This window comes from Euphorbia lathyris, chromosome 8, assembly GCF_963576675.1.
Source record: "Euphorbia lathyris chromosome 8, ddEupLath1.1, whole genome shotgun sequence".
NCBI lineage: Eukaryota > Viridiplantae > Streptophyta > Magnoliopsida > Malpighiales > Euphorbiaceae > Euphorbia > Euphorbia lathyris.
Genome location: NC_088917.1, coordinates 75666711 through 75732592, shown reverse-complemented (window position 1 = coordinate 75732592; position 65882 = coordinate 75666711). Strand labels below are relative to the sequence as shown.

The window sequence follows — 65882 nt, the reverse complement described above, 5'->3', positions numbered from 1 at the left end:
TATTTATAAAATTCAGTGAATTTTTTAAATTTTTTTATCTAATTCGTACAAAAACATTATTTTTATTTTTTTCACATCCCAATATATGTTTATGATTTGTTACTACTAAAATGACGCATGTGTGAAGTGTAGGTGACAAGATTCATAACCGAAAAGACAGATTGGTAAATTATTTCTCAAATTGGTCCAATTAACTTTAGGGGTAAAATTGCTCTTGGCTTCCAATTTTAGGGGTAAAATTGCATCATTTTAGACGATATGGGTAAAGTTGCTCCTGATCCAAGATGTTAGGATATTTTTGCACCTTAACCCTTGAAATTTTAAGCTTTTAAAAAGAGCCAATTATTTTGAATAATGGTCAAATTTAATCCTAATATTTTCGTCGAGGTGCAGATTTGGTCTTAATGTACAAAATTGTTCAAATTTAACCCTAACGTTTCCAAGCAAAATCAATTTTATCCTATTTTACCGAAAATTTGAAAAATGCTAATTTGAATTTTATTTAACGGTTAAATCGGACCTTCCAAACATTCATTATATCTAACACTGTTGCAAAAAAAAATATATATGTTAAAATGCTAACAATTAAGTCTGCTATATATAAATTAATCACAACAAAATTTGTCAAATTATCTAAAATATTACTTATATAGTTATAAATACCAACAAAAAATTTACGAAACTACTTATATTTATGGACAAACTTGTTTGGAACGTTTGTGGTGACAGTTAAATAACAGTCAAACCACTCTTTTCAAATTTTCATAACGTATTGCTAAAATTGATTTTACTTAAAAACATTAAGATTAAATTTACATCATTTCATATATTACTATGTTAAGGCTAAATCCATATTTCTTTAAAAATGTTAGGGTTAAATTTGATACTTTCCTCAATTATTTTTTAAGGATAAATTACAAAAATAGCATGAGAACAATTTTTTATTCCTAACGTCTTAAATGACACAATTATACTAATACCTTGTATATAAGTTGGGTTAATTTCACCACGAATGGTTGAAAAAACTTGACAAATTTTAATCATTATTAACGGAATATTATACACAATCATGACGAATCTCATTATATTCATTCATGTGTCGTAGTATAATCTATCACTTATAGGTTAAAAACAAACACGGAAAAAAATAAAAATAAAAATTATATTGTGTTCTAAAAAATGTATACAAAAAAAAATTAAATTATATGTATACACATGCCTTTGATTTGTTACCTACAAGTGATTAGTAGTGCGCTATCTTAAACCTCAACCTCAATATTCTAGCGACAAGGAAAACTCCTCAGTAGGGCTGTAAATGAACAGAGCCGCTCATGAGCAGCTCGATGATCGGCTCGACTCGGCTCGATTTGTAAACGAATCGCTCGTGAACACGATTTACTGGCTCGGTTCGTAAACGAGTCAAGCTTGAGCAGGCCAAAGCTCGGCTCGAAAGCTCGCGAGCAGGCTCGATTAGAACATTTATGAACAAATTTTAGTTTTGTAGAAAACTATATAGTTTTTTGTTAGTTCACAAATATCTAAGCTTAATATTATTTCATTTGCTATTAGGTGAGTTCGTTCACAAACATAATAAATGAGTAATAAACGAACTATTTGTAAGCATCTTGTTTATTTATTCACGAACTTTGCTTGTGAGCTTGTTTACGTACACAATTAAAGAGTTATTTGCGAGCAGACTTCACAAATATAATTAACAATTTACTCACAAACAATTCATGGTTAGATAATTTTCTTAATGAACCAAGTCCAAAAGAGGATTTTGGGCTCGAAACAAGCTCGAAGCTCGGCTCAAGCTCGTTGAGCAAGCCAAAGCTCGGCTCGAGCTCGGCTCGTTAATTTTATAGCAAGCTCGGCTCGGGCTCGAGCTCGTTAATTTTATAGCGAGCCGAGCTTGAACAGGCCAAAGCTCGGCTCGGCTCGGCTCGATTACAGCCCTACTCCTCAGGCCCCTTTTTGTCTATACCTCTACAAGTGATAGCATAACATAAGTGCGGGGTGGAGAAAACGATATTCATGACTACTATAATAATTGTAGTTAGGGGTAAATTTTATCAAACTTGCAAATATTATAGGTATGTTTATAACGTTAGGAAAAAAACGTTATTGGCTGTTAATATTAGTGATATTTTTGCAATTTAAGGGACAATGTATAAAAAATAGGAACAATTTATCAAAATGATCTCAAATTTTTTAGAAAAGTATCAATTTAGTCTCAACGTGCAAAATAATATTAATTAAGACAATGTTTCTGAAATTGTACCAATTTAGTCTTGGATAATGGAACTTGTGACTAAATTGGTATGTGAATGCATCAAGTTCTATTTATCATGGCTAAGAGCATATCCAAAAGCCTTTCAGTTTGACTCTTAAATTAAAATTTAAAGAGAGAAAATTAAAAATCAGCTCCAACAGCATGTTAGTGGCTCTTCAAATTACCAAGAGTCTTTTCATCCTCTCTATTAACAGAGAGCCTCTCTCCACCTCTTAGTGCCTCATTACTTCATTTTTTTTATTAATAATCTGTTACTAAAGAGTCTCTCTCATTTCACTATTGGTAAATATAATAATGGTTAATAATTTTTAACGATCAAATAATAAATAATGAGTGAATACGAGAAGTATTATTGGAGATGATATGTGTTAGTCACTCTTAAATCACTAAGAATCAATTATTTATATTATTTTTAAATAATAAGCTGCAAAAATACCCCTAATATTTACACCTAGGAGCAATTTTACCCTTAACGTTTAAAATTGTGCAATGTTACCTCTGACGTTGGTAGCAAAAAACAACTTTACCCATAATGTTGGCAAGTTGGATCAATTTCAGATATTATTATAAAACATATATATTTTGTTAGTTATTCTGTACTAATTGTATGTAAGTTGATTTAAAAAAATATTTCATATTTTTTGCGATTTAATAATAAAATTGGAGATTTATATTTTTAAATTTGGTGAAATATTTGAATTTTTTTGTCCAAGTCGTACAAAATACAATAATTTTTTATTTTTTCTTAATTTTTTCATGTTTAATAATATGTTTGTGTTCTGTTACTAATGAGTGATAAAATAACGCAAATGTGAAGTGTAGATGACAAGATTCATAATCGAGAAGATAATTTGATGAATAATTTCTGCAATTAACCCAACTTGTCAATATAGGGTAAAATTGATCTTGACTGCCAACATTAAGGATAAAATTGTACCATTTTAGACGTTAGGGGTAAAATTATTCCTAGGTGTAACGTTAGGGGTATTTTTATACTTAATCCCTATTTTTAAAGAGTGCACTAAAAGCATCTCCAATATAAACACTCTTTAAAGTTCCCAAAACTTAACACATAATTTCAAAATACATTATTTTATTTTCTCTCTCATCAACGTCACATTTAGCAACTTTTTTTAAAAAATGTCCTTAATGCTAATCAACTCTAAAAATTATCATTATGACCCCGTAAATCATTATTTTATATATAATTTATTTTTAAAATAAATATTACCATAAAATTCTGCTAATAGTAGGCAACTAAATTATTTTTTTATATTAAAAAAAGAAAAAGTAAAGATGTCAAATGGATGCCCAAAATTGGCAACATTGCAATCATATAAGCAACATTTGTTACTCCAATGTAAGACACTCTTTAAGTACCTTTTATATCATCAAATATTTTTCCAAGCACCTTGCATTGGAGATGCTCTAAGAACATTTGCAATGGAGGGTTCTTGGAAGAATACTTGATGAGGTGGGTGGTGCTTGGAAAAGTTCCTTGCGTTGAAGTAACAATGATTGCTCAACTTTTTAAGGCAATGTTATCAATTTTTGATACCCTAATATAAAAAAATTGATTTAGTCGTCTAGTATTTATGCAATTTTATGATGACATTTATGATTAAATTAAATTATACACTTTGTGGGACCATATCAACAACTTTAAAGTTACTTAACTGTGAAATATTTTTTTTACTAAAATTGACAAAAAGTGATGTGAATGAGAAATAAAATAAAATATTATATTTTTAGATTATGTGTTAAGTTTTAGCAACTTTTTAAATTGTCTCAAAAGGGATAAAATTTCAGTTTTCAAAATTTTTTATGAAAATGGTAAAATTATCTAATAGGGAACGGAACGGTAAATAGCAATATAAAAAAACTTATATTGTGTTCTCAAAGATGTGTACACAACAAAAAAATAAATAAATTACATGTATACACGTGTCTTTGATTTATAATAACTAGTGGTGAATTTCCGATTAGCTTCCTTCCCTATGGGGGCATCGTTGGGTTCGACGGGGGGAAGCTCCGATGCCAAAGTCAGTATGAAAATAGAAAATAAACTGAATTGACAAAGTAGGGTTTGTGAGTGAGAATGTGTGTGTGTACCTCAATAGCTTGTGGTGCAAGCTATATATAGTCATGAAAGTCGTAACTCCTAGTAACTTGAAAGTCTCCATTAAGGCCTCATTAATGACGGTTACAGATCTTATTCAAGTATGACCGTTATCTCATTAATTGGTTAGTAAGTGCCTTTATCGGAAATCGGCTCGGCTGTTAGCGGGCGGATCAAGGCATGACGGTGGACGGATCGAGGCACGATGGCGGGTCCCGCATAGGTTTGACTAGGGATCTCGTGTGGCCGAGTCTAGGTGATCCGCCACACGGATAACTTGCTTGATACCCCATTGCTTCTCAAGCCGCTCCAATACGTGGTCGTTTTGGTAAATATCATCTTTGACCCCGTGGATAATATCCCGATGTTATCAGAAGCCCCCCAAAGTTCCTTTAAAGTCCTTTAGGGCTTTTGAACTTCCTTGCGCGCCGTCATGATGAATCACATTTATGGTCACTCTGTTCCAGACCATTCACCGAGCGACAGGTGTCCTAAGCGCGCTGCTCGAGGTAAGAGGTGATACCTTCTTCAACCTCTCTCTTCCATTTCCGATTCATTTTCTATTTTCCCTCATTTTGTTCGAGTTTCTTCAGAGCATTTTCCATAATCAATAACCTTCAAAGCTTCCAGTTCTCATGTAAGTAAATCTTCTCGTCTTGTTTTCTGGGTTTTTTATGAGTTCTTCATCTGGGTCTACTACTGAGCTCTTTAATCTGACATCTACTTCCTCCGAAACTCTAATTAGCTGGACCACTTCTTCCGAGAGTTCTAGTTCTTCTGAAAGTACGCCTAGCTTTGATTTTATCGAGTTGTGTAACACGGTGAGGGAGAGTAGGAATCGTCGAACTCGTTTGGTTAGAACTCGAAATTTTCCTGCCGATGTGACTCATATTGCTCCGGCGGTAGATTCTAGGAGGTTTTTTAGAATGGAGGCTTCTTCTTCGACTCCAATTAGGAAAAAAGCACCTCGGGCAGAGTCTACTCCGTCGCGTATGAGCTCCGCAGATCTATTAGATTTGGCGAATCGTTATCCGTGGATCAAGGATTACGAGACTGAGTTGGCGGCTGCACACCAGCGACCCGCCTATCCGCCCGTAGGATACCTGTCTGTGTATAGTTGTCATGTGGAGAGAGGGTTCAGTCTTCCTCTTTCCAAGATGATAGCGGATATCCTAGCGTATTTTGGGATCACTGTCTGCCAGCTGCATCCAAATGGCTGGTTAGATATGGCCTTAGATTGTTATTTGGCTTCAAACCTGGGGGTGGTCTGTAATGCTCGAATCTTCCGGTCCCTTCACAAACCTACGAAGCATCCGAGTCTTTTTATACGTTCGCCAAATTCAAAACATATTCGCCCTTCTGTGATAAGATGTCGAACGTCCATCTCTGGGATGAAAAAAATTTCTTCGTTAAGGTGAAAAAGGACGAACCCCTGGGATTCCCATCGGTTTGGAATGCCAAACCTCTGCATATGGCTGGAGATCTACGTATACTGACAGACAGCAACGAGAAGGTGGCGGATCTCATAAAAAGCATCAAGGCAGATGCTTGGACGTACGCTGATGCTTTGGAATTCATGATGAATGACATTCCCCTGATCCACCGCGAAGAGAATGGAATTACTTATGTGAAGTTTTATCAACTTGATGAAGGTACTTTTGTTCTCTCCTTTTGATTATTATTTTTGCTCCCTTGTCAGGCGTTTGTCTGAGGCAAGTCGCGCCCTTGTAGAGATGCGCAAAAATAGAAGGAGCAAGAAGCCCAAAAAGATACGTTAGTGGCGGATCCCCATAAGAGCTCAGGGAAGCGTCCTTCCGAAGGCGCTGTGGATCCCCCTCTGCAGAAGAAGAAGAAATCCGTTGCTTCCAGTGGAGGAAAGTTACTGGCGAATGCCATGAGAGCTGAGAAGCCGATAACGGAACTATAGCAGGTGTGTTTGCTTTACTGTCTTCCCTTTTCTTACCATGGATCTTAATTTTGGCCTTTTAATTCTTGCACAGGTGGTGAAGCCCGACTTGGGAGGGTATTGGCTCACCAAGTATTGTGATAAGAGGTCTTTGAGGAATGAATCTGTTATCAACGATCTTGACGAGGCCCTCGGTCAACTAGGCGAAGTACAGGAGAACCAGAACAAGTTCTCCGGATCAGCCCATGCCAAAATGGGAAAGAGGGATCTCCTTTTGGTGAGCTTTTTCTATCTCAATCTCATATTTTTGAATGAAAGAGTGATCTCTAGGAGGAGACTTATTCCTTACATTGTTCTTTGTTTTGATAGGCATATACGCACATGCGTGCCATGGAGGTGGATCTCCTACAAGGGGTGGCGGATAAGGCGACTATAAAGAGGCTGGAGAAAGAGGTGGTCGTTGCCAATTCAAATGCCACTTCCTCCATTGCCCTTAACGAGAGCAAAGACGCAGAGATCCGTCATCTAAAGGGGAAGTTAAGCGAGATGGAGGAGGATGCTAACCATCACAAAGCTGCCTTGTTGGACGCGGAGATCCTGGCTGGAGAACGTGCTTACTACTATGGCGAATGGATCATGGCATACGTCCAGCTTTCCTACCCTGAGATTGATTTCGTGGACCCAGAGTACGTGGTCCCCGAGGTTGAAGATTGCCTAAGGTATCGCAAGATCCCCAACGTTAAGGATTTCGTCCGCGATCAAATAAGGAAGAGGCTGAGCGGATCAGCCGAGGAGACCAAACCTGTGGTGGTCCTCGAATCAGATGACCTCGACGAATCATCCCAGGAGGCGGGCAACAAGAGTAGTGACGTGATTGATTGCACGGTTCCCCAGGCGGGAACTATTGCTGTGGAGAAGGAGGTTCCTCCAGGAGGCGCATCTGTTGAGAAAAATGCTAAGGAGGATACTCTTGTAAATGTTTGAATGTAACTTGCGTACAATTTATTTTAATCCTTTTTGCAACCATTTGTCTTTACGCTTTGTATCTCTTAGCAAGTAAATTTATAGGTTTTAGGACTTATTCTGTTGGTCTGAGGTAGCTGGCCAGCCATACCCTGGAATGTGAGCCTTTTTGAAGGCTCTGAAGCTTTTATTCCTTTAGAGGAAGTTTAAGCTGCCTTAGGCGATCGATTTGCTTCCTATCTTTAAGGTGAACCGATCCACCACTAGGACTTAGAACTCTTTTTTTGGAAAGAGCGTGTGAGAGTGTAAAGATCTCACGTCTGAGAAATGTTTTAACTCTATCTCTGACGGTGATCAATTGTTTCCTATTTTTGAGGTGAATTGATCTGCCGCTGAGATTGTTCTCCTATCTTTGAGGAGAAAGTAGTTAGGCTGTGATAGCATTATTCTACTTGTGGGAATGCGTTTGTTGCCTCCCTTCTTTTTTAATCTGGAATATTTATATTGCTACAAGAAAATACTAAGAAAGAATTGACAAGATAAAAATTGCTTTTTATTGAATGGTGATGCGCCTTATTATAGCAAGCGGGTCTTACATGTGAGCCTCATTAAAATCTTTAATAAGAAAAACCTCATGGGATAAAAACTTACTAAAGGAAAAAGAGTACTCAAGACCTTGATTACATTCTATTCCCTGGCGAAATACTTGCGGAGGTTCTGAAGGTTCTATGTACGTGGCAGCGTGTTTCCCTCCATGTCTTGAATTTTAAAAGTGGCGGGTCCGATCTTGGTGACTATCTTGTATGGGCCCGTCCAGGTGATTCCCAGTTTTCCTCTGCCTTCTAAAGATTGGATTTTGTCCGCCTTTCGGAGTACAAGATCTCCCACATTTAGATCCATAAGCTTTGCGTTTCTGTCATGATAGGCCGCGATCCTCTGTTTGTAGGCGGCCGTTCGTACATACGCCTTCTCCCTTTTTACTTCCAGTTGATCAAGATTTTCCTTTAATCTCTGGTCATTCTCATTTTCGCAATAGAATGAAACTCTATCACTAGGGACCTGGATCTCAACGGGGATCACAGCTTGCACGCCATGGGAAAGGGCAAATGGTGATTCGCCTGTTGCCGCTCGAGGTGTGGTTCGATACGCTCATAGGACGCTCATCAGCTGATCAGCCCATTTTTTGTTATGCTCCCCCAACCTTTTCTTTATGCCTTTAACAATTGTTCGGTTTGTGACCTCGGTCATCCCATTAGATTGGGGATAGTAAACAGAGGTGAACCTGTTTTGAATGCCTAGACTTTCGCAGAAGGTTTTGAACTCTCCACAATTGAATTGCGTCCCATTGTCTGTGATAATCGTGTGGGGGACCCCATATCTTCCTACGATATTGTCCTTGACAAACTCGACCATTCGCTCTGCATTTATAGATGAGACAGCCTCGGCCTCTACCCACTTTGTAAAGTGATCCACAGCTACTACCACGTACTTCCTCTGTCTTTTGGTAGGAGGAAAGGGACCAACAATATCGATTCCCCAAATGGAAAAGGGTCGCCCTTCGATGATGGGCTTTTGAAGGTGCTTAACCGTGTGAGATTCATTTGCATGAACCTGGCAATTGCGACAAGATTCTACTAGCCTCTGCGCATCAAGTTCCGCTGTAGGCCAATAAAATCCCGCCAACCTGGATTTCTTCAAAATGGAGGGGGATGCCTCATGAGCTCCGCAAGTGCCCTCATGTAACTCCTTGAGGATCTGTTGTCCCTCTTCTGTCGTGACACATTTCAACCAGGGATGTCCAAAAGATTTTCTGTACAGACAATCATTTATTATGGAGAAATATGCTGCTTTTCTTACCGTCCGATGGGCTTCTTCTTTGTCTTGAGGCAAAGTTCCATCTGCAAGATACTGGTGGATCGGTGATCTCTAATCACTTTCAACGGATGTAAGAAGAGATACAGTTTCTGAGGCGAATGCCGGTGTCGTCTTGATTTTGAACGGGCATTGTAGATTCGCCCATTGCTCCTTGCTAGAAGCCAGTTTAGCTAGATGGTCAGCTTCTGTATTTGACCCCCGAGGCATATGGACTAGCTCCCATTTGGTTTCTTTGAGCTCAAGGTAGTTCAGCAGCTTTTTGACCTCTTTTACATATTTGGCCAGGGTGTCATCTTTCACTTCAAAGTTTTTGATTACCTGGTTGACCATCAGCTTGGAATCGCTATAGATCACGATCCGCTCGGGTGTAATCTCCCTCAACAGGTGTAGCCCCAATATCAAGGCCTCATACTCTGCTGCATTGTTTGTTGCAGGAAAGTCTAACTTTGCAGCATAATGCAGCTTTATATAATGTGGCCCTTTGATCATGATGCCTATCCCTGCTCCTTCAACTGAAGAAGCTCCATCAGTGTACATCGTCCATTCTTCAACCTTGGATTTGGGGAGATTCATACCTTCTTCGGTGAATTCATTCACAAAGTCTGCCAAGACTTGGCTTTTCAGGGCGGATTTGCCTTCATAACGGACATCAAATTCACCCAAACGGATTGCCCATTCCATAAATCTCCCTAAAGTTTCTGGCCTTTGCAGTACTTTCCTCATGGGTATGTTAGTGCGGACAATGACTGTATGAGCCTGGAAATAAGGTCTGAGGCGGATCGATGTGGTGACAACGGCCAGTGCCATTTTATCCGATCTCGAATATCGTGTTTCGATGTCTTTTAGAACTTTGCTCACATAATAGATCGGATATTACTGGCCGTCCTCTTCCCTTATCATGACAGTACAAATTGCTTTATCTGTAACAGAGACATACATGTAAAGATTCTCACCTTTCAATGGTCTGCTGATCAGAGGCGGTTCTGTGAGGAAGCGTTTGATCCCTTCGAAGGCTTGCTTACAATCTTCATTCCACTCGAATGCTTTCTGTTTTTTGATCACTTCATAGAAGGGTTGGCATCTACGAGCTGAACATGAGATGAACCTGCCCAGGGCTATGATACGCCCATTAAGACGATGTACCTCTCTAACATTTTGTGGCGTCTTCATATCCAGAACAGCTTTGATCTTGTCTAGGTTTGGACTCACCCCTTTCTGGCTGATCATGAATCCCAGGAATTTTCCATAAGTCGCCCCAAAGGTGCACTTCTCCGGATTCAATTTAATGTTGTGATGACGAAGGACCCCAATGACTTCCTTTATGTCATCTGCATGCTTCTCCACGGTGGTACTCTTGATGATCATATCATCTACATAGACAGAAAAGTTGTCACCTTCTCTCCCTTCGAATATTTTATTCATCATCCGCTGGTACGTGGCCCCTGCATTTTTAAGCCCAAAGGGCATGACCTTAAAGCAATAGGTCGCTTGGTGAGTCACGAACGAAGTCTTGATCCTGTCAGACGGCTCCATCGGGATCTGGTGGTAGCTCGACTTCACATCAGTGAAGAAATACATGGCGTGTCTCGCGGTTCCATCTACCAGGATGTCAATACATGGTAGAGGGTAGTTGTCTTTGGGGCAAGCTTTATTGAGATCTGTGAAATCAATACATATGCGGTATGATCCGCCTGCCTTCTTGACTAGTACCACATTCGCCAGCCATTGCGTGTAAATTACCTCCTCAATGGCGTCCGCCTTTTTGAGTTTAGAAATCTCTTCCTCGATCACTTTCTGTCTCTCAGGACCATGATTCCTCCGTTTTTGTGCTATCGGGACCGCGTCTTTGGTGATATTAAGTTTATGAGTGATCACATCCGGACTAATTCCTGGGAGGATCTCATCCTTCCATGCAAAGACATCTTCTGACTCAAGGAGAACCTTTGTAATATCTTCCTTAATCTCATCCTTTAGCCCTCTAGCAATCCGTACTTACTTTCCATTTTCCATAAGAAACATCTCTGTATCTCCTAAGGCCGTTGTGACAAGTTCCTCTTCTTCATCATCCGTAGACTGCAGGCGAATCGTCAAGGATGCCGAATATGTCTCCTGAGCAACTTTTTGGTTCCCTTTGACCATAACTCCTTCCTTGGCAGTAGGGATGTACATAGTTAAATGGCGAATGGATATGAGAGCCGCCGCCTCTGAAATGAAAGGCCGTCCCAAGATGACATTATAAGCCAATTGACCATCTATAATGGAGAACTCCAGATCCCCCCTCCAGGCTTGATCTTCATCTGCCAACTCGCACTCCAAGGTTACCTGCCCTTTTGTCTGAATTATATGTCCTGTCACCCCCAGGATGTCTACGATGGTGGTTTCCACTTGGACAGGATCCATTTTGAGCTTGGCGAATGCCCCTCTAGTAATGACATTACACGAACTGCCAGTATCGATCATTACTCTCTTCATTTCCCATCCTTCCATCATCATGGTAATGACCAAAGCATCGGCATGGGGTGGGACCCCCGGGCGAACATCTACAAAAGGGCGATTGAGTGATGCCCTATCGAGAGCGGTAGTTCTTGCCTTTTTTAGTGTAGGTTGATATCCCGGTCCGCCCGCGATGACATTAATGACCCCTTTCGTCTTCTTCTTTGGATCATCTCTTGACTTATCTCCATCTCCTTTCTTGTCATTCTGAACAAACCTGTCCAGCTTTCCCCTTTCGATAAGCCTTTCAATCTCCCTAGCCAACTCCCAGCATGCATCCGTCTCATGACCATTCCTCTTGTGGTACTTGCAATAATTTTTGGGATTTTTCCCGGTGTTGGTGTACTCCCCCCCTTTTGGTTCGGGGTATGAAATGCTCCGCTTGTGCTGGCTGTTCTTTATCCACATTAGCACTTCACTTTTGGAGGCGTTTAATGGTGTAAACGACGGTGTATATACTGATTTGTTCCTAGAGCCTCTTCGCCTATTTCGGGATGACGAATCATGGAGCTTTTCTTTTTCCTTATCCTGCTTACGAGACTCGCCTTTGCCTCTTTTGGGCGGAGAAACAGATTCTCTTCGGATGTCGTCGACTTCCATGAAATCCTTGCATCTTTCTATCAACTCTGCCATTATTTTCGGTTTGTTTCTGATTAGATCCTCCTGCAAGATTTTACATGTTGTGTTCTTCACTAGTGCTTCCACTGCCATGGATACGTCCACATCGACTATGCGGATACACAATTTGTTGAAATTGTCGACATATTCCCGAAGAGGTTCATTTTCTTTCTGTTTCAACTCGAAGAGTTTCCGCGATTTAACCACTAGGGGAATGCATCCGGCGAATTTTGCACAAAATTCCCTACTCAATTGATCCCAGCTGTCTATCGATCTCGGGGGAAGAGATTGAAACCAGTCATAGGCAGGACCTTTTAGCGTAGTGATGAACATCCGATAATGCTCCAGTTTGAGCGGGTGGAGCCCGAGGTCCACCGATGGTGATCCCAGGGTTTGCGGCGCCCCTAGGAAGAGTTTGATCATTCCTCTGACTTCCTTCCGGTATATCAGAAAATAACCGTCGATTCACCGACAGGCTACTGGCGAGTGTTGGATTAACAACCGTGGAGTCCACGGGTTGCGAGAGAAAAAACGAGTCACGAGCATTGGGTCCTATATAAGCATTTTGCCATTGTGATGGCGTTGGAGCTGGTGGCGGACGATGGAGATTGAATGGGGGAATTATCATATAAGACCTCAGTCGACCCTCCATGACAGGTCCATGTTCTCTTCCTACGGTCCCTGCGCAAATGTCAAGGAAGGAATCTGGCGACATGCTTCCTTCTCCGTGTACAGTTGGCTCATCAGGATCAACGCGACCAGCGTTCGTAGCATGATTAGTTGATGGTGGTATGAGTGGTATTTCAGTTCCTGTTGAGGGATTAGACCCTCCACTTTCCATGTTTGAAACGTGAAGAAATCCTTTTTTATTAGGATTCCACGATCACCGCACCAATTAATAACTAGTGGTGAATTTCCGATTAGCTTCCTTTCCTGTGGGGGCATCGTTGGGTTTGACGGGGGGAAGCTCTGATGCCAAAGTCAGTATGGAAATAGAAAATAAACTGAATTGACAAAAGTAGGGTTTGTGAGTGAGAATGTGTGTGTACCTCAATAGCTTGTGGTGCAAGCTATATATAGTCATGAAAGTCGTAACTCCTAGTAACTTGAAAGTCTCCATTAAGGCCTCATTAATGACGGTTACTGATCTTATTCAAGTATGACCATTATCTCATTAATTGGTTATTAAGTGCCTTTATTGGGAATCGGCTCAGCTGTTAGCGGGCAGATCAAGGCATGACGGCGGACGGATCGAGGTACGATGGCGGGTCCCGCGTAGGTTTGACTACGAATCTCGTGTGGCGGAGTCTAGGTGATCCGCCACACGGATGACTTGCTTGATACGCCATTGCTTCTCAGGCCGCTCCAATACGTGGTCGTTTTGGTAAATATCCTCTTTGACCCTGTGGATAATATCCCGATGTTATCAATTTATTATCTACAAGTGATTGGTCGGTGGCGTGCTATCTTAAACCTCAATCTCAATATTCTAGTGAAAAGGAAAACATCTCAGGCCCCTTATTGTCTATACCTCTACAAGTGATAGCATAACATAAATGTGAGGTGGAGATAACAAGATTCATAACTACATAGTCTATAATTGTAGGTATCGGTAAATTTGGTCAAACTTGCAAATATTATGGGTATGTTTACAACGTTAACAAGAAATGTTATTGGTTGCCAATGTTAGTGATATTTTTGCAATTTAAGGGACGATGTATAAAAAAATAGGGATAAGGTATCAAAATGGCCTCAAATCTTTTAGATAAGTATCAATTTCGCCCCAAATATACAAAATAATAGTATTAGTTTAGCCAATCTTTGTGAAATTGTACCAATTTAGTATTGGGTAATGGAACTTGAAGCTAAATTGGTGACATTTCATAAACTTGGATGCGCCAAGTTCCATTTTTCATGGCTAAGAACATATCCAATAACTTCTTAGTTCGGGTCTTAAGTTAAAATTTGAGGAGAGATCAGCTCCAAAAGACTTTTAGTGACTCCTCAAATCACACTACACCATAGAAAGCCTATTGCAATGATTATGATTCGTTACATTAGGCACCGAAAATTGTTGCATTATGGCCAAAAATGGGCAAATGCAACGATTTTGGTCAAAAAATTTCGTTGGTTAATTCACAGTTGCCTTTTTCTCTTAAAGGCAACGAAAATGTTATGAAATGCAACAATGAAGATATCGTTGCTATATTTTCAAGAAGTGCAACGATCGAAGGATACAGTTAACGGCAACGAAAAATGAAACTAAAGCAACGATTTAACATTTATTAATCGTTGCCTTTTTAAGCAAAGGCAACACTATTTCAAACTGTTGGCAACGTTTAAGTAAAGGCAACATTTATTTGTGTCCAATAGCAACGATATTTTATAGTAGAGGCAACGACTTTTTAACCTTTAGCAACACCTATTGTTGTACTAATGCAACGACTTTCTTTGGCTAGGCAACAATTATTTTTCTAAATCAACAGTTTTTTGTTAGGATTAGCAACACAATTTTATAGCAAAGGCAATGAATTTAGTTAATAACAACAATTTTTCTCTTACAAATGCAACGGTTTATAACGTAAAGGCAACTGATTTCGTTAATTAGAGAATCTCTGCATCCTCTCTATTAATAGAGAATCTCCTTAATTTATTTTTTATTAATAATTTATTATTATGGAGTCTATCTCCTCTCACTATTGGTAACTATAACAATAATTAAAAATTTTAATGATCAAATAATAAATAAAGAGTGAATATGAGGAGTATTGTTGGAGATAATATGTGTTAGTCACTCTTAAATCACTAATAATCAATTATTTATATTATTTTTAAGGGATAATGTGTAAAAATACTCTTAATGTTTACGTCTAGGAACAATTTTACCTTAACGTTTAAAATGGTGCAATTTTATCTCTGACATTGGCAGCCAAGAGCAATTTTACTCGTAATGTTGGCAAGTTTGATCAATTTCAGACATTATTATAAAACACAGATGTTTTGTTCCTTATTTTGTATTAATTGCATGTAAGTTGATTAAAAAAAAGATTTCATATTTAGTGCAATTTAATAATAGAATTAGAGATTTATATTTTTAAATTCAGCGAAATGTTTGATTTTTTATTCAAGTCGTACAAAATATAATATTTTTTTTATTTTTTTATTTTTTCATGTTTAATCATATGTTTGTGATATGTTACTAATTAGTGATAAAATGAGGCACATGTGAAGTGTAGATGACAAGATTCATGACCGAGAAGATAATTTGATAAATAATTTTTCAATTGACCCAACTTGTCAATGTTAGGGGTAAAATTGCTCTTGGTTGCCAAAATTAAGGGTAAAATTGTATAATTTTAGATGTTATGGGAAAAATTATTCATATGTGTAAACATTAAGGGTATTTTTAAAAAGCACAAGCATCTCCAATGCAATGTGCTTGGAAGGATGCTTGATGACATGGATAGTGCTTGAAATTGCATTGAAGTAACAAAGCTTGTCTAAATAATTATGGCAATGTTACCAATTTTTGGCACTCTTACTTTTTTAATATAAATAATAATTTGTGGGACCATAGTAACAAACTTCTAGAAGTTCTTAGCATTGGGGCCTTTTTCTTTAAAAATTTTTGCCAAAGGTGATGAGGATGAGAGACAACTTTGAAGAGTGCTTGCATTGAAGATGTTCTAAAACATATTTAATGTAGGATGCTTGAAAAAGTGCATAGCATTAGAGTAGCAATGGTTGCTTAACTTTTTAATGTTTTACCTTTTAAAGGATTGTTGCCAATTTTTAGAAATTTTTAAGTTGCTTGCATTTGAGATGCTCAATGCAATCATCTCTCAAATATGCCAAAATTTAACAAATCATCTTAAAATATATTATTTTATTTTCTCTCGCATACATATCACATTTGTCAACTTTTTCTTAAAAAAAACCTCAAATGCTAAGCACCTCTAAAAATTGTCACTATGGTCTCACAAATTATTATTTTATATATAATTTTTTTGAATGAAAGTTGGGACGCGAAGGCAGGCCGGACATCCCAACTAGGTTGGCACCCCCGGCACAGCCAACAACCCGAATATTATTAATAAAATAAAAAAGAATACAGAGGGAGAAGCAAAAAAATAAAAAATGATAACAGAAAAATAGAAACAAATCAAAACTAAAGGAAGCGAATGTGTGCTACGTTGCAGACGTCATAAAAAACGAAGCTCTGGCAAGAGTCCGAAGTCTGAGACCACCATAGCGGAGAATTTGCTAATTGTCCAATTCTTGCAAGGCGATCCGCTGCTTGGTTTCCTTCTCTAAATATATGTGTTGCATTCCAATTCATTCTAGAGAGTTTGTGAAGACAGTTGCGCCAGTCCCTCCTGATTCTCCAGGGAACCTCCCAGGATAAGCTGTTCAGAAGCTTGACAGCATAGGTGGAGCCAGATTCAATCCATAGGTTTCTCCAGTTCCTCTCCCAAGCAGCATTAAGTGCTAAAATGATTGCTTGCAGCTCAGCTAAATGCTAAATGAGCATTTGAATTCGGAAGTGGATGTGCAAAGCAGCCAGTTACAAAGCCTCGATAGTTTCTAAAAAATCCTCCGGCCCCTGCACTTCCAACTGAGCTCGAGGCTCCATCAGTATTGACTTTCCACCAATTGATTGGGGGAGGAATCCATCTTACAATCCTGTAATTCGGTTCAGGCGGAGGACGAGAGCGAGCAGTAATCGACCCTTCCCGAATTAAAAGCATCAGACGGTATCTCAGAGTTTGGATTGAAGGGAGATCCTGGTCAAAAATAGCTCTGTTGCGGATGTACCATATATACCAGATGCACGTTATCGCTGAGAAAAGCCAGCTCTTTTTCCATCTTCTGTTGATCTGAACCTGTATGATCTGATTACAGAAATCGTTGACATCAAAACCGTGATATCTCACCAAGTGTTCGGTACAAACCATTCTCCAAAGGCTCTCAGCGGTGCGACATCTAAAGAAGAGGTGATCAATATTTTCACCAGCCTCCTTGCACAATTCACACCTTTGTGCCAAGACAATTCTACGATTCTACATCTGCTCTTGCACCGCCAGCTTCCCATGAATAATCATCCAGCACGTAAAGGCTCTCCTCGGGGGAGTGAACGAATTCAATAGGAGCTTACTCCAACCAACTGCGTTCCCTTGCTTAAGATTATCATAAACTCCTTTAACTGATAAAGCTCCGGAATCTGCAGGCTGCCAAATGCAGCAGTCCGCCTCCCCAAAGCAATCAATTAATCTGATATTGTTTTGAATCTGAATGGGAAGGGATTTCAGGTTATCCTAGCTGCCGTTATTCCTGAATTCGTGTAAAGGCCTGTAAAGCTTAGCCTGGGCTTTCCTGGGAATATCCATCTGATCCGCTATGGTAGGAACGATCCATCTAGTCGTCCAGAAATTCAAACTAGAGCTTTCTCCAAACCACCAAACAACATCATTCCTGATAATATTGAACATAAATCTTAAAGAAGACCAGATGGAGGAGTTAGAAATGCACCTTTTTTCCAAACCAGAAATATCCAAGAACCGAGTCCTTAGCAAGGATAAAACAAAACCTTGACCCTGTATCAGATCCTAGCAGAGTTTAAAGATCAGAGACATATTGAAGATCTTGAAATCCTTTATATCCAATCCCACATGCTCATTATTCATGCAGCATATACTCCAAGGAACCGTGAAGGTCTTCCTTCTATCTCTATCACCAGTTCAAAAGAAGTTACGGACAACCTTGTTGACTCGTGTAATTAATTCGCAAGGCCATTTGTAGACCATGAACAAGTGAACAAGTGCACCAGTCATTGAAGATTTGATTAGAGTAAGGCGACCTGCAATTGATAGAGATTGACCACGCCAAAGATTAAATCTGTTGAGAAATTTGTCAATCAGAGGCTGCAGATAGCGTGTTTTAGGAGCCCCTTGAAACAGCGGTACTCCAAGATAGTTAAAAGGAAGAGACCCAACCTTAATGCCAAGGATGTCAGCAAGTCGATTCCTTCGAGTAGCATTAATGAAATTGCCAAAAAATACATGAGATTTCTCCCAATTGACAGCCTGTCCAGACATGATTCATAGAAACCAAATATGTCTCTAATGCACCTCATATTTTTCAGCGTTGCTCGACAGAAGAGCATCATATCGTCAGCGTAGAGAAGATGAGAGGGAAAATCATCATTCATGGTATAACGCATTGGAGCAAATCTGCCCTCCTCAATGAGTTTGGCAATCCATCTTCCTAGGAAATCCTCAGCAAGCCCAAATAGAGTGGAGGAGAGTGGGTCTCCCTGCCTAACACCACACGAGCAGCCGAAAAAACCCTTAATTCCACCTCCAATCGCAATAGATATTCTAACTGATCTTAGAATCTCCAGAATCCAGTTCCTGAATTTTAACGAGAAGCCAAAGGATTCCATAACAGCCAACAGGAAATTCCAGTCTAAGGTGTCAAAAGCTTTTCTGATGTCAATAAAACTTCAGTTTTGAATTTTTTTATGAAAATGGTAAAATTGGCTAATAGAGAGCGGTAAATAGCAAGACAACAAATTATAGTTCTCAAAGATGTGTACACAACAAAAAAATAAATAAATTACATGTATACACGTATCTTTGATTTATTACCTACAAGTGATCGTTTGGTGGTGTGCTATCTTAAACCTCAACCTCGATATTCTAGTGACAAGGAAAACATCTCAAGCCCTTTATTGTCTATACCTCTACAAGTGATAACATAATATAAATGTGAGGTGGAGATAACAAGATTCATGACTACATAGTCTGTAATTGTAGTTATCGGTAAATTTGGTCAAACTTGCAAACATTATGGGTATATTTACAACGTTAACAAAAACTATTATTGGTTGCTGATGTTAGTGATATTTTTGCAACTTAAGGGATAATGTATAAAAAATAGGGATAAGGTATCAAAATGGTCTCAAATCTTTTAGAGAAGTATCAATTTAGCCCCCAACGTACAAAATAATATTACTTTAGCCAATCTTTGTGAAATTGTACCAATTTAGTCTTGTGTAATGGAACTTGAAGCTAAATTGGTGACATTTTATAAACGTGAAAGCGCCAAGTTCCATTTTTCATGGTTAAGAGCATATCCAACAACCTCTTAGTTCGGGTCTTAAGTTAAAATTTAAGGAGGGATCAGCTCCAAAAGACTTTTAGTGACTCTTCAAATCACTAAAAGTTCTCCATCCTCTCTATTAATAGAGAGTCTCCTTAATTCATTTTTTATTAATAATTTATTATTGTGGAGTCTCTCTCCTCTCACTATTGGTAACTATAACAATAATTAATAATTGTAATAATCAAATAATAAATAATGAGTGAATATGAGGAGTATTGTTGGAGATGATATGTGTTAGTCACTCTTAAATCACTAATAGTCAATTATTTATATTATTTTTAAGGGATAATGTGTAAAAATACTCTTAACGTTAACATCTAGGAGCAATTTTACCCTTAACGTTTAAAATTGTGCAATTTTACCTCTGACATTGGCAGCAAATAGCAATTTTACTCATAACGTCGGCAAGTTTGATCAATTACAGACATTATTATAAAACACAGATATTTTGTTCATTATTTTGTACTAATTGCATGCAAGTTGATTTAAAAAAAAGATTTCATATTTTATACGATTTAATAATAGAATTAGAGATTTATATTTTTAAATTCAGCGAAATATTTGATTTGTTTGTCCAAGTCGTACAAAATACAGTGTATTTTTTTTCATGTTTAATCATATGTTTGTGATATGTAACTAATTAGTGATAAAATGAGGCACATGTGAAGTGTAGATGACAAGATTCATGACCGAGAAGATAATTTGATGAATAATTTTCCAATTGACCCAACTTGTCAATGTTAGGGGTAAAATTGCTTTTGGCTGCCAACGTTAAGGGTAAAATTGTACAATCTTAGATGTTAGGGGAAAAATTATTCCTAGGTGTAAACATTAAGGATATTTTTAAAGAGCACACTAAGAGCATCTCCAATGCAATGTGCTTGGAATGATGTTTGATGACATGGAGGGTGCTTAAAAGAGTGTCTTGCATTGAAGTAACAAAGGTTGTTTAAATGATTTTGGTAATGTTGCCAATTTTTTTTTTGAATCAAAAGAGCAATGAAATAATGAGACAAATCATGGCAAAATTGTAACAATGAATCAGAAACAGAACTCGGTAATAAACTAAAAAAATAAGGACAAGTAGATAAACGAGAAGACTGTGCTAACACATGTGTCATCCCAGTCGCTTGCCACCGTATCCATTTGACTGAGTAAGAGTCATTTGATGTTAGAATCGATCGTATTTGAATAATTCTATCTCCAAATTCAGAATCATCCACAAAACTAGAATTTATTGCATCAATCACTTGTTTAGCATCAGATTCGAAAACCACATTCCTTATTTCATCGGCTTCTATCCATTGCATAGCCTGTAATAGAGCTTCAGCCTCACATTCTCGCGTTGTCGGACAACATAACAGACTTGCACATCTCCCCCTTACAAACTGTCCATTTGCATCTCGTATTGTTGTTCCCATCCCTGCACGACCATCAACGTTAAAACATGCGGCATCAACACAACACGAGAGAAATCCTTCTGATGGCGGGTGCAAAGCCATACAACCAGCAGATGAACTATTTCTTACTATTGTATTTCCGATCTGTTGTTCTCTCGTACCAGTCTGATTCCTCAAGGCATTTGCTTCTGACCAATCATTAAGTACTATGCAGGCATGAGCCACTATTTGATCTGTTGTGCGAATCTCATACTGCCAAAGACGAGTATTTCTAGCCTGCCATAAACTCCAGAGGTGCATCAAAAATGTTTTCATAATTTGTTCCGGTGCTGCTCTAATCATATTATGAAACCATGCTGTCAAGTTCTCAGCCACCGCCGCCTCTGCATTAATTCGATCCAGAAGTCCCGCCTTCTGCCACACTCTTATAGCTTCTGCACATTCAATAAAAAAGATGCCATCCATCCTCCCAAGGTTCGTTACATATCACACAAGTACTACATACCTGTAACCCACGAGATTGAAGATTCACCCGCGTCGGGAGACAATTGCGTGCTAGTTGCTAACCAAAATGTCAGACCTTTTATGGAATTTCAGCATACCACAATTTTTTTCAGGCTCCCTGAACATGAAATCTCTCTCCTGCTTCCAACGTTGTAGCCAATTGGTAAGCACTTTTCACTGTGTAACGTCCTGAAGAATGAAATTTCCATATTAATCGATCCTCACTACTCAATGTACCAACCGACAGTTTATGAATTTCTGTTATATCTCTATGCTCAAAAAGTTCCTCCAACAGCTCTTCATCCCAATCCCTAGAATTATGGATAAACAAATCATTAACTTTTAAATACTCCAACCCTTCTATCATAGGGGTTCGTATATAGCCATCCTCCTCATCACGCAACCATCTCTCACTCCACACATTTATTGATTAACCATTTCCAATTTTCCATCTGATTCCTTCTTTAATGATTAGTTGAGAACTCCAGATACTTCGCCATATAAAACTTGGTGAATGCCCCAATGAGGCCCCCATAAAATCTCCTTTTGGATAATATTTAGCTTTGAAAACTTTACTAACAAGCGAAGATGGATTGGTAAATAACCGCCATCCCTGTTTTCCCAACATAGCAAGATTAAACGCTGTGAAATTTCGAAAACTCAGTCCTCCCATCAATTTTGGAGCACATAATCTGTCCCATGCCATCTAATTCAGTCCTCTCTCACCTGATTTTTTATTACCCCACCAAAATGAATTCAACATTCGTTGTAATTCCTCAGCCGTCGATATAGGGAGCAAGAATACACTCATGAAATAGATTGGTATGGCTTGCCCTGATGCTCGAATAAGTGTAGCCTTACCAGCTTTTCATATTCCTTTCCCTTTCCAGTGTTGTAGCCTCTGCCATAATCTATCTCTGAAGTGTGCAAAGATTTCTCGTTTTGTTCTACCCACCAACGATGGAAGACCCAAGTACCTTCCCGTATTCAACGGACCAGTAATACCCAAAATGCTAGAAATTCCTATAGCCAGGTCATTTGCCACATTTCTACTAAATATGATACCGGATTTTTGAAAATTTATAGCTTGCCCTGAAGCTAATTCATATGATCTGAGTAATTTTTTCAACACTCTAATTTCAGATATAGTAGCCTGGCAAAATAAGAATGCATCATCAGCAAATAGCAAATGTGAAATCGCAGGCGCCCCTCGCTTAACTCGGCACCCATGCAATAACCCCCTATTCTCATCTGCCATCAATAATGAAGTCAACCCTTCAACACAAAGCAGGAATAAGTACGGTGATAGTGGATCACCCTGGCGAAGTCCTCTTTTTGGGCAAATGGGACCAACCAACTGATCATTTATTCTAACCATATATTGCACAGAAGTTACACAATGCATTGTCAAATTCACCCATTTATCTGCAAAACCCAACATTAACATCAACTCTCTTAGATAATTCCAATCCACCCTGTCATATGCTTTACTCATATCAACTTTTAGTGCCACATTACCTACTTTCTTAGCAACGTTACTGTTAATGCTATGAATAAGTTCAAATGCGATCAAAATGTTGTCATGAATAAACCTTCCTTTAATAAAAGAAGATTGATTTTCAGAGATAATCCCAGGCAAAATCATTTTCAATCTATTCACTAAGACTTTGGAGAAGATTCTGAGTATAACATTACACAGTGCTGTAGGACGAAGTTTAGTCATAATAACATGATTCTCACACTTTGGAATGAGAGTAATGATAGTATTATTAAGCTCAGAGGGGAACATACCTTGATCAAACCATGTTGGCCCAGCAGTGAAGATATCATCTCCAATTATGTCCCAGAATTTTGATAAAATCCTGGATTAAATCCATCAGGTCTTGGAGCCTTATCAGGATGCATATCAAATAATGCTCTTTTGAATTCCTGTTTTGTAAGTGGTCGCAGTAATTGCTCATTGTCCCGATCAGTGATGCGTGCATGCATTAAATCAACCACTTCACTCCATTCACTATTACTATCAGAGAAAACCGATTCAAAATACTGTATTGCAACTTGCCCCATCCCATCTTTATCATCAATCCATTCTCATGCATTATTCCTGAGCCCTGTTAAACTATTCTGCTTCCGTCTTCCATTAGCAAAAGAGTGGTAAAAACGAGTATTCAGATCTCCCTCCTGAAGCCATAAGACTTTTGCTCTCTGTTTCCAGTAGTCTTCCTCTTGAACCATAATTCTCACATACTCAGCTCGAGTCAACTCATACTCATTACTATTATTTGGACCTCCCACATCACGTAGTTGTATTAACTTTGCTTTTAATTGTTCAATTTTCTGACGAAAATTGACATCACTACTTCTGCTCCATCTCATAAGGACTTCTGCCACATGCGTTAACCGCGAACTCAGTACCTTTTGCCTATCTGATCCCCATGCCTCCTTAATCACATTCCAAATCTCCACATCCCTTAGCCACCGTTGCTCGAATCTGAATTGCTTTTGCCTCAGAACAGCTAAGTCAGTTGACGTATGCAATATTATTGGGGAATGATCTGAAGTGGGAGCAATATAATTAACGCAAAAATTACCAGGAAAACGCCTTCCCCACGCATCTGTACAAAGGCTTCAATCTAACTTCTCTTGAACTTCATTTGGTTTACCTCTGTGTCGTATCCATGTATACGTATAACCTTGTAACAGAATATTAGTAAGGCCACAATCAGTCAGAGTATCTCTAAATCCCTTATAACACCACTCCGGATGCTCATTTATTCCTTTTTTTTTATCATTATGAACAAGTAGATCATTAAAATCTCCCAAAATAGACCATGGAAGAGAAGAGGCGGCAGCAAGGCTCTTTAGTAAATCCCAAGAAGTCCTTCGTCTAGCTCTCTCCAGGTACCCATAAAAACCAGTAAGGCGCCAGTCTCTATCCCTAGGGCCATTTACAGTCAAATCAATGTAATTTGGTGAAAATGACCTTAAGGAGCACATACTGGCCTTCCTCCAAAAAGCACATATCCCTCCACTTCTCCCAATCCTATCAACAACAAAACACCCTTCAAAACCAATGCATACCCGGATGGCTTCAATGCGAGATTGACAAACCAGAGTTTCATACAAGAAAATAACATCAGGCCTATGAGCTTTGATGAGCTCGCACAGAATGGGAACTGCCTTAGTATTGCCCAGACCTTGGCAGTTCCAACTAAAGATTTTCATTGCTCTGGGCAGACCATTTGGCCTGCCTGTTCTGTTTGCTGTTTAACTTTGTTTTGAACTTTCGGGTTTCTCTATGCTTGCTCACAAGCTTTATTTTCATTATTATTTTCCTGGTTTGGGGATAAATCATCAACTTCCATGATTTGAATGGTTACCTCCTGTATAGTGTCAATTGGTTTTGGTTGAAATGCAACAAGTTCTCCCCTTCGTCTTTTCCTTTCCTCCCCTACTTCTAATCATGTTTCTAATTGAAAGAGATTAACTGGAGAGATTTCCACACCCTCCTTATCATAGAAGCTTACACCAAAGTTCTTTGATAGCTGCCGGAGATTATGTCTAGGATTTGGTTCCTTCATCTGTCCCGTTGTACTACTAGCAACATTTTGATTTGAGCCATATACCACATTTCCTTCGGACCTAGCCTCTTCCTTCAGCCATCTTTCTCCTCCCATAACAGTAGCACGGCGTAAGGGAGCCTTTATAGAAGCATCCCAAGCCCTCACTAAGTCCTCTTCCTTACTACTAAAAAAGATCTCACAATGTCTATCCAAATGTCCAATTAGACCACATATAAAACATATAGTTCGTAATTTTTCATATTTAAAGACACAGTTCAACCAATGTCCTCCTGCTCTTCTTACTTTTTTTCCTTTTTGTAATGGTTGTCTGATATCCACGCTAACTCGCACACGGAGATAGCTTTGCTCATTTATCCATTTTGCTTTTGAATCCGTAGATACATAAGATCCAATGAAATTTCTCAATGCCATTGCTACTGTTCAGTAAACGAATTCTGTGTAAAACCATGAATTTGTATCCAGAAGTTTGTATATGTCAATTGAGCCGCGGATGGATCTTCCCCTCTTTCAGAGTATACAAATTCAAAAATTGATTATCAAAAGTCCAAGGACCGTTGTCACTAACCCATTTCAAATCATACGGATGATAAAACCTAAACAAAATCAAACTTTCCCCAATTTCAGAAATCGTTAAACCCTTCCCTGGTCTCCATATACTAGCCATTCGATGTTTGAACATTTCAAAATTAAAGTTTTTTTCGTTACCAGTGATCCAACCAGACACCACTTATAATCAATTTTTTCTCCACCAATGTTTGTCACCTCAAACTCAAACTCATCGTCAACAATCTTTAATTGCTGGAATTGTTCTTCCATTGCTTTTTTTGTAAATTAATATTTCTGATCAAATCAAAGAAAAGGGAAAAACAACAGTAGTTTATCAAACACACAAATAGCCGAGGAACAAACAAATCCAACCACACAACCAAACGGATATAAACAAAAAATCGAAACTCTCAACAGGAGTAGACGACAGCGAATCTTAACGGAGAAATCTTAACGGAGATCGGCGGCGGTGGAACGCGAATAATAGAAATCGGCGGCTGCGGTACCATAGATCAGCGGCGGCAGAATCCTAATACCATAGATCGGCGGTGACAGCACCTTACCAGCGGAGGTCGGCGGTTGCGGTAGCAATAGGCGGTCGACGTTGGCGGAACCCCTGATTAGCGGCGGCTCTTCTAGGTCGATTGTGAAGACACCATCAGATCGACGGCAACCTTGACATAGATCGGCGGAATCGGCAACGACAGACCATTAGCAGAGGTCGGCGGAGGTCGGCGGAAGCGGAAGACTTTGCAGCAGCGGCGGCAGAACCCTAGTAGAGCAAAATGAGAAGAGAGTGGCACCCTTACTTTTTCTTAATATAAAAAAATGATTTAATGGTCTAATATTGATCGAATTTTATGATAATATTTATTATTAAAATAAATTATATATAAATAATGATGGTGGGATTAGAGTGACAAACTTCTAGAAGTTCTTAGTATTGGAGCCTTTAAAAAAAATACTAAAAGTGATGAGGATGAGAGAGAAAATAAAATAATATATTTTGAGATAATGTGTTAAGTTTTGACAACTTTGAAGGTGCTTAAATTGAAAATACTCTTAGTATTGAGGATATTTTTAAAAAAAAGTTGTCAAAGATAATGTAGATAAAAGAGAAAATAAAATACAGTAATATATTTTGAGATTATGTGTTAAGTTTTGGCAATTTTAAAAGGTGTTTGCATTGAAGTTGCTCTAAAAGCACATTTAATGGAGGGTGTTTGGAAAAGTACATACCATTAGAGAGGAATAGCAATGATTGATTAACTTTTTAATGTTTAACCTTTTAAGGATTGCTGGCAATTTTTAGCACCCTTTGTACCTTTATTTTTTCTTTTTTTAATATAAAAAAGTGATTTAGTTGGCTATTGTTGGTACAATTTTATAACAATATTTGTGATGAAAATAAATTATACACTTTGTGAGTCCATTGTTGCAACTTTTAGAGTTTCTTGATATTTTGGCATTTAAAAAAAGTTGACAAAAAAAAATGTGAATGAGATAGAAAATAAAATACTATATTTTTTGATAATTTGTTTAAGTTTTAACAACTTTTTAATTGCTTGGGTTTGAGATTGCTCAATGCAAGAATCTTTTAAATATATCAAAATTTAACAAATCAATCTTAAAATATATTATTTTATTTTATCTCTCATTCATATGATTTTTGGCAATTTTTCTAAAAAAAGCCTCAAATACTAAGCAACTCTAAAAATTGTCACTATGGTTTCACAAATTATTATTTTATATATATTGTAATTTATTTTAATTATAAGTATTGTCATAAAATTCCAACAATAACAGATAACTAAATTATTTTTTATATTAAAAAAAGTAAGGATACCAAATGGGTGTTAAAAATTGGCAACATTATCATAATCATTTAAGTCTTTTTACTTCAGTACACAAGACACTCTCTCAAACACATCCACCTCATGAAGCACCTTGCATTAGAGATGCTCTAAGAGTGTTTTTGGAGATGCTCTAAATGTAGAGTTCTTATATTAAGCACAGATTCTTCCATGTCACTCGGAGGACCCCCAATTCATATTTGGACACGTGTATTGTGACCCCACGTCATAATTAAAATAGTGAGGCCTTTTATAATATATGTGGGTCCATATTATACGTTTCAAAATATGGATGGGAGGTCCTCCATTTGACATGGAAAACCAGATGCTTCTAATAATTTGCCCTAAATATGACAAACTTTTTGATTTGCACAATTAATTGGTTCAAATCCTTTTTTTTTTCTTTTAAAGTTAGGTAAGGATACGTCTACCCACTCCCAAGGTCAGGGCTAATCACAGACCTCGATGAGGGTTTACAGTGGAATTTACAGATCACCTACCTATGAGGGTTAAATTTTGACGGAGTGGGGAATCTTATAAATTTTTTTGTTATAAATTTATTTCAGTATAAATCAGTTAATAAAGTTTATAATCGGCCCTTTTTAATTATTAATAGTAAACTTTCACAATGAATCTTATTTTATATCTGCATTAATGATTCTTCAAAAAAAACATATCTGCATTACTGAATTTGTTACCATATTTAAACCATCTAACTGCCCATAGATATTTCATATTTTTTTATTTTTTATTTTTTATATTGATCTAAGCCAATACACAAATATAATTATATTTTTAAATGCAAAATTGACTGAGGTTTATGCCACATTTTGAAACTACCATCAGTTTAATTTAGGCTGTTTTATTATGAAATTTTCTATTATTTTAATTATTTATTATTAAATTTGTAAAATGCTTTTGGTAAATTTAAAAAGGATTAATGACAGTAAAAGTAACAACATAGGCTGAAGGATGAAAAGAGAAGGTGAATTTTTGAAATTACAGTAGTTGAGGTGACATATGCAGCATCATTATAATATTACAAAATCAGAGCAAGTGTTGCTCCTAAAGTGCCTATAAAAATGGCATTCATCCCTCTGAAAACTTCACACCATCAACCTCTCTTCAAACTTCTAAATCCTCATCCGATGAGGGGACTAGACAGGGAATCATTTCCGTCTAGTGTTGTTTCCTGAATTAGCCTGCTGTGTATTTTCTTAGCTACTTCCTCCATCTTCTCATCAGTCTTCCCGGAGCAACTCCCCGAATCTACTTTCCATTCCGGTAGCCTTTTCAGAACTGTTATCTCCAGTTTCCATGTCTGCAGCACGAGTCTCCTCAGATCCATCCGCCTCTTCCTCACCTGAATCCACAGCTTCTTCATGCTCTACCGTCTGGCGGTTGAGCGACTCAATCACCGCCATCACTTCTCGGTTAACCTGAGAATAACAGAAAGAATTATAATATATTCAGTTATGAGTGATTGAGTCGCTGCATCGCCAGACGGAAGAGTATGCAGAAAAATTATAGCCCACTTTCTAAAATCACTATAAATTTACACAATTGTTTACTGTTGAAACCGCTAGGCGGCTCATGAGGCGATGAAAACTAGGCACCATCCTACGCACACAACCGAGGCCAGTTTAGGTACTACTAAGAGAAAGGAAAGTAGATTCGGGGAGTTGCTCCGGAAAGACTGATGAGAAGATGGAGGAAGTAGCTAAGAAAATACACAGCAGGCTAATTCAGGAAACAACACTAGACGGAAATGATTCCCCGTCTAGTCCCCTCAATGTGCGATCGTCGGATGATGATTTAGAAGTTTGAAGAGAGGTTGATGGTGTGAAGTTTTCAGAGGGCTGAATGCCATATGTACTACTAAGAGAAAGAATCTATTTTTATCTTTCTATCTTTGTATTTACGTTTCGATTTTGATTTCCACAGACAACGACAAATGATAGAAACAGAAAGCAGTGCATTTACGTTTCGATTTTGATTGCCACAGACAGCGACAAAAGAAAGAAACAGAAAGCAGTGTATTTACGTTTCGAGTTTGATTTCAACAGACAGCGACAAAAACAGTATTTAAGTTTTGTAAAGGAATATTTAGGTTGTTTTGGAAACTAAAGTTTAGTTTCTAAACCCAATTTGTATTAATTGAAATGTTATTATTACCTCTAGTGCTACATATGAAAAATCAGATATGTCTGTTGGGCAACGAGGGCACTGCAATATATTTTTTTGTGCTCGAAGACTCCATCCTCCTTTGCTTCTCTCTCTCATGGCAGTCTTACCAGTGAAAGCAGCTTCCAAACAAGACTTGCAAAAATTATGAGCACAAGGTGTTGTAACTGGTTCAGTCATCACCTTCCGGCAGATTTGACAACTAAACTCTGCATATTGAGGAGGTTCACAAACATTTGCAAATCAGCAATGAGAAAACAATTTTATCAAGGTTGAAAAGTTCCGCAGACCTAAAACCAACCTTTCAAGAGCTTCTCTTGAACATTCATATTTTGTGCTTTTCTAATCACGCTCCTTGACCTTTTTCTGTCCTCAGGATTGTCGGTATGAACAGGTTTAAGGCTGAGAGGGGGAGGTTTTTTCCACTTCCAGCGTTCATCTTGTTCCTAAGAAATAATCAAGACAATTAAACATAATCGGAATCGGATTGCTCAAAGACCACATTATATCAAATTGATCATAAACAACAAAGCAATTTGAAGAACAAAAAAGTTAAGCTTGAGGGACGGATCCACTTACATCAAAGTCCCAAGATGGAGTTTCCTTTCTCTCTGTCACATCAGTTGCATTGTCCAACTCTTTTATCACAGGCAGAGGTTTAGGCCGATCTCCTTGTCCATCACTATGGTCCAAGTTGGGAAACGTCACGAGATGGAAAGAGAGACCACAAGAAAAATAAATTGTCAAGACAAACCTTGTCCAAGGAGCAGGCTCGTTGTCACATCTTACAAACAGGCTCGTTGTGACCATAGAAAAAACAAGGAGCAAAAGAAAAAACATAATGAGCAGTTCAGATATTTGGTTAATGTATTACTTGAATTCCAACTTTACGCCAGCATTTTTCTATTCTGTAAACCCCATCATAGCGCACCCCGCGTCAGGTGCATATGAAGAACGCTTCTCCTTGTGTGACCTGCTCATTTCAAAATGTAAGTACGAAGAACATTAAAAAAAAGAACTAAATGACCAAGCTATAAAGATTTAATGTGAGTAATGGGAACACGCATCTCTTCAAATTGCCACATAAAATGACCATTTTGGCCAAATAGTCTCAACTTTGCTGGGCTAGGCGCCCTTCAGGCAATGAGACCTCAAATTGCCTGGCACTCATGTCGCCATAGGCAATCACCCGAGCGACGCAAGTTTTGTTGCCACGATCTAACTCAAAATTAAATTTTATGGTCAGACATCTAATAACAATTTATATTCCATAAAAACAAACCATCATCAAGTTAAGATGGTTTTTAACTTCTAATTTTGAAAAAAAGGGGCAACTGCTATATTCTTTATTTTGATTTGATTTTTTATTTTATTTTATGTATCAACCCCTTTGTGAGATTATTAAAAAAAACCCATATATTCTACTTAATTAACTAAGTCATGTCCCCGAAGTGTCCATGCATGTCCTCGTATAAAAGAAAAGGAGCACTTAATTATGTAGTGACCGACACTAGTAAGGCAACTTGCCTTTTTCTTTCCCTATCTTCTCTTAAATATATTTAATTTTTCAAAAACAAAAAAAAAAAGATGGTTTTGAAACCTAATTAATAATTATACTGTTGTTACCTTCGATCTCATATTCTCCTTCCGAAATTGTATATAGAGTGAAGGTTAGCATCAACTTTGAAGAAATTAGAATTTACTTAATGTGGGGAAATAAAAAAAGACTTATGCGCCTTGCACCTAGGAAGCGTCGCTCTGAAGGTACCTCGACAAGGGGTTTTAGCGACACTAACCTTAACAAATTCATTATTTGACTTGGTTAAAAGCATAGTTGTTAAAGGCGCGCTAAGGCTCCAAGGGGTTCTGGAGCCTAGGCGCAAGGCGAGGTGCATAAAATAAAGGGTAAATTTCAAAAAAAAAACCTGTGGTTTCACTTTTTTGCCGAAAAAGGATTGTGGTTTTTTTCTTTTCAAATACAGGACTGTGGTTTATTCCGTTACACTATTTACGGATTTGGTGAAGATGCCGTTAATTTGCTGACGTGGCTGATGGGCAATTATGGGTTTTTAAAAAAATTGGGGTAAATTTAAAAAACAAACCCTGTGGTTTCACTTTTTTTGTAGAAAAAGGACTGGTTTTTTTTCTTTTCAAATACAGGATTGTGATTTATTCCTTACACTACTTACGGATTTGGTGAAGATCTCGTTTATTTGCTAACGTGGCTGAAGAGTAAATATGGATTTTTAAAAAAATTGATCAATGAATTTTTTATAACTATTTTGGGTCTTCAATATTTACCTATAAAATCTCACATGAGCGCAATCTCACATAGTTGTTCAAGGCCTTTTATAGTCAATTTTTTCAAAAAACTCATATTTGCCCTTCAGCCACGTCAGCAAATAAACGACATCTTCACCAAATCCGTAAATAGTGTAATGGAATAAATCAGAGTCCTGTATTTGAAAAGGAAAAAAACCAGTCATTTTTCTGCAAAAAAGTGAAACCACAAGGTTTTTTTTAAAAAAATTTACCCCAATTTTTTTAAAAACCCATAATTGCCCTTCAGCCACGTCAGCAAATTAACGGCATCTTCACCAAATCCGTAAATAGTGTAACGGAATAAACCACAGTCCTGTATTTGAAACGAAAAAAACCACAGTCCTTTTCTCGCAAAAAAGTGAAACCACAGGATTTTTTTTTGGAATTTACCCTAAAATAAATATATATTCTCTTTTACTAGTTAAGCATAAATAAAAAATAATAAAAAAAAACACTTCACTAACATATACTCAACGTCTTAACCTAAAATACCTAACTATAACTAATGGCAAATGCTACTAAACTAATAACCATTCATTGTCAATCAAAAAGAACACGCACAACAAAACTATAATAATCATCATCATCAAGATCATCACTCTGTTTCTTCTTCACTCTTTTGCCTAAAGTGGAGGATACTTCTTTCTTTTAAGTGACTTCTTCTCCTAATCTTTCTCTATTTTTTATATATTTAATTATGATTGAGACTCTTGATATTCTTATTTAAATTAAGGGTTAAGATTAATCTTATTTAAGTTAGATTAGTGGTTGAGATTAATCAAACAATTATTTTAAAGAAAACTGTAAAAATAAAAATCTAAGTAAAAACCATCAGGTGCACCAGGCTTCAGGCTCGAACGAGGCGCACAAGGCGAGAGCCTTTTGTACAGAGCCTCATTTTCTAGGTTCAAGACTCAAGACCCCGAGCCTTGACTGAGGCACGCCTTTAACAACCATGGTTAAAAGAAAAACGAAAAAATCATCCAGTTAATTAAGTTTCCATAGATCATTTAAAAATGTATTATTCACTGCCAATGTGATAGCAGAGTTCATTTATTAGCATGTAAAAACAAATGAGTATATTTACCATCTTTGGTTAAAATAGAGCAATGCTAGCCCAAATAGTTGGCTAATTTTCTGAGAAAGTTTGGGTCTAGAAATGAAATTGAATCCTGCTCAAGCTACAAGTAGATGATATTATTAACATTCTATCAATGACTTCTCTGGTTAGCTGAAATAATATTATTTTCGGATTACTTTATGATAGTTTTCAGGTCTATTCCTAAATAAGGAAAAGATTTAGACACAAAGTTCTTAACTTAATACATGAAGTACACGTAACATACACAACTAAGTCATATTTCAAATAAAGGTAATCAAAGAATGCTAATAAACTTAAAATAACGTAACAGAATCTTAGGCGATAAACTAGCAGTAATGTCTAGTCCAACCAGATCTACTGATTCAGCGATTATTAAGCACAAAAATCACACTCATTGGTATAACTATGCGAAAAAAATTACTTGAAACATAGAACAAGAAGAATGGAAAAGGAAATTTCAGAAAAGTGACCTTAGAAAATCATTGATAAAAATGTTAACAAGTTAGAAAATCCTAAATTTAAGTAAGGGCCTTAGGAGCAGAAAATGGAATAAAACTTACAAGCAAGATAGTGCTTTCGAGGCCACGTGCAGTATCAATATACAAATGTCTTCCCAGAATATTTACTTGAGTTCTGATATACAAGCTAAGCATTGTAGTTGCCCAAAGGGAGACCACCATCCTTGTAAAACCTGCAGAAAACACAACCCGAAAATTCCAAAATAACACATCCACAACTTAAATCATCAATTAAGAAGTATGCACATCACAAGAAAAAGCAAATGCAGTTGCATACTCAAGATTTTAAGTCTATCCCACAGCTCAAGCTTCTCCAAAGTAGTCAAGGTATTGGGTTGACCCTTCCCTTTCAGTAGCCTGTCAGTAACCTGAGAAAGGTCCAATTCATCTGCTATCCGGCCACTCAAATAGTGTATTGCGTGAGGCAATGTTGTCGTATCAGCTATTCTTTGGATGTTCTCGAAATGGGCTTGCATTCTATAAGTTAATGAATGACCAAAAAGATAAAATTGAATAAATATCTAGATTAATCATCCAAAAAGAAGAGAGGAAAAAGAGAAAATCAAGAGATCAGGACTTAACTGAGCCTTGTTGAGTTCATCATGTTCTCTTTCATTAGCAAGTTCTCTCTCAAAATCAGCAAGCCTACGCTTGTGTGCATTGTACAATTTATACAAACAATACCCACTTCCCAAAACACCTGATGTAATAAGAATTTTCCTCCTATGCCTTCTCCAAAAACCTCTAAAATGCCAAAAGGAAACATAATCAACAAGCAGCAATTGAAGAAACAAATGCAAAATAGCTAACAAAACACAGAAATTCAAACATGAAAAACAGGAAAACAATAAACCTAAAAGAGAAAACACGAAACTAAACCACAAAAGCATTTACTTCTGACTTGCACAAATTAAATTGTCATAAGGCAAATAGAGAAATTGAGAGTTACAATAAAAAGTCAACAAATACTCATAAGATCAATGATCAAAAAGAAGAAGAAGAAAAAAAAAAAAACCTTAGATAGAGCATTTTTGAAGCTAGAGAAACCCCCAAAGATCCATAACTAAACCTTCATAATAGCAAATCCATTTTAGGCTTATGGAAGAAGAAAATAGGCTGAAAATGGTAAAACCCCCTCAGGAAATTGGAAATGAAGTGAGAAAAAGGGTTTTATCTGGGACGGGCCTAGAAAAACCCGCCAGCAGGCAATGAAATAGTGGGGGCGCAATTAAGTAAGAGTGAGGGGAAAGGAATGGTTAGAGAAATTGAGGAATTACAGCAAGTTGAAGAAGAAGAAAGGTTTAGATAAAATTGAAGAGGGAAAGCAGTGAGAGTGTATAGAGCTGCCATTTTTTCACGCTTAAGTTATTTGTCCTTTTATCCTTCCATCTTTACCATTCGCCATTTCGAGGATGATGACGATGATGATTGATGAATTCGTATTCTCTATAATCTAATTGTATTGTATCAAATGACTAGAAAAATTCAATTTTACCCTAATGTATCAAATGGATTCAATTGAAATTTTAAACTTTTAAAAGTGACAAATTTAATCCTAATATTTTGGGTGAGGTGCAGATTTGGTCTCAATAGTAATAACAAAATGATTCAAATTTAACTTTAATGTTTACAAGCAATATCAACTGTAGTCAATTTTATCGAAATTTTGAAAATACTAATTTGAATGTTATTTAAGTAGTAAGAGTATCTCCAAAAGACTCTTAGTGAGCTCTCTAAAAATAATATAAAGAATTGACTCTTAGTGATTTAAGAGTGGCTAAGATATATGATCTCCAACAATGCTCCTTATATTTACTCCTTATTTATTATTTTATTATTAAGATTATTTTTTATTGTTAAATTACCAATAGTGTGAGGAGAGAGACACATCAATAATAAATTATTAATAAGAAATGAAGTTAGGAGGCACTAAGAGATGGAGAGGGGTTCTCTATTAATAGAGAGGATGGAGAGGCTCTTAGTGATTTGAGGAGCCACTAAGAGGCTGTTGGAGATCAATTTTCATTCTCCCTCCTCAAATTTTAACTTAAGAGCCAACTTAAGAGGCTGTTGGAGATGCTCTAAGGTATACTATCAAAAAAAAAAGTAATAAGGTATAAAAATATCTCTAACGTTTAAAATCATGAGCAATTTTACCTCTAACATCCAAAATTGTGCATTTTTACCCCGAACGTTGGCAACTAAGAGCAATTTTATCCCTAACGTTGTCAAGTTGTCATCTACATTTCACATTTGAGTTATTTTATCACTAATTAGTGACACATCATAAACATATGATTAGACATGGAAAAATAATTAAAAAAAATAAAAATATACTGTATATTTTATGAGTTGGGTAAAAAAAAATTCAAAATATTTTACCGAATTAATAAATATTAACCTCCAATTCTATTATTAAACCACGGAAAATATGAATTTTTTTTTAACAAAGTAATATGCAATTGGTGCATATAAGGAATAAAATATCATGTTTTACAATAATGTCTAAAATTGATCCAATTTGTCAATATTAGGGGTAAAATTGCTTCTGACTCTAAACGTTAAAGGTATTTTTGCACCTTATCCCTTTATTTAACGGTTAAATCGGACATTCCAAACATCCATTATATCTAAGACTGTTATAAACAAAAAAAAAATATGTTAAAATACTAACAACTAGGGCTGTAATCGAGCCGAGCCGAGCTTTGGCCTGTTCGAGCTCGGCTCGCTTAAAAATTAATCAGCTCGAGCCCGAGCCGAGCTTGCTATAAAATTAACGAACCGAGCCCGAGCCGAGCTTTGGCTTGCTCAACGAGCTTGAGCCGAGCTTCAAGCTTGTTTCGAGCCTAAAATTCTCTTTTGGACTTGGTTCATTAAGAAAATTATCTAACCATGAATTGTCTGTGAGTAAATTGTTAATTATATTTGTGAAGTTTGCTCGCAAATAACTCTTTAATTGTGTACATAAACAAGATCACAAGCAAAGTTCGTGAATAAATAAACAAGATGCTTACAAATAGTTCGTCTATTACTCATTTATTATGTTTGTGAACAAACTTATTTAATAGCAAATGAAATAATATTAAATTTAGATATTTGTGAATTAACACAAAACTATATAGTTTTCTACAAAACTAAAATTTGTTCATAAATGTTCTAATCGAGCCTGCTCGCAAGCTTTCGAGCCGAGCTTTGGCCTGCTCAAGCTTGGCTCGTTTACGAACCGAGCCAGTAAATCATGTTCACGAGCGGCTCGTTTACAAATTGAGCCAAGTCGAGCCGAGCTTTTATCGAGCCGATCACCGAGCCGCTCATGATCGGCTCTGTTCATTTACAGCCCTACTAACAACTAAGTATACCACATATAAGTTAATCACAACAAAAATTGTCAAACTGCCTAAAATATTTATTGTGTTATAGTTACAAATAACCAATAAAAAATACGAACTACTTGTATTTATGGACAAACTTATTTGGAACGTTTGAGGTGACAGTTAAATAAGAGTCAAATCAATCTTTTCAAATTTTCAGTACGTATGACTAAAATTGATTTTACTTAAAAATATTAGAATTAAATTTACATCATTTCATACGTTAGCGCTAAATCTGTATTTTTAAAAAAAAAACATTACTTCCACTGATTATTTTTGAAGAATAAGTTAAAAGAAATAGCATGAGAAATTTTTTTTTATTTTTAACGTCTTAAATGACACAATTATACTAATACCTTAGGGTTAATTTCACCACGAATGTTTGAAAAAACTTGGCTAATTTTAATCATTATTAACGGAATATTATACTCAATCATGATGAATCTTGTTATATTCATTTATGTGTCGTAGTATAATTTATCACCAACAGATTAAAAACAAGTATATACATACGTGGAAAAAAAATAAAAAATAAAATTATATTGTGTTCTCAAAAATATAGAAATGGCAACGGATAGGATATCCGTAGGTAGTGACAATCTTACACTTTTACCCGTTTATTTTTTAATTACCCGTCTCATTACCCTAACGGGTATACATTTTTCATTCTATACCCATCCTATTTAATTTACGAGTGCCTATGGGTATCCTTACCCGTTAAGAATCAATACATAAAATAAAAAATATTACAAATTTAATAAAATATAAATTTAACAAATCGTTCATCTAAAATTGAACAAATTGAACTTTAATCAATAAAAATAAAATAGCTTGTTGGGATAAGCATATATTCACAACATATATATTTATCCGAATAAGTAAACGGGTTTACGGGTTACCCCTTGTAGCGCAGATCCCGTTCTTGATTTGCAGCGGCAGGATCTCAGATCAATCACCCGATCTAGTATCACCGGTCAAGCCTTCAACCATGCCAATAGAATTGGGAGAGGAAGACAATTGGTTCACGAACTAAAGCGACGACGAATCCCAAAAATAGAGAGAGGGGCGGCGACTTAGGTAAAAAGAGGAGAGAAAAAATTCTCTGGACATCCTGTATCTCAAAACCTAATTTCTGACTCTCTTCTAATTCTCTTAGAATTATGATAGATTAGGGTTTCTATTTATACTGAATAAATAGATCGCCTAACCCTAATTCTTATTGGGTTTGGGCCCATTCCATTTCGGGCGGGCCTAATTGGATCCATATCCAATTAATTCCAACATCTCCCACTCGCACGCAATGGAACTTATTCCAAACTTTCTCAATCTCGGTCTCTATCATACTCTTGCAAATAGTTCGTGCGACCGACATACTATCGAAAGCTCTAGTGCTATATACTCGTTAGAACATATAGATGCTCGATTTTCATGTAACAAACTTGGAACTATGTACTCGTTAGAGATATATAGATCTTAGATTTGAACATGGATCGTCGGTTGTGTATGCTTTTATCCTAAACTCCATATCATATCCACTGTAGTCTTCGGATCTCTACAGTACATCTATTTTTCACAAATATGCACATATGCATAAGTGTCCGGACGGTGAAGAATAGAAACACTTAGATATGATTCAAATGGATGTCTTTCCCTCTTAACATTATTTTGTCCATTATAATTTGATTCGCTTATCCAGTCAGGGTCTCTTTGGTTGGTGTTATCTCATCAACCTCGAGGTATCCCTTTCCAAGGTAGCTACATCAGACTAAACTTCTTAGAATAAGTCTAGGGTCTATAAGGATAAACAATAGTCAAGAAGCGCATCTTCATGACGCGAGTCTCACATTAGGAAAATGCGAGATCAATCTACTTTTCCATCTCGTGGTCGCTAAAGCACACATGGTATGGGTCATGTGTTATGGTGTTCAATTCTTTTTCTGAAGAAGAGCATGTTATTAACACCATACAGAAGCATAGGTCTAGATGCGCCTGAACATCTAACTTTAGTTCATCACTTATGATGATCACTTCTGGCTATGACAGAAGGCTATAAGTTATCGCAAACTTGCCCTTTTAGATTACTTCTTAATCTTTTTCATGTATTTGTAACACATGTTATCTTGCACCGTAATGGAAACACTTTTCCATGTCTATAGCAAGACGGCTTCTATCATTGAACAAGCTCTCGAAATTGCTCAAAGACAGCCTCATCCTTCATTTATCATCACATTGACGAAATGGGAGAAACTGCTCATGTGAGTGAGCTACATTCTGTCTAAACATGCATTTTGAGTTCATAACAGCAAATATTTACAATTAAATACTCGCACTCGTGTATTGATAAAAATTCATAAAACCTTTATTAATAATTCATGTCTTACAAATAAAACAATGAAGAATGAGAAGTATACTTAGATCCTAAACAATCTTTGGGATCTAACATGTTTTACATAAACATCTCTCTTTACTGGTTTGGTGAGGGGATCCGCCACCATGTCATGAGTAGATATATACTTCACATTAACTTCTTTGCGTGCAATTAAGTCCCTGATAAAATGACACTTAATCTCTATGTGCTTTGATTTGTTGTAGAACCTCTGGTCCTTAGCGAAAGCTATAGCAGATTGACTGTCACTGTTAACTATGACTTGGGTTTGACAATTGGTTACATTCAAGTTGTTTAGGAACCGATTCAGCCAAACAGCCTCTTGAACTGCTAATGAATACGACACTTATTCAGCTTCCATGGTGGACAGGGCTACACAAGTTTGTTTCTTGCTACTCCAGGAAATCGCGCCATTTCCTAGCAAGAACACATAGCCTGACGTGGACTTTCTTTCGTCCAAGTCTCCTGCCCAATAAGCATCTGTGTATCCTCTCAAATTTAGGTCTTTACCTTGATAGCATAGAGAATAATCTGTTGTTCCTTTGAGGTACCTCAGTACCCTCTTCACAGCTGCCCAATGTGCTAGTCCTGGGTTGGACTGATATCTACTCACCATCCCAATGGCATGACAGATATTAGGTCTTGTACACAACATGGCGTACATTAGACTACATATGGCACTTGCATATGGAACTTTTTCCATCCTTTTCTTTTCGTTTGGATTCTTTGGACACATTTTGGTACTTAGGGTGATGTCCTTAGTCATCGGGCTATCTACAGGCCTACTTCCACGCATACCGAAACGATCAATGACTTTGTTAACATAAGTCTCTTGAGACAGTGCTAATAGTTTCTTTGATCGATCCCTTGAAATCTTAACCCCAAGTATGTATGCGGCTTCGCCCATATCTTTCATTTCAAAACTTGAGTTTAACCAAGCTTTGATTTGGTTTACAAATTCTATGTCATTTCCTGCTATCAGTATGTCATCTACATACAGAGATAAAATGACAAAATTTCTACCCGACCGTTTCGTGTAGACACAATGGTCCTCTTCAACATCTTGAAGCCATTCGAAATCATTTGATTGTGAAAATGAAGGTACCATTGCCTAGAGGACTGTTTAAGGCCATAAATTGACTTTTTCAATTTGCAGACCTTATGCTCGGAGCCTTTTACCACGAAGCCCTCTGGCTGTGACATATAGATCTCTTCGCTCAATTCTCCATTGAGAAAATCAGTCTTAACATCCATCTGATGTAGCTCTAGGTCTAAACTTGCTACAATAGCTAAGATTAGTCTAATAGATGTAAACCTTACAACAGGTGAGAATGTCTCCTCGAAGTCTATTCCTTCCTGTTGTGTATAGCCTTTAGCGACAAGGCGAGCTTTGTACCTTTCGATACTATTGTCAGCCCTTCGCTTCACTTTGAGAACCCATCTGCTCCCCACAGCTTTTCTACCCTTTGGCAGATCAACCAGTTCCCAAACATGGTTGGATCTCATAGAATCTAGTTCCTCTTGCATTGCTATAGTCCATTTGCCTTTTTCCGGATAAGTGAAAGCTTCTTTAGCATTTCTAGGTTCTGCGTCATCATTTGGAGTTACTAAAAGAGATGTGCCTTCGATACCAAATCGTCGACTATCAACTCTTTGCCTTTTAGTACGGTGCGGTTCCGAGTTTTGATAAACTTCTCTCATGTATTCATCATAACCCGGAATCCTATCTCTTAGACTTTGTCCCAAATTCTCACAAGAATCAGGAATCAAACTCCCACTTAAATAAGGATCTGTCACATTCGAAACGTTTTGAGGTTCGAAACTTTGACCTTGTTCTTGTTCCTGGTAGTGATCGGTATCATTACCTTGATCCTCAAAATTCCTCCCACTCGAATGGAGAGGTCCATTTGAATCTATTTCCTCAAATAGAGTGAGATCAGTGTCAATTTCTCCTAGCTTAGGAAACTCATTCTCTAAGAAGACGACATCTCGTGATTCAAATTCTGTCACTCGGCCTTCACTATTTTCTCCCACTAGGACATATCCCTTTGATACGTCATGGTATCTTATAAAGACACACTTTCTACCTCTTGGGCCTAATTTCCCAAATTTGCTAGAGGTATCATGGGCAAAAACAGTACAACCCCAAGGTCTGAACATACTCAAATCGGGTTTTCTACCAGTCCACAGCTTATAAGGAGTGGAAGTGACAGTCTTGGAGGGCACTCGGTTTAGAACATATGTAGCTGTTAGCAAAGCATCTCCCCAATAGGAAATAGGCAAGTTTGCTTCAGCCATCATAGATCGAACCATATCAAGGAGAGTTCTATTTCTCCTCTCGGCAACACCATTTTGCTACGGAGTGTATGGGATAGACAACTGATGCTCTATCCCTTTCTCATCACATAAAGCTTTGAATTCATCTAAAATATATTCTCGACCTCGATCAGTTCTCAAAACTTTGATCTTCTTATCTAGTTGATTTTCAACAAGGTTCATAAACTTTCTGAAACAACTCAAAGCTTCAGACTTGTGAGACATCAAGTAGATCTAGCCATACCTTGTATAGTCATCTATGAAGTGTTGGTCCCGTGTGATTAGTTCCAAGGGGGGGTTAGGAACTAATATAACTTTTTCGTTTTAATTATGCTAACTTAATCTAATTCTTTGAGTTTCACAACTCAGTTTTGGTCAGCACGGCCGAGTGAGGCGTAAGACGGCTTTGGTCAGATACTGACTAGAACTGTTTTACTTGCGAGTTGGGAAATGACACTTTTGTGGTCAGCTTCCAACTCAACACTCTGATTTACTCAGTGTCAGCTTAAACAATGTATATACTGAGTAAATATAGCAAGCAACACATATAGATATATATTGAGAGAGAGTTAGAAATTACTCAGCACGACTTATCCTGGTTCGGCCTCTCCGCCTACGTCCAGTCCCTAGAATCCCTCCGGGCTTTTTCAATCCAATACTGAGCTCTTTAAAGGTAGAGCACAAACCGTTTACAAGTCAGTTAAATATGCAAAAGCACCATCCTCTATTCGTCTACTCAACTCCTACTAAGTGTTATAACCGAACACCTAGATTTCTCTACCACTGAGTACTTAAAACCGAGTACTCAGCACCACTCTCTCAATTTTACAATTGATATAGAATTGTTCTTTTTCAGACAAAGAACACTTTAGATGATTACAAAAATCACTCTAGCTTTTACACAGAAATGGAAATTTCGTGTGAGATCTTTTTCTTGTTTTGGTGTGCTTTTGTATGTATACTTTTGTTCTCTTTTTGTTTTCACAATCGGCAAAGGATCCAAGAACTGCACTTGTCCTTTTATAGTTGAGGTCTGAAGACATAATCATTTGAATTCGGAATTATTCGTTGGATTCAAACGGCTCTTTCTTCCGACATTGTTCTGGTCAGCTTCAGACCTACAGGCCAATCCTGTCATCTGAATTCCGCAGGCGTCAGGCTTGTCTTCTTCTCGCAGGTTTGTCTTCTAGTGCAGGTTTCGTCATTTAGCCAGCGGACATTTGACCCATGCGTCTCGAAAATGTATCCATGCATAATTCCAAAGCTTCTGAATTGGTGCAGATCACTGTCGGATCTTGTCTTTTAGCAAACGGATCATTGGTGCTGTCCTTAAGATCATTCAGCATGACTTTGATAGCTGTTGTCTTTGATTGTTGCCAATTTCGATACTGAGTTGCCTTTCACTCAGCTTCCATGGTCAGCTTTGTTCTGCAAGATATAGTTCCGAAGAAGACTTCTCTTCTTTTATGCTGAGTTGCTTTTCACTCAGCTTCTGTGATCAGCTTCATTTGTAAGCTTCGGTTTTGAAGAAGACTTTCCTTCTTTCGTACTGAGTTATTCTTTACTCAACCCGCGCTATGTTGTCATGCTGACTATGTTCTGTCTTAATTTGATTCATGTTCTTATAAATATTTTTATACTCAACATTGAACAAACGCATTAGTATAATTAAATCAAAGCACTTAAATTTAATTGTCTTAATCATGGATTAACTTAAATAATTTTGTCAAATCAAAATCATATTGGAAAGGTGTTTCAACATGAAGGTGATGAAGTAGTAGGCCCCATGCCTAGCCCTCACATTCATTGGACCACAGACATCAGAATGAATTAATTGCAGAGGAAATTCTGCCCTAGTACCCTTCCCGAATGGTTTTCTATGCATTTTTCCTTTAAGACATGGTTCGCATGGAGGTAATTCAACTTTTCTTAAACTACCTAGTAAGCCCTCTTTGTCTAAATGATTCATGCGATCTTGGCCAATATGATTTAACCTAGCATGCCATAAACTAACATCTTTATCCACAGAAGAAGAAGTAGTAACAGAAAAATTATTGGAGTCATATAATTCAACATCCAAAATAGTCAAACCATTCAGTACATATCCTGAACCATAGAATTCATTATCCAAACTTAAATGCAAACTGTTATTAGCAAAAAGAAAGGCAAATCCAATTCTTAACAAAGAGTTCACAGAAATAAGGTTTCTCCGAATATTCGGAGCATAGAGAACATCTTGTAGGAGGAGAGTTTGACCGCCATGTAGACTCAATCTACATGTGCCAATCCCTTCGACTGTAACTCTTGAGTTGTCTCCCACATAGATCCATCTTGAACCGACTGGAATTCGTCGAAACTCGACAAAGGTCTCTCTTTCCTTCGTCACATGGTCCGTTGCACCTGAATCAACAACCCATAAAGGATCATGTTCAGCTATAAGAACAGTGCTAGATACATTTATTTCACTCACACATGAGTTAGTGTAGTGTACCTTAGGAACTTTGCAATCATTTGCATAGTGTCCTTTTTCTTGGCAGTTGAAACATTTCACAAGTGAAAGCTTCGGTTTCTTTCTGTTCTTTGTTCTCTTTCCCTTTCTATTTTCTGTATTCACAGGCTCTTTGGCTTGCTCTTTGCCCTAGTCATAGAAGCGCTTATGCTTTTGCCTTTGAGGATTGGAACACCTCCCACTTGAGTGGGCTCCCACATAATGGGCTTCAGCATTGATCTTAATCGATGCCAGACGATCCTCCTCTAGCTCAAGGTGGCGACAAACAGCATCGAAGGTTTGAATTGCTTCAGTGTGGGTTAAGTGCACCTTCATGTGCTCCCAACTGTTTGGCAAAGAGCGGATAACAGCTTGCACTTTCTGCTCATTGGTCAACTGATGACCTGCTTCATTCAGCTCACTGATCATGTTGGACATTTCTCTTAAATGCTTTTTCATTGTATGATCAGGCCTCTTCTTGTAAGTGTCAAACTTAATTGTCAATGAGCGGGGCCTAGTCAGAGACACACCTCCAAATTTCTCCTTCAAGGCATCCCATAGGCCCTTGGCTGACTCAATCTACAGAATTGCCTAGTGAACTCATCATCCATGGCACTCAGCATGATGATGCGGGCAGTGGAATCCTTTTTCTTCCATGCCGTATAATCTCGACGAAGCTGAGCAGTTGCACCATCCTCAGGTTCGGCCATAACCGTATCCAAGTGAGCAAGCACATCTTGCTCTTCAAGCATATACTTTATTTTTATTGACCAAACCTCATAGTTATCCCCATTTAATTTTAGGTCTTTGTTGAGTTCAGCAACTATAGACTTTCTAGCTGCTGCCATTGATGACTCTTGTACAATGGTATTGCACGACTTAGTAAGAAGTTATTAAAGGTTCAATACACGCATTAATTCTCTAGACAACTTATATCTAATCAATCAAATTTTCATTCTAAATTTCGATTCGAAAATGAGACCGAAGTGGCTCAAATTACCCTTTACACTTTAGTATTAGATCCAACTAATTAGATACATTAATGCTTAGAGAATTTTGTTACTCACAAGTAACGATTTTGTAACTTATTACAAAAATATGGTTGTTGTAAGGAATTAAGATGACTTTTGATTTATTATTTCGATCTTAATGTTGACTAATTTTAACTACTAAGGTCGAAGATAATTATTAAATCAATAATAACTAATCACTGATTTAATAAATCACAATTAAATGCTCACATAAAATTATTTAAGTTCATCAATTCCAATCCAACATACCAAAAATTATCCAATCAAAATCGAATAATAATTAAATTAGGATCCCAATGGTTATCCAAACATATTTGAATAATCACACCATAAATAAATAAAAAATTATCCAAACATATTTGAAATTTTTTTTTATTAAAAATCTATTAGAAAACAAAAATTCCAATAGAAATCCTAACAAAAATTATAACACTGGAATAATAAACCTCAAAGAAAAAAAATTTGTTCCAAAAATTAAATCCACAACCACACGAAAAACAAAAATGGTTCATTTAACCAACATAAAAATCTTCCATCTCTTCCATGTAGGGAATTTCTCCTACACGGAACGGGCGAGGGAAGGAACAAATCATAGATCTCCTTAACATTTCAGGCATCTCCCCGAAAACCCTCTTGTATTGGACAGACCTAAGTTGAATCTAATGATTGCCATAACTATCCAAAAACAAAGAAACACCAGAAAATGTTAGTGCCACATGCATAGACCTTTTCCCAATCAAAACATATCTCGATTGTCATAGTGGTAGGGACCTTCTTAAATCTGATTTAAAATCATTTATAACACATAAACAATTTTATAAAATATTTTTAGAAAGTTTATAAAACATTTATAACACATTTAAAATATTTAATATACCCTAATTAAAAGAGATTGTATAAACTGCTCATCCAAAAGATTTGAAAAAATACCCAAAAAATCAAAAAAAAATTTAGAAACGCGTTTCTGTAAAAAACGGGAAAAAATTGGTCACGGGAAGAAGCCCCACACGCCTGGCGCGTGTGGAGGGCCTCTGCCACGTGGCGCGCGCTGGTTAGTCCAGCTGGCGCCAGCGCGGCACCGGCTGGCCAACCAGCGACTGCCGCGTGGCGGGCTGGGGGAGACACACGTTTTCTCCCCCCCAGGTGGCACGTGAAGGCCGCGCGCCGCCTTTCCGGTCGATTCCGGCGACGAAAAATATATGGAACCTAGGGTTTTCGGGGTCTCTAGACTCAATGGTGTGGTCGGTTTTTCGATTTGACGAGCGAAACGAAAAATCAGAAGGTAACAGAAACCTAAAACGGGTTTAATTGAGTAAAAAACGTTTAAATCGAACCCTAATTCAATTTAATCACGCAATCAATCAATTCCAGTGTATAATCTTAAAAAAATAATAACAATGAATTATTTTTAATCTTTCAAAAAAGTTTCAAACGCAAACGGATTCGCGGTAAAGATGGAATACTAGATCCAATGGCTCTGATACCAATGTTGGGATAAGCATATATTCACAACATATATATTTATCCGAATAAGTAAACGGGTTTACGGGTTACCTCTTGTAGTGCAGATCCCGTTCTTGATTTGCAGCGGAAGGATTTCGGATCAATCACTCGATCTAGTATCACCGGTCAAGCCTTCAACCACGCCAATAGAATTGGGAGAGAAAGACAATTGGTTCACGAACTAAAGCGACGACGAATCCCAAAAAAGAGAGAGGGGCGTCGGCTTAGGGAAAAAGATGAGAGAAAAAATTCTCTAGAGATCCTGTATCTCAAAACCTAATTTCTGACTCTCTTCTAATTCTCTTAGAATTATGATAGATTAGGGTTTCTATTTATACTGAATAAATAGATCATCTAACCCTAATTCTTATTGGATTTGGGCCCGTTCCATTTCGGACGGGCTTATTGGATCCATATCCAATTAATTCCAACATAGCTTAATGGCAGCACTCAAAGGTTGACGAAGAAAAGGTTGGGGTTTGAATCTCACATCTTACATCTAAAAAACAATAATACTTTTTAATATATAAAATATTTATGAAGGGTAATGAGTACCGAGGACCCTAAGGGGTATTCCCATACCCATCACGGGTAATGGTTTTAACTCATACCCTTTTATACAGGGTACGGATAGTATCGGATACCCGCACGTACATTATTGTTCCCATCCCTACAAAGATGTGCACACACACACACACACACAAAAATCACGTGTCTCTAATTTGTTACTCATAGTTATCAGTGGCGATCTTAAGCCTCAACCTCAATATTCTGGCGACAAGTAAAACACCCCAGGCCCCTCATTGTCTATACATCTACAAGTGATAACATAACATAAGTGTGGGGGTGGAGATAACAAGATTCGTGATTACATAGTGTATAATTGTAGTTCGGGTAAATTTGGTCAAAGTTACAAACATTATAGATATGTTTATAAAATTAGGAAAAAATACTATTGAGTGTCAATGTTAGAGATATTTTTGCAACTTAAGAAACAATGTATAAAAAAAATAGGGATAAGGTATCAAAATGGTCTCAATTTTTTTAGGGAAACATCAATTTAGCCACAATGTACAAAATAATATTAATTTAGTCAATGTTTATGATATTGTACCAATTTAGTCATGGTAATGGAACTTGATGCTAAATTGGCGTCATTCCACAAACGTAGATACGTCAAGTTCCATTTTTTATGGCTAAAAGCATCTTCAACAACCTCTCAGTTTGACTTTAAGTTAAAATTTGAGGAGGGAGCGTTAAAAATCAGCTCTAACAGCCTCTTAGTGGCTCCTCAAATCACTAAAAGTCTCTCCATCATCTCTATCAATAGAGTCTCTCTCCACCTCGTAGTGTCTCCCTAGTTCATTTTTTTTTATTAATAATTTATTATTATTATGTAGTCTATCGCCTCTCACTATTGGTAACTATAACAATAATTAATAATTTTAACGATCAAACAATAAATAATGAGTGAATATGAAGAGTATTGTTGGATATGATATGTCGTATTCACTCTTAAATCACTAAGAGTCGGTTATTTGTATTATATTCATGGGATAATGTGTAAAAACACCCCTCACGGTAATACCTAAGAGCAATTTTACCATTAACGTCTAAAATGATTCAATTTTACCCCTAACATTCGCAGCCAGAAGCAATTTTACCCTAATGTTGGCAAGTTAAATCAATTTCAGATATTATTATAAAACATAGATATTTTGTTACTTATTCAGTACTAATAGCATAAAAGATTTCATATTTTTTCGATTTAATAATAGAATTGGAGATTTATATTTTTAAATTCGGCGAAATATTTGAATTTTTTGTCCAAGTCATAAAAAATATAGTATATATCTTTTTTCATGTTTAATCATATGTTTGTGATCTGTTACTAATAAGTGATAAAATGACGCACATGTGAAGTGTAGATGATAAGATTCATAACCGAGAAGATAAGATAATGAATAATTTCTCCAATTGGCCCAACTTGTCAATATTAGGGTTTAAATTGCTCTTAGTTGTCAGAGTTAAGGATAAAATTGTACCATTTTATACGTTAGGGGTAAAATTGTTTCTATAGGTGTAAATGTTAGGGGTATTTTTGTATCTTATCCCTATTTTTAAAGAATACACTAAAAGCATCTCCAATGGAGGGTGCTTGGAAGAGTGTTTGATGAGGTGGAGGGTGCTTGGAAGAGTGTCTTGCATTGAAGTAACAATGGTTGCTTAACTTCTAAAGGCAATGTTGTCAATTTTTGACACCCTTTTAAAGTATCTTCAATGCAAGCACCCTTCAAAGTTGTCAAAACTTAACACATGATTTCAAAATATATTATTTTATTTTCTCTTTCATTCACATTACCTTACAACTCTAAAAGTTGTCACTGTGATCCCAAAAATCATTATTTTATATATAATTTATTTTTATTATAGATATTACTATAAAATTCCACTAATAGTAGACAACTTTTTATATTAAAAAAAAAGCTTAATGCATATATATACACCTAAATTTGGCAAGTTTTGCCTAATGACATCCTTAACTTTTAAAATAACATATCACACACCTATAGTTGGTTTTAAAAACCTATGATACACCTATAGTTGGCTCATTCAGACCTCTTACACACAAAATCGTTGATCTTTTGTCTTTGATGGATGAGGTGGCATACCGAACGAACTCACGCGCTTTTCTTTTTTTCTGTAACACGTATACCACCTTGTTCGTTAAAAACGAAAGATCAATGATTTTATGTGTAGGAGGTCCGAATGAACGAACTATAAGTGTGTAATAGGTTTTAAAAACCAATTATAGGTGTGTGATAGGTTTTTAAAACCAACTATAGGTGTGTGATAGTCTAACACTTAATAGTATGGTCTCACGAATAATTATTTTATATATAATTTACTTTAATTATAAATATTGGCATAGAATTCTACCAACAATAGACAACTAAATCATTTTTTATATTAACAAAAAAAAGTAAGAGTGCCAAATGGGTGCCAAAAATTGGCAACATTGCCATAATCATTTAAGCAACATTTGTTACTCCAATGTAAGGCGCACTTTTAAGCACCCTCAATCTCATCAAGCATTCTTTCAAGCACCTTGCATTGGAGATATTCTTTAGCACTCTTACTCTATTTGTGCAATTTCATGATAATATTTATGATTAAAATAAATTATATACTTTGTGGGACCATAAGAGCATCTCCAATAGAGGTCCCTAAAAGAGTGCCAAAACTTAATAGAATATAGTATTTTACTGTCTCTTTCATCCACATCATTTTTGGCAACTTTAATTTAAAAAAATGCTCCAATAGAGGTTGCTTGAAAAGTTGTCATTATAATCCTACAAATTATTATTTTATTATAAATAAAATGTTCCAAATTTATTATTTCTAGGAGAGTATATTAAAAAATAATTAAATAAGGTTGCCAAGAGGTTGCCAAAAATTAGCAACTTTCCTTCGCACCCACCATCACTCCAATAGTGTGCACCCTTTAAAAGTTGTCAAACCTGATGTCATATCAGCTGGCACTCTTTTTGGCACCTTCTATTGGAGATGCTCTAATGATAATTTTTAGAGTTGCTTTACATCGAAGCATTTTTTTTTAAAAAAAATTGACAAAAAATGATGGGAATGAGAGCAAAAATAAAATATTATATTTTTTAATGATGTGTTTAAAAGTTGCTTACATTTAAAATGTTCTAGGAGTCTCTTGGAAATGCTCTAAATTAAACACAAACTTTTTATTTTCTCCTCACATTTACACCATTAATTGGTTCAGAAATAATAATAAAAAATCCAAATTTTACAATTTCAAAAAATATTTTATCCATGAAATAGTTTGATTTTTTTTATTGTTCAACAAGTGTAAATATAAGAATATTTTTAATATTTATTTCAAATATATATACATATGTTTTGAAATTTCATCTTTAAATTCTCAGATTTTATTATAAATTTTGTTTGTTGTAATTTTATTTTACTATAAATCAGTTAATAAAGTTTATTGTAATTGGCCCTTTTTAATTATTAAAAGTAAACTTTCTCAATGAATCTTATTTTATATCTGCATTAATGAAACATATCTGCATTACTGAACTTGTTACCATATTTAACCATCTAACTGCCCGTAGATATTTTATATTTTCTATTATTTATATTAATCTAATTATATACATAAATATGATTATATTTTTAAATAGAATAAATAAAATACAGTCATCAGCCATTTTATTACCGTTTATTTTTATAAAACGTTATGATGTCAATAAATGCAAAATTGACTGAGGTTTATGTCACATTTTGAAACTACCATCAGTTTAATTTAGGCTGTTTTATTATGAAATTTCCTATTATTTTAATTATTTATTATTAAATTTGTAAAATGATTTTGGTAAATTTGAAAATGATTGACAGTAAAAGTAACAAACATTGACTGAAGGATGAAAAAAGAAGGGTGAATTTTTGAAATTACAGTACTTGAGGTGACATATGCAGCATCATTATAATATTACAAAATCAGAGCAGTGTTGCTCCTAATGTGCCTATAAAAATGGCATTCAGCCCTCTGAAAACTTCACACCATCATCCTCTCTTCAAACTTCTAAATCGTCATCCGACGATCGCACATTCAGGGGACTAGACGGCGAATCATTTCCGTCTAGTGTTGTTTCCTGAGTTAGCCTGCTGTGTATTTTCTTATTCACTCCAGCAGCGGCTACTTCCTCCATCTTCCCGGAGCAACTCCCCAAATCTACTTTCCTTTTCTTGTAGGCCCTTTTTGGCTTCTCCACAACAGAAGGTTCCTCCTTTCCGGTAGCCTTTTCAGAACTGTTATCTTCAGTTTCCATTTCTGCAGCAGGAGTCTCCTCAGATCCATCCGCCTCTTCCTCACCTGAATCCACAGCTTCTGTATGCTCATCCGTCTGGCGGTTGAGCGACTCAATCACCGCCATCACTTCTCGGTTAACCTGATAATAACAGAAAGAATTATAATATTTTCAGTTATCAGTGATTGAGTCGCTGCATCGCCAGACGGAAGAGTATTCAGAAAAATTATAACCCACTTTCTAAAATCACTATAAATTTACACAATTGTTTACTGTTGAAACCGCTAGGCCGCTCATGAGGCGATGAAAACTAGGCACCATCCTACGCACACAACTGAGGTGAGTTTAGGTACTACTAAAAGAAAGAATCTCATTTTATCATTCACTTTCTAAAATCACTATAAATTTCCACAAATTTTAGCTTTCCTTTCCTCTTCTGCATTTAAGCAGTTCTAAAACTTTGTTTACTGTTGAAAGCGCTAGGCGGTTCATGAGGCGATGAAAACTAGGCACCATCCTACGCACACAACCGAGGTCAGTTTAGGTACCACTAAAAGACAGAATCTCATTTTATCTTTCTATCTTTGTATTTACGTTTCGATTTTGATTTCCACAGACGGCGACAAATGATAGAAACAGAAAGCAGTGCATTTACGTTTCGATTTTGATTGCCACAGACAGCGACAAAAGATAGAAACAGAAAGCAGCGTATTTACGTTTCGAGTTTGAATTCGACAGACAGCGACAAAAACAGTATTTAAGTTTTGTAAACTAAACCCAATTTGTATTAATTGAAATGGTATTACCTCTAGTACTGCATATGAAAAATCATACCTTGGGATCTTGAAGGAAATCAGATATGTCTGTTGGGCAACGTGGGCACTGCAATATATTTTTTTGTGCTCGAAGACTCCGTCCTCCTTTGCTTCTCTCTCTCATGGCAGTCTTACCAGTGAAAGCAGCTTCCAAACAAGACTTGCAAAAATTATGAGCACAAGGTGTTGTGACTGGTTCAGTCATCACCTTCCGGCAGATTTGACAACTGAATTCTGCAGATTGAGGTTCATAAACATTTGCAAATCAGCAATAAGCAAACAATTTTATCAAGGTTGAAAAGTTCTGCAGACCTAAAACCAACCTTTCAAGAGCTTCTCTCGAACATTCATATTTTGTGCTTTTCTAATCACACTCCTTGACCTTTTTCTGTCCTCAGGATTGTCGGTATGAACAGGTTTAAGGCTGAGAGGGGGAGGTTTTTTCCACTTCCAGCGTCCATCTTGTTCCTAAGAAATAATCAAGACAATTCAACATGATCGGAATCGAATTGTTCAAAGACGACATTATGTCAAATTGATCATAAACAAGAAGGCAATTTGAAGAACAAAAAAAGTTAAGCTTGAGGGATGGATCCACTTACATCAAAGTCCCAAGATGGAGATTCCTTTCTCTCTGTCACATCAGTTGCATTGTCCAGCTCTTTTATCACAGGCAGAGGTCTAGGCCGATCTCCTTGTTCATCACTATGGTCCAAGTTGGAAAACGTCAGGAGATAGAAAGAGAGAGACCACAAGAAAAATAAATTGTCAAGACAAACCTTGTCCAAGGAGCAGGCTCGTTGTCACATCTTACAAACAGATAACGACAGACTTTGTGACCCTAATATGGAAAATTAATAAATTACATCATAAGACAAGGAGCAAAAGCAAAAACATAATGAGCAGTTCAGATATTTGGTTAATGTATTACTTGAATTCCAACTTTACGCCAGCATTTTTCTATTCTGTAAACCCCATCATAGCGCACCCCGCCATCAGGTGCATATGAAGAACGCTTCTCCTTGTGTGACCTGCTCATTTCAAAATGCAAGTACAAAAAGCATTAAAAAAAGAAGAGCTAGATGACCAAGCTATAAAGATTTAATGTGAGTAATGGGATTACGCATCTCTTCAAATTGCCACATAAAATGACCATTTGGCCAAATAGTCTCAACTTTGCTGGGCTAGGCGCCCTTCAGGCAATGAGACCACAAATTGCCTGGCACTACATGCCGCCATAGGCAAGTTATGTTGCCACGATTTAACTCAAAATTAAATTTTATTGTCAGACATCTAATAACAATTTATATTCCATAAAAACAAACAAAATAAAGAAAAGGAAGTGTCTCTCTGAAGGTACCTCGACAAGGGGTTTTGTGGGGCCCCAACCCCACCTTACTCGCTCAGGCACGTTGAGTGCTTTTAGCAACACTAACCTTAACAAAGTCATTATTTGACTTGGTTAAAAGAAAAACGAAAAAATCATCCAGTTAATTAAGTTTCCATAGATTATTTAAAAATGTATTATTCACTGCCAATGTGATAGCAGAGTTCATTTATTAGCATGTAAACACAAATGAGTCCCACTAATGAGTATATTTACCATCTTTAGTTAAAATAAACCAATGCCAGCCCAAATAGTTGGCTAATTTTGTGAGAAAGTTTGGGTCTAGAAATGAAATTGAATCCTGCTCAAGCTACAAGTAGATGATATTAACATTCTATCAGTGACTTCTCTGGTTAGCTGAATAATATTATTTTCAGATTACTTGATGATAGTTTTCAGGTCTATTCCTAAATAAGGAAAATACTTAGCATCTAAATGTACCAATAACTCAATGCAAAGGAAGAAAATAACAAAGCTTATGCAACTAAACGACAAAATGCGGAAGTTTCCACCCTGTCATTACCTAACAACTCTAACTGGATAGCCTTTTCTACAACTCACTCGAAGAGCCTCGTTGCTCTTCTCAAACTTTTGGTCGAAAGACTGATCCTTGTTTGTCCGCTTGTTACCACTAAGGTCCCTACCACCGCTGTCATCCATATGCACAGAAGAGTTAATACCATAAACCACAACGTTATGAAAAATTTAAAAAAAAAATAGATGACGAAAACTCTTGCACATCAGGAAAAATGGAAAGAAGTACAAACTCATAATTATATAAACAAATAAATCTATATGGTGACATGCATGCAATGAACTTCTCAAGGTTGGAACAGGGAGATGAAGTTATATTGACTCTTACAATACACTTTCCAACCTAAACAATGCATGCCTCCAATAAACAACCACAGAGTAAAGAAGCTACACATGCTAACTCAAAGAGAGACAAAGACAACTGTGACAAAAGAAAAGGTTAAGAGTAAGTAGGAAATTAGTGAACTGTTATGAAACAATTAAATCAACCTTCCAGTATACAAGAACCATTCCCCATGATCTTCATCATCTACATAGCCTCCTGAAAGTGCCACTGACTGTGCACCATAGTTAGATTGTCCAGCAATTCCAGCAACATGAGGAAAGTGTGCACCCCATTGCCTGCATTCCAGTCTATCCTCCCAACTTTCCCCAACCATCACACCCTGATTTCTCTCAGGATCATTTTCAGCAGGTATAGGTCCAAAATGATCAGATGGAACAGTGACAAATATCTTCCCACTACAAGCATTGGCTTTACCAGTTTTTTTAGCACGTTCTGTAGTGTATGCCTTATCTGGCTTGTTCTGATTTTGCACAAAATGGTAAACTTTTGGGGGGCCTCCAGAATCGTATGATTTGGACAACTTCGCCATACGAATAGCAGACACGAGGCTAGCATTAATACGAGGGTTACTGGCCATTTTAGAAGGGATTATGCTGCGACATTTTGCACATGTATTTTTCCTTTGTCCAACCCACTTTTGAAAGCATTTCAGACAGAAATTATGACCACATGGAGTCTGAAACAACAAAAGCAATGTCCGTGAGATATTGATCAAACATATATAAACTTAAAAACACCAATGACAACACAATTCAAATAATTAATTTCTGATGTATCCAGATCTACCATAGTGGCAGATGCAGATGAAGTAAATTAACACAATAACTATAAAATCAGTGAGCTATTGATCAAACATATAAACTTAAAAACACCAATGACAACATAATTCAAATAATTAATTTCTGATGTATCCAGATCAACCATAGTGGCAGCTGCAGATGAAGTAAATTAACACAATAACTATAAAATCCATAACAATTAACAAATTTCCATAAATGATAATAACATGGTAACAGAATAAACGTTTTATCCATAAAAAAAAATGGAAGAGGAAGGCGAAGAGAAAAGATAGCAAGGCCCCGCTATCTCATGCACCCCAATACATAAAATTGGGGAAATAGTTGCTAAAGAGTTGAGCAATAACTGTAGAAGATACATAGAGAAATCACGGAATGCAAATATTAGCATTTAAGGTATGAGGCAATAAATCCAATAGCAGTTACACATTTGGTCAAGAACTATAATACTATGCATTGAAACTGCCGGATCCCCAAAATCTTATACGCCGACAGCAAGTAAAAGTCATTAATACTCGTAGAAACCGTAACTATGGCTTTCAATGGAACTATAAAGAACTCATGAAACTTGAGGTTATTTATAACTGAAATCTAACAATAAAATCCAACATAGAACATCAATCCCAACATAGAACATCAATCCAAACAAAGAAAATGCATAGATAGACATAAATAGAACATCAAAAACCTATAACATCAAAAAATATCTAAAACTGAATAACCTAACAAAATATACTCACAGTAACAGGTCGCTCAGGCAGCTGCATGCAAAAAGAACACTTAAAACTCTCATCAAGAACATCCCACACATCGTTCCCTCCCTTCTCCTTCCCTTTCTTCTTCTCATCTTCAGCCTCCGACTTCCCACTCATCAAATCCTGTCTCTTTTTAGCCTTCTCCCTGTCCGTAAGCGTCTTATCGGACTCAATCTCCCTAATAGCAGCCAACAACTCACTTCCGCCGCCGGAAACCGCAACATCGGCCGGAGCAGCGGAAGCATCGCCAGAACAGTCAGGACACTCCCACTGGAGCGTGGAAGCTAGGGTTTCAGGTCTGGAAGACAAACAAGACACGTGCCAAGGAGTAACACACGTGCTGCAGGTAAGAGTCTCTTCAGAAGCAGGCGTCGCTTTGCAACGCATGCAAACACCATCGCCGTCGCAGGGAAGCTGGATATCGTGCGCCATTTGCGAGTGTGCGCAGGATAAGAGAGGTTACAGAGAGAAGAAAGTGAAGAGTGATGATGATGATGAAAGAGAGAGAGAGAGAAATCCGTTCGGTTTTTGGGGGTTTTTAAGGAGAGAGAGAGACACGACGAATGGGCAAATTGACGGAGGGAAATAAAAAATAAATAAAGAAATCGAGGCGGGTTAAGGAAAGATGGATTTCGATTTTGAAATTTTGACCAGCGAAAAGACTATTTTATCCTCGTAGATATTTTGTCGTTATAATAATTTTGCTCCTAATAAAAGGGTAAAAATGTCAATTAGTTTTGTAACGTATGGGTTCATCGGATGGAGAATCTTAATTTTTATAAAATAAATTTTAGGTATGAATTTAATTTAAAATTTAAATATTACGTAGTTCATTGAATTAGTGTAAAAACAACACGTATTGATAATTTTTAACATATATTAAAATATAATGTTTTAAATATGTTTTTTAACTAAATATGGTAATATATAGGTTCATTGGATCGAAATTTATAATGTTTTTTTAATCTAAATTTTAGATATCAATTTAATTTAAAATTTAAATATTACGTATTTCATTGAATTAGTTTAAAAGCAACACGTATAGGTGACTTTTGACACGTATATTAAAATATAATGCTTTATATATAAGTTCATTGGATTGAGACTTATAATGTTATTTTAATCTAAATTTTAGATATCAATTTAATTTAAAATCTATTATGTATTTGATTGAATTGGTCTAAAGCAATATATATTGGTGATTTTTGACACGTATTTTAAAATATAATGCTTTATGTATGTTTTTTTTTAACTAAATATTGTAATGTATAGGTTCATTGGATTGAGAACTTATAATGTTTTTTTAATCTAAATTTTTATAAAGAAAATTTTAGATATCAATTTAATTTAAAACTTGCATATTACGTATTTTATTGAATTAATCTAAAAGAAACATGTGTTAGTGATTTTTTCCACGTATATTAAAATATAATGCTTATATATTTTTTTTTTAACTAAATATTGTAACATATAGATTCATTGGATTGAGAACTTATAATGTTTTTTAATCTGAATTTTTAGATATCAATTTAATTTTAAACTTAGATATTACATCATTTATTGAATTAGTCTAAAAGCAACACGTATTGATGATTTTTGACATGTATATTAAAATATCATGCTTTACATATGTTCTTTTAACTAAATATTGTAACGTATAGGTTCATTGGATTGAGAATTTATAATGTTTTTTTAATTTAAATATTTATGAAATAAATTTTAGATATCAATTTAATCTAAAACTTGCATATTACGTATTTTATTGAATTAGTTTAAAAGAAACACGTATTGGTGATTTTTGACCCATATATTAAAATATAATGTTTTATATATGTTTTTTTAACTAAATATTGTAATGTATAAGTTCATTGGATTGAGAACTTATAATGTTTTTTTTCCAAAAAAAAAAAAAACATATAATATTTATTTATTTTTTTGAAGAAAAGAACATATAATATTTTTTTAATCTAAAATTTTATAAAATAAAATTTAGATATCAATTTAATTTAAAACTTATATATTACGTACTTTATTTAATTGGTCTAAAAGCAACACGTATTGATGATTTTTGACACGTATATTAAAATATAATATTTTACATATGTTCTTTTAACTAAATATTATAACATATAGATTCATTGGATTGAGAACTTATAATGAAACTCACTTGAGACAATCACTCCGATGAGAAAATCTACGAATAATAACATATTACGAAAAACTCATAAAAGGAAGAGAACCAAAATCATACCGTTGTGATGATGATAAGAGGTAGAGATGTAGTAAGAGAAAATTTATTCAGTTTTTAGGATTTTAAAGGAAAGAGAGAGAGGCGACTATTGGACAAATAAGCGGCGGGAAATAAAAAATAAATAAATCGAGGCGGGCTAATGAAAAGAGGGATTTGAATTTTTAAAATTTTAACTAATGGGCAAACAAGCGGAGGGAAATAAAAAATAAATAAATTGAGAAATTGAGGCGGGCTAGTGAAAATAGGGATTTGAATTTTTAAAATTTTGACAGGTCGGAATACTTGAAACGACTATTTTTTCCTTATCAATATGTATCAAGGCGGGCTAATGAAAGAGTGATTTGAATTTTTAAAATTTTGATAGATCAGAATACTTGAAATGACTATTTTTTCTTTATCGGTATGTTTTCTTTTTTAGACTAATGGTTATCAATTAGGTTAATACAATCCATGGGGTTAGTGATTGACTACCTATATAGTAAGTTTTTTTATTAATTTAATTTATAATTTGTATAATACATATAATTGGTAGTTTTTGACACCTATCAAATCCTAATGCTTGACAAATGTTCTTTCGACTCATTTAGGATATGTTTGGTTACTAAAAGCACAATACATTGTATTGATAAAAGGAAGAGAATAATTTTCCATTGAAAACGACCGGAAAGAGAGTTAGATTCTAATCTTTATCGCTGAAAAAAACTGAATTGAATTGAACTGAATGATACTGAATATTAAACTGAATGTTACTGAATTTAATTGGATACTACTGAACTTAACCGAACTTAACAATAATGATGATATTAGACTTTAAAATAATTTTAATGTTAATATTGGACATTAATAAGGTTATACTAATAATAATAATAATAATAATAATACAAAAATAATAATGATAATAATAATAACAATAATAAATATATTATTAAAGATAAAACTAAATTGAATATCAAATAAAAGCTTGACTCGACAAAAGCTCGGCTCGATAAAAGCATATATTGACTTTTCTACGAATTGGACAAAAAATTCACCGAATTTATAAATATTAATCTCCAATTCTATTATTAAATTATAAAAAACATTAAATCCTTTTTTCGAACGAACTGATATGCAATTGGTGCATAATAAGGAACAAAAATATATGTGTTTCATTGGTATTTGCTTGGATTTTCCCGCGAATTTTATGAGTTTCATGCTTATAACTAGACCTGGACATGGGTCGGGCTGGGCCGGGCTCAGGCCGGGCCAGACGGGCTTTTGTATAAAAGTCCTCAGCCCAAGCCCAGCCCAGCCCACTAGTAATTTAGACGGGCTCGGGCTTAAAAATCAAATCCCAAGCCCAGCCCATGTAAACCCATCTAAACATATATATATAATTTTTTAATTATAAAAAATAAATTTTAATACTTAAAAATAAATATTTAATATATAAATATAAAAAAATTATTAATTAATATTAGTAGGCGGGCCGGCCCGTGCTATTTGCATTAATCCCAAGCCCGTTCAAATAATAGGCGGGCTTTAGCGGGCCTGGGCCGGACTGGGCCTAACATCAATTATCATTGTCCAAGCCCGGCCCAAAGGACACAGGCCTGTGCGGGCCGGGCAGGTACCCGGGCCCGTGGACAGGTCTACTTATAACAAGAAACCATTTAAAAAACAAAAGGACTTGAGAGAAGAAAAATCAAAGAACCATAAACTTGCAGTTTTTAACAATGGAGGATTTCGCAAAAGGTAGAGAAGATGGGCTCTTGAGTTAAAGATTCAATTTATAAGATACAGAAGAAATGTGAAGAGTCAAATATTTTAATTATCTTGGGACGAACGAAGTGTGCCCATGGTCATGATTACTTTATGAAGATGACAGCTAACCAATGATCTTAGGATGACGTTGTTTGTGTCAGTTATGTCCTTTGATGTTCTAATCGATGAAAACTTAAAGAATTTCATTATGGCATTATGGGGGGGAAATCTAATACGGTATCAAGTTATTGGGCTTTTGGCAGTTGGTTCCTGGTCATGACTCGAAGTCATCATGTGGGCCCAATTCCACCAAAGCCCATAATTACGTTCTTCTTGGCCGAAGCCATGACTTTGGCCACTTGAGGTCTAAAAGTTTCTCTTTGGGAACTGCTTAAGGAGACACGTGGACCAACGAACATTCTGGATTCCAAAAGCACGCTCCCCAATATCATATATGTCACGACACATAAAGATATGATCCAAAGACCAATCAATCATTGCCACGTTTCTAGGTACACTTTATTTTTACTTATGAAATAGCTTGGAAGTCCACGTTCACGGTTATCTTACTTCAATAATTTGATTACTCATTTCCTTGTTTTAAGTTATCTTGCTATTTCCTTATATATCTTATGACTTTACCATCGGAGAGGGTTCGCTGGAACACCGGCCCCCTTTTCTGACGTTCTTTGTGATCTCGGGTCATCAGAGCACTCGAAAGTGAAGTTTTCAAGAAGTTCCATATCACATGTTAAGAATCTTAAATACAATATAGCTTAATTTTGAGAAGTTTTATATTGGTACTTAAAAATTTATTCTTGGCCACTCAGATTATAATACGTATATATAAAGGGCGGCCCGGTCGCATTACGCGTCCCCGCTGAGCGAGGGTCCGGGGAGGGGTCCCACCACAAGGGTGTATTGGGGGCAAGCCTTCCCTTGCCAATTTAATTGGCAAGAGGCCGCTCCTAAGACTCGAACCCGTGACCTTAGGTCACACGGCAACAACGTTTTTACCGTTGCGCCAAGGCTCGCCCTCATAATACGTATATATACGGAAAAAAAATTGAACAAGTTCGATTTAGTAAAAAATTTCCTTTTCTATAAACATACGTGTAAAATCGCCCCCTCAACCGAATAATCATGTATTCGCCATTGCAAAATAATATTCTATATTTACAAACTTTTAAACCACACAAATAATTTATAATTTAAAATGATGGAATATAAGATTTATTTTTATATTTTTTTATATAAAATATACTACTTTAGCTACTAATATTTCTCGAAATAAAACTACATCACAATCTTTTTTATTTTATAAATTCAAAGGCTAAAATTGTACTTGTAACTATTTAGTTGCTAAAATTGGTCATTCATGATTTGTTTGGTAGATTTGGTCATATCATGATTTTAAATGTTTTTTAACTTTTTAGAAAGTTAATTAATACGGTTGACTGCTCGTGAATCTTGCCTTTAGTTATCTGGATTTGGATAACGTAGAAGTAGATAGGATATTTAATGTTTTTTTTCTTTCTCAAATTGGGGAAATTATGAAACTGGATTAAATGAATATTATAATTAAATATAAAATTATAATGGTTGTCTCAAAATGGTAATTCATCTTCAACTTTTCTTAATAAAATCACTCAGTTTTGAGTTTTGTCTCAATTAGATTAGATTACTCTATCGATTTTAGTGGTTAAAATGCATCGAAATAATGACATGGGTGACACTAGATTAGATAACTCAAATATCTGATCGAAACGAAATGTGACAACCATATATCGGGTATTTTTATGAAAGAAACTAAATTTTAGTTTTTTCATAAAAATAATCGACACGTGATAGCTAAGTGTTATGGTTGTTTTATCTTAGGTTATATTATTTAGGGTTTTTATTATTATTTAGGAGTCTTTAATATTTAGGAGTCTTTTATTATTAAATATTTATTAATTTATGTTCAATATATTTTTTTTTTGAAGAATAACTCGAGATTTTATTAAGAAGAAATCAAAGAATCAGACAAAAAGGGAGGAGGAACAGACTCCCAACTCCCGGATTCAGACAATGAACTCACCGCCCGTGCCAGAACATGAGCAGAAAAGTTCGCTAAACGTTTCACAAATCTAATAGAATGGGTCTCTAAAGCTTGTAATAGAACTTTACAATCCTCAATGATAAAGCCGAAGTAAGAGTGAGCATCCACTGTACTAGACATCACCTGTTTACACAAGCAAGCAGTCAATTTCAATAATAACATAGCTCCAACCTTGCCTTTGTACCTGATGACTTGTGGAGAAATTCCGATCAGCTTCCGTCCCTGTGGGGACGTCGTTGGGTTCGACGGGGGGAAGCTCCGATGCCAAAGTCAGTAAGGAAGAACAAGAGAGCAAACTGAATTGACAAAGGGTAAGTGAATGTGTACCTTGATAGCCTGAGACATAGGCTATATATAGTCATGAAGTTGTAACTTTCAGTAACTAGAAAGTCTCCATTAATGTCCCATTAATGGCGGTTACAGGTTACCCTTAAGTTGGCGGTTAGCTAATTGATAGCTCATTAATGGTCTTTATTGCTGGATCGGCCCAGCCGTTCTAATGGCGGATTAAGTGTTTATGGAGATTCGGCTCATAGGTTCGCCCGCGAGTCTCTTTTGGTGAGTCCTTGGAGATCCGCCCGCCGGATCCCTTTGTTTCCATACGCCGTGGTATTCCCGTATTAGGTGACCAACACGTGGCGTTCTTTAGGCGAATATCCCTTTTGATCCTTGGGATAATATCACGATGATATCAGAAGCCCCCCCAAAGTTCCCTTAAAGTCCTTTAGGGCTTTTGAGCTTCTTTGCGCGCCGTCATGATTACCTGCATTAATGAGCACTCTGTTCGATGCCAATCATGGAGTGACACGTGTAGCAGGCGCACCGCCCGAGGAGAGAGAAGACGCCTTCTTCCTTTTTCCTTTTCTCTTTCTTCCTCATTCGTTCTTCCTCTCCATTTTCTTTTGCGTCTTCTTTGCAGAGCTTCTTCGGAGTTTCAAAATTCTTTAAGCCTTTATTTTCCATGTAAGTTCATCTTTTCGTTCCATATATTGTGTTTTTGAATGTTTAGAAGCTCTTCTTCATCCTTCGGGTCAACCTCTGAACTTTTTAATTTGACCTCTCCTTCTGAAATTGCAATTAGTTGGACCTCTTCTTCGTCGAAAAATTCTCTTTCCTCCGAAGGTACGGTTAACTCCAATTTAGCTGAGTTGCTCGACTCGGTGTGTAATCACGGTAGAACTCGTTTAGGTAGTAGTAGTCAAAACCTTTCTGTTTCTATCACTCGTATTGCTCCGGCCATAGATTCTAGGGGATTTTCTGGGATGGTGGCCTCTTCTTCCGCTCCGCCCAGGAAAAAGGTACCTCGTGCGGAGTCTACCTCCTCTCGCATGAGTGCCGCGGATCTAGCAGATCTGGCGAGTAGATTCCCATGGATAAATAACTACGAGACCCAATTAGTGGAGGCTCATCAACGACCCGCCTGTCCGCCAAGCGGATTCTTGTCTGTGTACTATAGTCACGTAGAAAGAGGATTTCGACTGCCTCTTCCCAAGATGATGGCAGACATCCTTGCTTATTTTGACATTACTGCTAGCCAATTACATCCTAATGGCTGGTTAGACATAGCTTTAGATTGCTATCTGGCCTCGAACTTAGGAGTAGTGTACACTCCCCGTATCTTCAGAGCTTTTCATAAACCGTCGAAGCGAAAGTCTGAGTCTTTCCTTACTTTTGCAAAATTTGGAGTGTATTCGCCGTTTAGTGGCAAAATGTCCAACGTCCATTATTGGGACGAAAAATTCTTCTACGTAAAGATAAACGAGGGCGAATCTCTAGGCTTCCCAACATACTGCAATCCCAAACCTTTGCATATGGCGGGAGATATGCGTATACTGACGAATAGTGACGAGGTAGTGGCGGAGCTCATAAAAAGTGTCAAGGCGGAGGCCTGGATATATGTTGATGCCTTAGATTTCATGATGAATGATATTCCCCTGATTCGCCGGGAAGGGGACAAGTTTATTTACTCGAAGATTGCCCAGCTTGATCAAGGTAACTTTGTGTTTTCTTTCTTTGAACCTTGATCGTTTTATTGTTCTCTTTGGCAGGGGTTTATCTAAGGCCAATCACGCTCTTGTAGAGAAGTGTATGAAGTTGATGGAGGATGAGGCTCGCAAGAAAGATCAGGTGGCGAATCCCCAAAAGGGTGTAGGGAAACGTCTGGCTGATACAGCGGCCGATTCGCCTCTGAAAAGGAGGAAGCCTGTAGCCTCTGGCGGTCCAAAGTTTATGGCGGATGCCATGAAATCCGCCATGCCTATGGTGGAGATGGCACAAGTAGGTTGTCTTTATCTTTTATATGTTCACTATGTTTGGAATCTAAGTGTTGATCCTTACATCTTTGTGCAGACGGCGAAGCCTGACCTAGGCGGATACTGGTTCACCAAGTATGGTGTCCAGGGATCCTTGGAGAATGAGTCTGTTATCAATGACCTAGACGAGGCTCTGGGTCAGTTGGGCGAGGTATAGAGGAATCAGAACCAGATTCCAGGATCAACCCATGCTCAAAGGGGAAAGATGGAGCTTCTTACGGTAAGTCCCCTTGCTAGAAAGGATCTCTTTTTTAGAAAAAGTTGTACCTTTGTTCTTTCATTTTGACAAAACTGTTTGCCTTTGACAGATGTATACTCGCATACGCGCCATGGAAGCTGAGCTCCTTCAAGGTGTGGCGGACAAGGCTACCATAGAAAGGTTGGAGAAAGAAATCGCTGATGCCAACGCGAATGTTGCATCCGCCGCGTCCGCCATTGCCCTCAAGGATGCCGAAATTAAAAAGTTAAAGGAGAAGATTGAAGCAGATGCCAAGGAGCATGAGAACGCTTTAGGAGAGGCAGAGTATATGGCTGGAGAGCAAGCTTTCTTTTACGGCGAACTGATCATGGCGTATTTCCAGCTGACGCATCCCGAGATCGATTTTACAGATTCGCAGTTCGCCGTTCCGGACCCAGATGATGTTCTCAAATATAACAAAATCCCGGACATCAAGGACTACCTCCGTGACTATGTTCGGAAATGGATGAAGGGACCCATCGAAGAAAGCAAACCTTCCACCAATGTCAAGCTAGTGGACCTTGAGGAAGTACCTCCAAAGGCGGGTGAGGAGCTGATAACCGATGGCACCCTTCTTTCTGAGGGAACACCTTCTGTGGAAAAGGAAGTCTCCTTGGTGGGCACATCTGGAGCTGTTGAGAAGGAAGCTTCTCAAGCAGGTGCCTCAGGCGAGAAGAATGCTAAGGAGAATACTCCTGTCAATGTTTAGTGTTGTTGTTTGTAAAACTTAAGTACAATTTTTTTTTTGTTTTTGTTTAATCCTTATGGTCGCTATTTATTTTACCTTTACGTTTGCGTAAGTAAATATATAAGCTTTTAGGATTTATTTTGGAGTAGGTGGCCAGCCATACTCCGTTATACGAACCTTTGTGAAGGTTTGAAGCTGTTTTATTCCTTTTAGAGGAAGTAAAGCTGCCTTAGGGATCAACTTGCTACCTATCTTTGAGGTGAAGCGATCCGCCTTTAGGACTTGTTAACCCTTCTTTGGGAAGGGAGTAAGAGAGTGTAAAGACCTTGCGTCCAATGAATGTTTTAACTCTATCTCGAATGGTGACCATCTAATGATAGATCCGCCCATGAGACTGTTCTCCTATCTTTGAGGAGAAAAAGTAGCTATGTGATAGCGATACTTTTTAGTGTGGGAAGCGTTGGATGCCCCCCTTCTTTTTTAGACTGGAATATTTATATTGCTTTGTTTACATTCTATTTTCTGGCGAAGTATT

General features: G+C 36.7%; 2 protein-coding genes and 2 long non-coding RNA genes across 5 annotated transcripts; 2 read left to right on the top strand and 2 right to left on the bottom strand.

The window, feature by feature from the left end:
* Positions 1 to 28284: 28284 nt before the first annotated feature.
* On the bottom strand, positions 28285 to 30393 carry LOC136202788 (E3 ubiquitin-protein ligase ORTHRUS 2-like). Of its 2 annotated transcripts, XM_065993666.1 has the most exons (5): positions 30257 to 30393; positions 30082 to 30184; positions 29804 to 29948; positions 29494 to 29711; positions 28285 to 28757 (listed from the first exon to the last, which is right to left on the bottom strand). In XM_065993666.1, exons 1-5 carry the CDS (start codon positions 30340 to 30342, stop codon positions 28560 to 28562), a joined length of 750 nt encoding a protein of 249 aa, XP_065849738.1. In that variant the 5' UTR covers positions 30343 to 30393; the 3' UTR covers positions 28285 to 28559. The 2 variants fall into 2 exon arrangements, with proteins under 2 accessions (XP_065849738.1, XP_065849737.1); XM_065993665.1 differs by having other exon boundaries at positions 30082 to 30342.
* On the top strand, positions 29634 to 30408 carry LOC136202790 (uncharacterized). The gene is made up of 2 exons (XR_010674596.1): positions 29634 to 29773; positions 29879 to 30408. It is a non-coding gene; the product is annotated as an uncharacterized lncRNA (long non-coding RNA).
* Positions 30409 to 50967: 20559 nt separating this feature from the next.
* On the bottom strand, positions 50968 to 56582 carry LOC136202517 (E3 ubiquitin-protein ligase ORTHRUS 2-like). The gene is made up of 9 exons (XM_065993191.1): positions 56000 to 56582; positions 54606 to 55138; positions 54106 to 54231; positions 53127 to 53226; positions 52975 to 53036; positions 52798 to 52900; positions 52519 to 52663; positions 52215 to 52429; positions 50968 to 51521 (listed from the first exon to the last, which is right to left on the bottom strand). Exons 1-9 carry the CDS (start codon positions 56444 to 56446, stop codon positions 51147 to 51149), a joined length of 2106 nt encoding a protein of 701 aa, XP_065849263.1. The 5' UTR covers positions 56447 to 56582; the 3' UTR covers positions 50968 to 51146.
* LOC136202518 (uncharacterized) lies at positions 51517 to 52649 on the top strand. The gene is made up of 2 exons (XR_010674472.1): positions 51517 to 51914; positions 51997 to 52649. It is a non-coding gene; the product is annotated as an uncharacterized lncRNA (long non-coding RNA).
* Positions 56583 to 65882: the final 9300 nt, after the last annotated feature.

What these genes read in the sequence shown, in the direction of transcription:
- LOC136202788 (XM_065993665.1), bottom strand. Translation starts at nt 30,342, where the DNA reads ATGTTTTTTCTTTTGCTCCTTGTTTTTTCTATGGTCACAACGAGCCTG. An exon ending in CTCCATCTTGGGACTTTGAT is followed by an intron (nt 29,949 to 30,081) that starts GTAAGTGGATCC and finishes ATTATTTCTTAG; the next exon opens with GAACAAGATGAACGCTGGAA. An exon ending in TTTCATATGTAGCACTAGAG is followed by an intron (nt 28,758 to 29,493) that starts GTAATAATAACA and finishes TGTTATTCTCAG; the next exon opens with GTTAACCGAGAAGTGATGGC.
- LOC136202517 (XM_065993191.1), bottom strand. Translation starts at nt 56,446, where the DNA reads ATGGCGCACGATATCCAGCTTCCCTGCGACGGCGATGGTGTTTGCATG. An exon ending in TGGTTCTTGTATACTGGAAG is followed by an intron (nt 54,232 to 54,605) that starts GTTGATTTAATT and finishes TATGGATGACAG; the next exon opens with CGGTGGTAGGGACCTTAGTG. An exon ending in ATTTCCTTCAAGATCCCAAG is followed by an intron (nt 51,522 to 52,214) that starts GTATGATTTTTC and finishes TGTTATTATCAG; the next exon opens with GTTAACCGAGAAGTGATGGC.